Genomic DNA, 52,556 nt, shown 5'->3' on the forward strand with positions numbered 1-52,556 from the left:
AAAGCCCCAACGCTCAATCTGAATGTTAACACGAGTCGCTTTCTGTATGATTTTGGAAGCATATGAGTGATATGTTTTTTTTTAGATTTAGATGTATACACACCTAGATAGGGTTAGAGTTTGTGTCCTCATGTTACAGCGCTTATTTACAGAAAACAGACGGAAGACAAAAGTCGACCGAGCACCTGTGCTAAAATCAAGCATGCGCCAAACGACTGTGCAACTGTAACTCGGAAGTGTATCAGAAGTGTGGTTTCGTCGGATGGAGGCACCGTAGCTTTATGGATCTGGGCAAAACTGCTACAGTAAGTGTATCTTTTTTACTCTAAAGATTATTTCTCGCTGATAAGAGATAAGGGCCATATGTTTTGAAAGCCGTATCAAAAGCAATGGTTATTGACGATTCCAAACGTTAAAACATCGGGATTGACGTTCACGTGAACCAGTCATGGGTGAAGATAATGGATGAAAACTGTAGGGAGAAGGCAGAATGTCTCCCAAGAGTTTTTGGGAGCTAGGTAGCAATGTAACTAGCTTGCTTACAATTTGTGATGAGTGAGTGTGAGTCTGCAGAAATAAATAGGCCTATGCACTAGCGCTATGTGAACGGGGGCATTATCATGCTATCGGGGCATAGCCATGGTAGACGAAATAATGGCTTGCCCAGAATTTTTATACATGACCGTAAGCATGATGGGATGTTATTTGCTGAAACTCTGGAACCACTCCTGTTTCGAAGCAACTGCTTTCAGTACACTTTGTATCCCTCATTTTACTCAAGTGTTTCATACACATTGATCTCTGTTCACTACAATGTTGAATAATTTCTCCTTACAGTCTGGGACGTACCTCGTTTGAGTTAGAGTCAGAGCTTGAGCGTGCAACTCACAAGTGACATCAGCCTAAAATATATTTTAAAAAATTACATATGTAAACATGTATACATAAATGACAGTACATTATATTATACATACAGTAAATGGTAAAAGAACTTATATTTTGGGGCATATCAGTTTGTATGTTGTTTTTTGTTAAACAGGAACAGCCAAGGACAAGCCCAGGAGGCAGCACAGAAAGATTGTAGTAGCATGCATCGACGCAAGCTTCAATGGAAAGTATGCGCAGAAATCAATGGCGGACATTATTTGAGTTGAAGCGAGAGAAAATAAACCCTGACTTTGGAATTATATTTTTATTTAAATAGGCAAGACAGTAAAGAACAAATTCTTATTTTCAATGACGGTCTACCAGGGAACAGTGGGTTAACTGCCTTGTTCAGAACGACAGATTTTTACCTTGTCAGCTTGGGGATTCAATCTACCAACCTTTCAGTTACTTGCCCAACGCTCTAACCACTAAGCAAGCTGCCCTTTCACATGTCATATGTTGCCTGACTACATTTTTTTTTTCATTATACTTTTAATTCTGTGTTAATTTTGGCATGTTTACCTGCCTACAATACCCACTGTAGTGTGCGTAGATCACAAGCCCATAGTAAGTCAATAGGGATAACTGGCTAGCTACCACTGTTAAAAACATGTTTTTAGAAATCTTTGAAATTTTATTGAAAATGAAATACAGAAATATCTCCTTTACATAAGTATTCACACCCCCGAGTGAAAACTTTGTGGAAGCACCTTTGGCAGCGATTACAGCGAGGAGTCTTTCTGGGTAAGTCTCTAAGAGCTTTCATTTTACATTACATTTAAGTAATTTAGCAGACGCTCTTATCCAGAGCGACTTACAAATTGGTGAATTCACCTTCTGACATCCAGTGGAACAGCCACTTTACAATAGTGCATCTAAATCATTAAGGGGGGGGGGGGGTGGTGAGAAGGATTACTTATCCTATCCTAGGTATTCCTTGAAGAGGTGGGGTTTCAGGTGTCTCCGGAAGGTGGTGATTTCCACACCTGGATTGTGCAACATTTGCCCAATATTCAAGCTCTGGAAAATTGGTTGTTGATCATTGCTAAACAGCCATTTTCAGCTCTTGCCAAGGTCATTCAAGTAGATTTAGGTCAAAACTTTAACTCAGCCACTCAACAACATTCAATCTTATCTTGGTAAGCAACTCCAGTGTAGATTTGGCCTTGCGTTTTAGGTTATTGTCCTGCTGAAAGGTGAATTCATCTCCCAGTTTCTGGTGCAAAGTAGACCAAACCAGGTTTTCGCAAGGATTTGCCTGTGCTTAGCTCCATTCTGTTTCTTTTTTTACCCTGAAAAACTCCCCAGTCCTTAAAGATTACAAGCATACCAATCAGTGTACAAATGGTGTGTATTCATGGATGCCAAGGAATGCCAGGCTTCCCCAAAATATTACAAAAAATGAAGAAAACAAACTAAATAATTGATCATACATTTCCGTCAATTCGCAGGAGGTGGAATGTATCTCACCCGGAAAAAGCATCTGAGTTAACGCAACAGCACCGCTCTGTCTATCAATCTGATGCTGTCTGGTCAGAAAGGGTATGATATTGTTGCCGCCCGTAGCGTTGAATGCAAGGGAAGCCAGTGAGCATTTGGCCTACCTTGATAAAAATATCTAAAAATAATTGCCAATCAGTGTTGACTGAAACTGAGTGAGTTTAGCTGTGAATAGTCCTGGCGCACCAAAAAAAAAACTGTCAAGGGATTTGGCTTCAGATCAAAAAAAACTTGAATTGTTGCATCTCGTTTTGTTGTTGTCTTCCTGTGTCTAGTTAGTTAGCTAAAGTTGTCATTTTCCTAAATTAGCCATCGATGGAGATAGAGATTTGGACTTGTGGTTTTACTTAATTCTCCGGACTGGCCAATGATTATAACGAAGATTCTGATCCAACCATAAATTCATACACTGTGCCCCTTGCCTAAGAGGATAGAAGTTCAACATGTACAGTACAAGACAAAAGTTTGGACAAACCTACTCAAGGGTTTTTCTTAATTTTTGCTATTATCTACATTGTAGAATAATAGTAAAGACATCAAAACTATGAAATAACACATATGGAATCAAGTAGTAACCAAACAAGTGTTAAACTAATCAAAATATATTTTATATTTGAGATTCTAAAAGTAGCCACCCTTTGCCTTGATGACAGCTTTGCACACTCTTGGCATTCCCTCAACCAGCTTCATGAGGTAGTCACCTGGAATGCATTTCAATTAAGAGGTGTGCCTTGCTAAAAATGTATTTGTGGAATTTATTTCCTTCTTAATGCATTTGAGCCAATCAGTTGTGTTGTGACATGGTGGTTTTGAACAAACACCCACTTCGCTCCCCACCTTTGAATGTTGCCAAATCATCATGGGAGGTACGTGATTATAGAAATAAGTAGGCTTATGACCACAAGTTAAACTGAGTCACCAGCTTAAAAAGTGTAATATGTAACATAATCCCCACCTTGCCACAACAAATGTCTTTTTTTCTATTTCTTGAACATATATTTTCCCTTAAGCAAAACGTTTCATTACAGATCCATTTTAGAAGTTCCCACGTTTTAAAGGTGTCTGTTTTAGTAGAGAAGTAATATACATGATAAAATATAAAATTCCTCATCTTTAGTACACTCATCCAAGCTACTGTCAAACTGCCACAGAATAGCATTGCAATCACAGTGCTCTTTGTTTTGGCAAACTGGCATTGTGGGATTCAAGGTCAATTAATGCATTACATACAGTCAAAGCCCTGCTGAAGCCAGGGGAGTGGAGGGGTACCTACTAAGATATTCAAGTGTTGCATATTTCCTCACAATATTGTTTTTGAAATTCATTTTGGACTGATGCCCAACTGAGCATTCTAGTCAATGCATCGAAAATGAGTGCTGTGGTGGAATATTCTATTCAAGTGAGAGAGAGTCATTTCTTCAAACAATCATCTTTTTTCAATATCGATTAATTGTTGCAATAATGAAACCGTCGACTCAACAGTCTTGACTGTTGAGTCGAGAGCCTACACTTTACAGACCATGCTGTTCCTTATATACCTAAATCAAATCAAATCAAATTTTATTTGTCACATACACATGGTTAGCAGATGTTAATGCGAGTGTAGCGAAATGCTTGTGATTCTAGTTCCGACAATGCAGTAATAACCAACAAGTAATCTAACTAACAATTCCTAAACTACTGTCTTATACACAGTGTAAGGGGATAAAGAATATGTACATAAGGATATATGAATGAGTGATGGTACAGAGCAGCATAGGCAAGATACAGTAGATGGTATCGAGTACAGTATATACATATGAGATGAGTATGTAAACAAAGTGGCATAGTTAAAGTGGCTAGTGATACATGTATTACATAAGGATGCAGTCGATGATATAGAGTACAGTATATACGTATGCATATGAGATGAATAATGTAGGGTAAGTGGACAAACCTACTCAAGGGTTTTTCTTAATTTTTGCTATTATCTACATTGTAGAATAATAGTAAAGACATCAAAACTATGAAATAACACATATGGAATCAAGTAGTAACCAAACAAGTGTTAAACTAATCAAAATATATTTTATATTTGACATTCTTCAAAGTAGCCACCCTTTGCCTTGATGACAGCTTTGCACACTCTTGGCATTCCCTCAACCAGCTTCATGAGGTAGTCACCTGGAATGCATTTCAATTAAGAGGTGATACCTGATACCAAGATTGCACAGTCTTAAAGTAGCTGGTCCCCCCCCCACTGCATTCCAGTTGCTTGGAAATACAATGACATTCAACAGTAGGCAAATAACTAGTAGGAAATCCTTTTCTCTTCATTTTTATGTCACCAGTTTGACTTTAGATGCAGTTTAATGTTAGCAAGCTAGCTAAGATTGATGGGAGGTAACCATATTTTAGCGAGCTAATGGTTGTATTTGTATTTATTATGGATCCCCATCTTCCTGGGGTCCAGCAAAATTAAGACCGTTCATACAATCTTAAAAACATTGCAATACATTCACAGATTTCACAACACAGTGTGCCCTCAGGCCCCTACTCCACCACTACCACATATCTACAGTACTAAATCCATGTGAATGTATAGTTCATTGCTAGCTACTTTTGTTGAACTTTGCGAGCTAATGAAAACATTGCCATCTGTCTGAAATAAATATGACGAGATGATAATACTGGCAAAGTTGTTTCCTACTAAATATTTGACTACTTTGGCAATGTCATCATATTTCCAGGCACTATAGTGTAATTTAGACTGAACAGTATTTAGCCTCCATCCAGAATGACTGTGCTTATCACCACTTTGGGGCACTATTGTGGCCATGCCGATAGAGGGCAGCTTGAGAACTTGTATAACAATATCATGACGTGACGGAGTGATGGTGCAATCTATGAATATGGATAAAAAAATATATAACAAAACATTGTTTGATCAAAAAATTTAATTGGCCTCACTGCTATTAGCCCATACAAACGCATTGAATAACAGATTCCCTACATGGAAAAACAGATAGTCCCCCAAAAAATGTTTGTTCTAAAGTGCCTGTCCTATATCTGAGTGATATAAGAAAGATCAGGAAAAATTTGTATTTAATTGTATTTATGTATTTAAATAATTATTTTTGGCAATAAACGGTCTCCATGCAGTACATTTAGTACTTCCATACATTTTTGCAACTGGCACATTCATACAAGGCTTGTGAGGCCTGTGGGTGTCCTAGAGCAAGCCAACATGAACATGTGTTCGTGAGCGTCTCAACTTTCCACAGAGGTGCCATATTAGCGTGTAGCCCAAACTGTTCGGATGCTACAATTTCTAAGTCGTCAGTACCGACTTCAGAAGAGTCCCAAGACGCTTGTGGAGGTCATGGAGCGAAACGGAGAACACCGCCATGTCCATTGGAGTCTTTCCATAACGGGGTCATGCAGGCCAATCCGTTCGAACGCTACAGATGATTTTGTGAAAATACAGTTTTTTGGGGGGTGTATTATGGTCGGACAAACATCGCGCTAGGTCTGTCACCTTTAACCGAAGATGTGGAAGTGGAACCTCGGAGGAAGCGGTGGATTGAGACGCTTCCAATGCAAAAACCCCCAGATATCTCTAGCTTAAATTGACTATTTTACAGGGAATTTTGTATTATGCTAATTAGATTTCCTCGAGATCTCGGACTTCGGCTCTAGGGGTTACACCCATTAGCAAAGCCTGAGGGATAATTTCACTCTTGCACACAGAGGCTGTGTTTTCTCAAACTGTATAGAGATTGCACAACTCTTAATGTCTAATATAAGTGTCTTTAGGAAGAGGCTTAGAGCACAAAGATTCTGGCCAGGTAAGAGACTGGCGAGACTAATTTCGAATGTGATTTGTCTCATAGCAACCTCTAAATAAATACAGTGCCTTGCGAAAGTATTCGGCCCCCTTGAACTTTGCGACCTTTTGCCACATTTCAGGCTTCAAACATAAAGATATAAAACTGTATTTTTTTTAAGAATCAACAACAAGTGGGACACAATCATGAAGTGGAACGACATTTATTGGATATTTCAAACTTTTTTTAACAAATCAAAAACTGAAAAATTGGGTGTGCAAAATTATTCAGCCCCCTTAAGTTAATACTTTGTAGCGCCACCTTTTGCTGTGATTACAGCTGTAAGTCGCTTGGGGTATGTCTATCAGTTTTGCACATCGAGAGACTGGAATTTTTTCCCATTCCTCCTTGCAAAACAGCTCGAGCTCAGTGAGGTTGGATGGAGAGCATTTGTGAACAGCAGTTTTCAGTTCTTTCCACAGATTCTCAATTGGATTCAGGTCTGGACTTTGACTTGGTCATTATAACACCTGGATATGTTTATTTTTGAACCATTCCATTGTATATTTTGCTTTATGTTTTGGATCATTGTCTTGTTGGAAGACAAATCTCCATCCCAGTCTCAGGTCTTTTGCAGACTCCATCAGGTTTTCTTCCAGAATGGTCCTGTATTTGGCTCCATCCATCTTCCCATCAATTTTAACCATCTTCCCTGTCCCTGCTGAAGAAAAGCAGGCCCAAACCATGATGCTGCCACCACCATGTTTGACAGTGGGTATGGTGTGTTCAGGGTGATGAGCTGTGTTGCTTTTACGCCAAACATAACGTTTTGCATTGTTGCCAAAAAGTTCAATTTTGGTTTCATCTGACCAGAGCACCTTCTTCCACATGTTTGGTGTGTCTCCCAGGTGGCTTGTGGCAAACTTTAAACAACACCTTTTATGGATATCTTTAAGAAATGGCTTTCTTCTTGCCACTCTTCCATAAAGGCCAGATTTGTGCAATATACGACTGATTGTTGTCCTATGGACAGAGTCTCCCACCTCAGCTGTAGATCTCTGCAGTTCATCCAGAGTGATCATGGGCCTCTTGGCTGCATCTCTGATCAGTCTTCTCCTTGTATGAGCTGAAAGTTTAGAGGGACGGCCAGGTCTTGGTAGATTTGCAGTGGTCTGATACTCCTTCCATTTCAATATTATCGCTTGCACAGTGCTCCTTGGGATGTTTAAAGCTTGGGAAATCTTTTTGTATCCAAATCCGGCTTTAAACATCTTCACAACAGTATCTCGGACCTGCCTGGTGTGTTCCTTGTTCTTCATGATGCTCTCTGCGCTTTTAACGGACCTCTGAGACTATCACATTGCAGGTGCATTTATACGGAGACTTGATTACACACAGGTGGATTGTATTTATCATCATTAGTCATTTGGGTCAACATTGGATCATTCAGAGATCCTCACTGAACTTCTGGAGAGAGTTTGCTGCACTAAAAGTAAAGGGGCTGAATAATTTTGCACGCCCAATTCTTCAGTTTTTGATTTGTTAAAAAGTTTGAAATATCCAATAAATGTCGTTCCACTTCATGATTGTGTCCCACTTGTTGTTGATTCTTCACAAAAAAATACAGTTTTATATCTTTATGTTTGAAGCCTGAAATGTGGCAAAAGGTCGCAAAGTTCAAGGGGGCCGAATACTTTTGCAAGGCACTGTATGTTGATTAGCAATGAACACATTTATTATCTACTTGTTAGACTCATTTATCAATATCAGCTTTTTGTTAATCTAGCAGAGACGGAGAGGGTTAATATTGTCTAGATTGTCATACAAATTGTTCCCCAATATCACTGAATATTATTATTCTGGCATGATATGCTGATTCCATTATAATAGGCTCTGAATGAATAAATACTGAATCAATGAAACAATTCTCTGTCAAAAAGTCTTCACACACACACTGGGAAAAACACACACACACACACATCAGGTGAGATATCACCTTTAACCACATGATGTCACTCATGGCATGATATTGAAATAGCTTCGAGAATGATTCATCACTACAGTAGTGCCTTGATTATTTTCTTTCTCATTAAATCAGTTTTTTTATCTCCATGTTTTCTTTGTTGATGTGATGGTAACTTCCAGAGTAAGTCTCCCAAAAGTACAACAATCTTACTCTCAGTATAGCCAAGCACCTCCAATAAGTCCAGACCTAGCATTGCCACTCATTCTGCACTTTCCTTTTGTGAATATGTCCTGTACTGTATCCAGGTACAGTAACTGTAACCCAGTGACTCATTTACTTGCTCATCGTAAGCAGCCTGGTAAAATAAGCAGTGGAGTGGGAATAGGTTGAATTATTAAATGTATGTAACACAGTGGCGGTCAGTGCCGTTTATGATGAGGGTGGAAAAAAATGTTTTCAATAGCATGGCCTTATTTCTATTACAGCATGTTGGATGGCTGTCATTCATATTCCATTCACCCAGCTCAATGTAACATCGATAGGTTTAGGTCACTACATGATACTAAAATGTTCACTATACCCATCAATAGGTTGCTACAACCTAGCCTATGAATTCAAGTTTACACCGTAGGTACACACAGGTCGAGAGAAAAATTTGAGATGACAGAGAGTGACACATGGACAGACAGCGACACATTCAATACAGCGACACATTGCATACTCTTGCCTGCATCGAGCTTATCTAGGGTGTAATCATTAGTCCAACAGTTGCAAACGAGAGTTTCTATTGGACAAATTCTGGTATTTTTATCCCTGTTTCGTTTGCTTCCGTTTTAAAAAATGTTTTTCAACAGAATCGGCGGAATGAATACACTGCTGATCACGCATAAACATAGTTCACTTTCATAGCAGCCACGTTGTATTATTCCTTCTTGCCTTTATGCACTCTCCTCCTCTCACGTTTTTCCTTCGTTTATGGACTTCAATGAACAGCACATCAGCTGTATTTGACCAGGCGAAAAAACCTTCCAAGCCAAACTGTCATAAGCGCTACACACAGCCTACATCATTGTCCACATATTAACTAAAGTAACATCCTAGTCAACATAGCAAATATAACTAATGTGTTAGTAAACCTGGTACAATCATGCAGTAACGTTACAGTGTATAGTTAGTAAGCAGTTACACCGTGGGCCCCAGTCGCAGTAAATTAATAAAACCAAAAGCTTACCTGGACTTGGAAGAGTTCCGGTGTTATGTTGGATAGTCTAGCCAGCATCCCTCTGTTTGAGCCGGGTGTTTGAGTAACTAAACTAGCCAGCTGCATTTGCTAGCTAAGTAAATGAAAATGATGAAATCTCTCTCTTGCTTCTCCTTTACTTATTTTTTAAGAAATGAATTTGTTGGAAACTGTTCAACTATATTCTTTCTCTCTTTGAGTCAACTACTCACCACATTTGATGCACTGCTGTGCTAGATAGCTAGCTGTATCTTATGCTTTCAGAACTAGATAAATGTTTTGATCCTTTGATTGGTTGGACAACATGTCAGTTCATGCTGCAAGAGCACTGATAGGTTGTAGGATGTCCTCCGGAGTTGTCATAATTACTGTGCAAGTTTATGGAAGGGGGTGAGAACAAAGAGCCTCCTAGGTTTTGTATTGAAATCAATGTACCAAGAGGATGACTGAAGCTAGTTGTTCACCGGCTACACAATGGTGTTACCCTACCGAGTGCTGTTGAGGCTACTATAGACCTTCATTGCAAAACAGTGTGTTTTAATTTATTTAGTGACGTGAAAATATTTAGTATAGTTTTATCTAAAAAGGATACCTTTTTCTGCAATTTTTTTTTACCAAATGGTCCTCCCCTTCCTCCTCTGAGGAGCCTCCACTGATGTAACATTATACTATATTATGTCAAGGCATCCATTGAGTTCAACCATGAAATTATTTAAATGCTTGACCATGGAATTTTGCTTTATCATACTTTACTTATGTAACGGTTTTCTATATGCGAAGGAGAGTCGGACCAAAATGAGGCGTGGCTATTGTGATCAATGTTTAATGAAAATGAAGTAAACATGAATCAAATACAAAAACAATAAACGATACACGAAAACCGAAACAGCCTAATACTGGTGCTAAGTAACACAGACAGAACAAGGACATAAGGACAATCACCCACGAAACACTCAAAGAATATGGCTGCCTAAATATGGTTCTCAATCAGAGACAACGATAAACACCTGCCTCTGATTGAGAACCACTTCAGACAGCCATAGACTAACCTAGAACACCCCACTAAGCTACAATCCCAATACCTGTGAAAAAACCCCAAGACAAAACACACCACATACAAAAACCCATGTCACACCCTGGCCTGACCAAATAGATAAAGAAAACACAAAATACTAAGACCAGGGCGTGACAACTTATCATAATTGTAACGACTCTCCTCTTCTTCTGACAATGAGTAAGAGATGTCAGACCAATGTGCAGCGTGGTAAGTGTCCATTTTAATATATAAAACTGAACACTACAAAAATACAAAATAACAACGTGAATGAACAAACGAAAATTGAAACAGTCCCGTATGGTACAGACACAGGAAACAATCACCTACAACTCAAATGTGAAACCAGGCTACCTAAGTATGGTTCTCAATCAGGGACAACGATTGACAGCTGCCTCTGATTGAGAACCACACCAGGCCAAACACAGAAATCCCAAAACAAAACAAAAAAGAACACAGACAACCCACCCAACTCACGCCCTGACCATACTGAAACAAAGACACAACAATGTGAATAGATTTTAAAACATGTTTAAATGTTTAAAACCCCTTTCTCTCTCTCACACACTACCCCTCTTTTTATCTCCTCCATTTAGCTAGATGTCCAGTGATGCATATATTTGTATGAATAGGTCATTATTTTAATGTAAGCTTCATTTAGAAAGGAAAATCAATTTAGACCAATCTTATTTGCAAAAGGTTACAACATTGTTTCACACATCCAGCTCTGACTAACAAATGCACAAACAGTTTGACATGTTTGAATTCAAAATCATATTTCTCAGGCAAAAGAAAGTGTGCAGGAGGGGACATATGCCATTTCAACTCCTCTTTATTGCATTGCAGACAGACATACAGCAAATACATTAAAGGGAAACTCAAGCAAAATATGGAAAACAGCTATTACAGTACTTAGTGTCAGTTAATGTTCTGGTCATTTCTTCAACCATAGCTCTTGTTGAGTTGAAGTTTCTGATTCATGTCCTTTCTCAGCGACCGGCTGGAGCTGGGGCTGGAGATGGGGCTGGAGCTGGGGCGGGGGCAGGGGCAGGAGCAGGAGCAGGGGCTGGGGCAGGGGCAGGTCATGAGTTGCATGGACTCACTCACAACTTTTTTTTATGACTACCCCACACATACAATTATCTGTAAATTCCCTCATTCAAGCTGTGAATTTCAAACTGGAGAGAAAGGAAACCGCTCAAGGAGTTTAACATGAGGCCAATGGTGACTTTTAAGCAGTTACAGAATTGTAATGGCTGTGATAGGAGAAAACTGAGGATGGATGAGTAACATTGTAGTTACTCCACAATAATAATTTAAATGACAAAGTGAAAAGAAGGAAGCCTATACAGAATAGAAAATCTCTGAATAGAATGCGTTATGTTCGGGGCAAATCCAACACACGCATCACTGTATCTCTCGTCCTATTTTCAAGCATGGTGGTGGCTGCATCATGTTATGTGTATGTGTCAGGTATGCGTAAATGGCTGCAAGGGAGTCAGGCGCAGGAGAGCAGATATTGGGTAGCAAATGGAGCCTTTTATTTAGGTGAACCAAAAGCACACGGCACAACGAACACAAAATACAATACGGGTTGACATAACCCAGCGCAACCAGTCTAACGTGCGCATACATGAAACAGATCAACAATATCATACAAAGACATGGGGGAAACATGGGGGAAACAGAGGGTTAAAGGCCCCAGGACTTTAATTGGCACCACAAACCGCGGACCCAGCTTCCGGCAGGGCAGGCGGAGGTGAGGTTTCTGGTTGAGAGCCAGACCCAGGCCCCCAGTGCGAACACCGGGGCCTCACTGTGGTGATGGTCTGCGCCCACTTTCTGGCACAGCACGGCAAACTGAAGGTGGACATGGGCGGCGTCCCAGTCGTCCACCACAAGAGCCTTGGGCTGACTCTGATGCCAAGGAGCCAGAACCGGGTGATACCCCAATACACACTAGAAGGGGGTGAGGTTAGTGGAGGAGTGGCGATGTGAGTTCTGGGCCATCTCTTCCCAGGGCACGAACGCTGCCCACTCCCCCGGCCGGTCCTGGCAATAGGACCTCAGAAACCTACCCACATCCTGGTTTACTCTCTCCACCTGCCCGTTACTCTCGGGGTGAAAACCTGAGGTAAGCCTGACCGAGACCCCCAGGCTTTCCATGAACGCCTTCCAGACCCTTGAAGTGAACTGGGGACCAGCCTCCTGTATTTATGCTGCAGTAGTTTATGTGACGGGGGGCTAGGGTCAGTTTGTTATATCTGGATTACTTCTCCTGACATATCCGGTGTCCTGTGTGAATTTAAGTATGCTCTCTCTTAATTCTCTCTTTCTCTCTTTCTTTCTCTCTCTCGGAGGACCTGAGCCCTTGGACCATGCCTAAGGACTACCTGGCATGATGACTCCTTGCTGTCCCCAGTCCACCTGGCCGTGCTGCTGCTCCAGTTTCAACTGTTCTGCCTGCAGCTATGGAATCCTGACCTGTTCACCGGACGTGCTACCTGTCCCAAATCTATTATTTGACCATGCTGGTCATTTATGAACATTTGAACATCTTGGCCATGTTCTGTTATAATCTCCACCCGGCACAGCCAGAAGAGGACTGGCATTTCTAGGGAGTGTTTCCTAGCCAACATTGCTTGCTGTTTGGGGTTTTTGGCTGGGTTTCTGTTCAGCACTTTGAGATATCAGCTGATGTACGAAGGGCTATAATAAATACATTTGATTTGATTTGACCTCGATCAGACACTATATCCTCAGGCACCCCGCAGTGCCGGAAGACGTGCGTAAACAAGGCCTCCGTATTCTGTAGGGCTGTAGGGAGACCGGGCAGAGGGAGGAGACGGCAGGACTTAGAGGAAACGATCCACAACGACCAGGATCATGGTATTTCCCTGTGATGGGGGAAGATTGGTCAGGTAATCTATCAACAGGTGTGACCATGGCCGCTGTGGAACGGGTAAGGGGTGTAACTTACCTCTGGGCAGGTGCCTAGGAGCCTTACACTGGGCACACACCGAGCAGGAGGAAACATAAACCCTCACGTCCTTAGCCAAGGTAGGCCACCAGTACCTCCCGCTCAAACAGCGCACTGTCCGACCATTGCCTGGATGACCAGAGGAGGGTGACGTTTGGGCCCAATAGATCAACCGGTCATGAACAGCAGACGGGACGTACAGACGCCCAGCAGGACAATGGACGGGAGTGGGCTCTGTACATAACGCCTGCTCAATGTCCGTTTTCAGCTCCCACACTACCAGCGCCACCAGTCAGGAGGCGGGGAGTATGGGAGTGAGATCCATGGGCTGCTCCTTTGTGTCATACAGCTGGGACAATGCCTTAACATTCTGGGAGCCTGGTCTGTAGGAAAGGGTAAACACAAAATGGGTGAAAAACATGGCCCACCTTGCCTGGCGAGGGTTCAGTCTCCTCGCTGCCTGGATGTACTCCAGATTGTGGTGGCCAGTCCAGATGAGAAAGGGGTGTCTAGCCTCCTCAAGCCAATGTCTCCACGCCTTCAAGGTCTTGACTACAGCCAACAGCTCTCGGTCCCCCACATCATAGTTTCGCTCCGCCGGGCTGAGCTTCTTCGAGAAGAAGGCACAGGGGCGGAGCTTCGGTGGCGTACCCGAGCGCTGAGAGAGCACAGCTCCTATATGTTAAGGGATTTTTTATCAATAATGACTAATTATGCATACATTTCAGTCAGGACTGACTAATCAGAATACTATTATGTTACTGTATAGATGTATGAATTTCCTCTTAACCCTAGTACTGAATATAATGTGTGTAAATATAATCAAGAAGTAGAACAATGTCTGTCTGTTCCTTGGTAGAAATGAGTGAACTTATAGCCAGACTGGCTAGAATGCTTATCTACTCAGGCAGACCTTGGCTTGCGTCGTAAATTATCTTAGTAGGGAGAGACGATGTGGGAAGGCTTGAGAACTATACTGCCATTGTACTGCTGGTTGATGAGACGGTTAATGACGTAATTTTCAGTTTATAACCTGTGGTAAAATTTATCATAAGTAGTACTCTCGAGAATAAACGCTGCTGGTTGATTTTTAAGACTGGTCTCTGTCCATTTTATACAAATAAGAGTCTTACAAATTCTTATGAATTGATAGTGTTTAATTTTAATTGGGTATTAAAACATAGAGGAATATAATTCCTGTAACACTATCCCAGCCTCAGACGCGTCCACCTCCACTATGAATGCCAAAGAGGGATCTGGATGGGCCAGCATGGGAGCTGAGGTAAACAGAGCCCTCAGTTGACTAAAGGCCCTGTCTGCCACAGCTGACCGCTGCAATCGTACCGGGCCCCCCTTCATGTGAGGTAATGGGAGCCTCTACCTGCCCAAAACCCTGGATAAACCTCCGGTAGTAGTTGGCAAACCCTAAGAACTGGTGCACCTCCTTTCACGTGGTGGGAGTCGGCTGATTATGCACCGCTGAAATGCGATCACTCTCCATCTCCACCCATGAGGTGAAAATGCGATACCCTAGGAAGGAGACGGACTGTTGGAAGAACAAGCACTTCTCAGCCTTGACTTACAGGTTATGCTCAAACAGGCGCCCAAGCGCCCTGCGCACCAGGGACACATGCTCGGCGCGTGTAGCAGAGTATATCAAAATGTCATCAATATACACCACCACACCCTGCCAGTGCAGGTCCCTGAAAATCTCATCTACAAAGGCTTAGAAGACTGATGGCACATTCATCAACCCGTACGGCATGATGAGGTACTCATAGTGTCCTGAGGTGGTACTGAAAGCCGTCTTCCACTCGTCTCCCTCCCGGATACGCACCAGGTTGTATGCGCTCCGGAGATCTAGTTTGGTGAAGAAGCGTGCCCCCTGCATTTACTCAATTGCTCTGACTATAAGCGGTAGCGGGTAACTATACCTCACAGTGATCTGATTCAGACCCCAATAGTCAATACACAGGCGCAGACCTTCCTCCTTATTCTTCACAAAACAGAAACTCGAGGAGGAGGATGAAGTGGAGGACGACTGTACCCCTGACTCAGGCATTCGGAGACATAGAGTTTCCATAGCCTCCGTCTCCGCCTGTGAGAAGGGATACACGTGACTCTGGGGAAGTGCAGCGTCTACCAGGAGATTTATCGCACAAGCGCCCCGTCGATGAGTGGGTAATTGAGTCACCTTCTTTTTAGAGAGGGCGAGAGCCAAATCGGCATATTCAGGGGGAATGCGCACGGTGAAGACCTGGTCTTGAATGGTGCCGGCTCATCTGGGGTGACACCAGAGCGCCCTGCCTGCTGCCTCAATCCCCAGAGGAACCAATCCGGCACCGACCAACAGTGTGACCTCTGCAGCCACAGATGGTGTATGAGCTGGAACCCCCTCCGGTCTCCCTGCGCACCGCATCTCCCAGCTCCATGGGGATCAGGGAGCGGGTGCTGGAGGATGGAACCACCAGACCCGATCAGAACGTCTGGGGGTAGCCAGCAGGTTGTCCAGCCGGATGGACAAGTCCACCAGCTGGTCGAACTTGAGGGTGGCGTTTCTGCAGGCGAACTCCCGACGGATGTCCTCGCGCAGGCTGCAGCAGTAATGGTCGATCAGGGCCCTTCCGCTACATCCGGCAGCCAGGGTCTAAAGCTCCAGGGCCAACTCCTGGGCGCTCCTCGTGTCCTTCCTCAAATGGAAAAGGCGCTCACCCGTCCTCTACCCTCGGGCAGGTGGTCAAAGACTGCCCGGAAACAGTGAACTCCTCAAACTGGTCCAACGCCGCATCTCCCTCTCCCCACACGGCGTTGGCCCACTCCAGAGCTTTCCCGGTGAGGCACGAGACAAGGGCGGAACCCTCTCACGGCCCGATGGAGCCGGGTTGAACGGTGGTCAGGTATAGGTCCAGTTGAAGAAGGAACCCCTGGCAGTTCGCAGCCTTTCCGTTGTCTTCCTGGGGCAGGGAGAGACGAATCCCACTGGGACCAGGAGGATAAGGGGTGCTCAGAGGAGATCCTGGTTGTGCTGGTGGAGGCGCTGGAAGGACTCCCTGTTCCAGCGGTCCATAGTCCGGACAAAACGGTCCATGGCGGTGCCAAGATGGTGGAGCATTGCAGCGGACCCTAAATTTAAAATGGGTTAAATTGAGATTTTGTGTCACTGGTCTACACACAGTATGCCATAATGTCAACGTGGAATTATGTTTGTAAAAAAAATGAAAATCTGAAATGTCTTGAGTCAATAACTATTCAACCCCTTTTTAAGGCAAGCTTAAATAAGTTCAGGAGTAAAAATATGCTTAACATCATGAGTTGCATGGACTACAAAAATAGTGTTTAATATGATTTTTTAATGATTACCTCATCTCTGTACCCAACACATACAATTTTCTGTAAGGTCCCTCAGTTGAGCAGTCAATTTCAAACCGGAGAGGAAGGTGACCACTCAGTGATTTTTTTTTTCCACGAGTCCAATGATGTAACGCCTGTCGTCGGAATGAGTGGACCAAAGCGCAGCGTGAAAAGTGTTCATGATTTTATTGATTAAAAAAACACCCGAACAAAGTAACAAAACAAAAGCAAACAGTTCTGTCAGGTAACAGAGACTAAACAGAAAATAACTACCCACAAACACAGGTGGAAAAAAGGCTGCCTAAGTATGATTACCAATCATATACAACGATAGTCTCTGATTGGAAACCACACTCTGCCAAAAACAAAGAAATAGAAAACATAGAATTCCCACCCCAAATCACACCCTGACCTAACCAAATAGAGAAATAAAACTGCTCTCTAAGGTCAGGGCGTGACAAATGGTGACTTAAAAACAGTTACGGGGTTTAATGGTTGTGATGGGAGAGGATGTATCAGCAACATTGTAGTTACTCCACAATACTAACCTAAATGACAGAGTGAAAAGAAGTAAACCTGTACAGAACAGAAATTCCCTGAATAGAAAGCGTTATGTTTTGGGCAAGACCAACATAACACATCATTGCATACCACTCTTCATATTTTCAAGCATGGTGGTGGCTGCAACATGTAATGCTTGTCATCGGCAATGAATAATACATTTTTTAGGATTAAAAGAAATGGTGCTGGAAATGGAAAAGCACAGGCAAAGTCCTAGAGGAAAATCTGGTTCAGTCTGGGAGATAAATTCACCTTTCAGCAGGACAATAATCTAAAACACAAAGCCAAATATGCATTGGAGTCACTTACAAAGACTACATTAAATGTTCCAGAGTGGCCTAGTTACAGTTTTGACATAAATCTGCTTGAAAATCCATGACAAGACAAGAAAATGGATGTCTAGCAATGATCAACTACCAACTTGACAGAGCTTGAATATTTTTTAATAATAATGTGCTAATAATGTGCAAACCAGGTGTGCAAAGTGCTTACTGACTTACTGAGAAAGACTCACAGCTGTCTATTTGAAAACTTATGTAATCAAGATATATTTGTTTTCTTTTTCACATTTTCTTTACAAATGTTAGAATTTTTCTTCCACTTTGACAATCAAGAGTACTGTGTTTCGATCGTGACAAAAAATAGTGAAACAAAATGACAGAAAATGTAAATGTAATCACTTTTATTCCCACCTTGTAACACAACAACATGTGGAAAAAGTCAAGGGGTGTGAATACTTTCGGCACTGTAATAAAGTGTCAGTTTTTGTTTGATCGCAGCCCACACCAGTCTTTAAAAAAGATGATTCATTCATACTACTCACCTCTTCACTTGAAGAGCGCTTCTCAATGACATGCTGATGGCCATGCTCAGCCTTCAAAAGCAAACAATAAGACAATTAATTAATATACATATGGATGTAATATACCAACTTTAAGATCTTTCTAAGTCTAACATGACATTTGCACCAGCATTTCATGTACATACTATATGCATGACTTACCAAAGCAATAGAAAGAAGCATCGCAAATCATCTATATAGAGTACAGTATAAACATAAACTTCATCACTTTATCAATCCATCTGTTCCCAACAAATGACATGATTTGATATGTATAAATCTACTACATGGTTAAACAGAACACAACAGAGAAAGACACACAATGACGGATCTTAACTTATTTAATTTATTAATGGTGGAATAATCAGCTCTGAACAGCAGCTAATGTCAACATATTTGATGTAAAAAATTTTTTCTCCTTTCTCTATCGACGCCAATCTCATTTTCCACCCGCTGCCGGGGTTGGGGCTGGGCCTTGAGCTGCAGCAGGAGTTGCAGCAGGAGCAGAGGCGAGACTGACCAATAGGAAGGGCAGAAGGGTCATCAGAGCAGAGTTACCTTGAGATGGCTGTGCATCAGGGAAGTAGGATGGGTACTGAGGCTGCTGTTATGGGTAAAATCCTCCCAAACCATGCCCATAACCCCTGAACATCTGTGGAGAGAGAGAGAGATGGATAAATTGTTCTGAACTCAAACAAACTAGTAATCCTATTCAAATAGTTTCCCATACTATAGTACTCTAATAGACAGAATACCTAATAGATACCAGTAGATTGTACTAAATATTACTGCACCTCATCGCAAGCTGAGCGCTCCTCTCGATCATGTTTCTCAGACACCTGCACACACAAACAAAATCACAGGATGAATTATATTATGGTTTAAAGTAATCAACACTCAAAGTGTGAACTTTAGTCCATCATATTGTAATAATTCAGATATTATCATATTCCAATGCAATACAATCTGTGGAAGGAGCAATCTCTTGGTGTATTGATGCGTAAATTGCAGTGTTGATGTTGAATTTCAAGAATTCTTACAGGAATGGAAGAACAAAGTCAAATCAGGCACATCACTAGGAATAGTAGTTTCATGGTCACCACGGAGTTCTTGAAATGAAAAAGATGTAAAATGCTTGAAATGTTGCTACTAAACTGTTAACACTGTTGCCGTATTGTAACTTAACTGCAAAAATATGCTTTTTATTTCATTTCATTCCACCAATGTGCCTTCAGTGCACCAATGAGCTTTAGTCCCATGAACAAATGTGTGTCCTGTGTCCTGGAGATGTGAAATGTGATGAAATTAGGCATTTGGTGGGTAATCTTACAAAATCTATATATCCCACAGTGCCCACAAAGAACAATGTCTCATCAGTATTAGGAAACTTTATCTAAGTTGAGAGGTTTTGAAACTGTCAATGATTCATCCACCTGTTTTTTTGGGGTATTGCAGAGGATAAATGAACACATTTAATTGTAATGTTTAACTTTAATTTCTTAACTTACACAATATAACTCAATTACCAGACTTTATTTAGATTTCTCCTATCATGCAATATAATGTACAGCACTTTTATTTATTTATTAAATAACGCAATGTAATGTAACACACTTTGTATAGATTTCTCACAATTTTCATAATCTTAATGAGCATTCATCAGAGGACTGCATAGACATACAATTGAGCTTAAAATATGAATGTGTTTATTAAACAGAAATGCATAAAGGAATCACACTTCATAGTCAATGTCTGGGAGTTCCATGAAATACCTGATTGACAGAAAAGCAAATGAATGAATTTATAGGATATACATTGTACTTATGATGTTTGGGGAATCCAGTGTTGGGAAAAGTGCCCAATTGTCGTACTTGAGTAAAAGTAAAGATACTTTAATAGAAATGAAACTTACCCAGTTAAATACAACTTGAGTAAAAGTCTAAAAGTATTTGGTTTTAAATATACTTAAGTATCAAAAGTATATGTAATTGCTCAAATTTATTTAAGAATCAATTGTAAAAGTAAAAGTATAAATAATTTCAAAAACCTTATATTAAACAAACCAGACAGCACCATTTTCTTGTTTACTTTATTTAAAGATAGCCAGGGGTACACTCCAACACTCAGACATCTTTATAAACTAAGCATTTGTGTTTTGTGAGTCCACCAGATCAGAGGCAGTAGGGATGACCAGGGATGTTCTCTTGATAAGCGTATGAATTTGTTCCTGTCCTGCAAAGCATTCAAAAAGTATTTTTGGAGGTCAAGGAATATGTATGGGATAAAATGTGCATTTTTTTCTTTATGAATTTTGTGAAGTAAAAGTTGTCCGAAATATATATAGTAAAGTAAAGTACAGAAAACTAGTTAAGTATTACTTTAAAGTATGTTTTACTTAAGTACTTTACACCACTGGGGGAAACTAATATACATGTTGAGATATTAAATGAATAATTGCTGGGTTACTGTAACATGACTTCACCTGTTTAACGTCCACCTGGGGCAGGGCCTGGGGCTGGAGTAGGAGCAGGGGATGGGGCTGGAGCAGGGGCTGGGGCAGGAGCAGGGGCTGGGGCTGGAGCATGGGGCTGGGGCTGGGGCAGGTGCTGGGGCAGGGGCAGGGGCTGGGGCGGGGGCAGGAGCAGGGGCAGGGGCAGGGGCTGGTGAAGGGGCTGGGGAAGGTGCAGGAGCTGGGACAGGGGCTGGTGCTGGGGCAGAGGCAGCAAACCATTTAAGTAGAAGTTGAAGTAGCTGATTTGAATTCAACTGTGGCAGGGAGGGCAGAAAGTAACCAGCCTAAATAGGAAAAGAAAACAGCAGTTTTTTTCTCATTCAATGTCATTTTGATATACACACCACACATGGAATCATATCTCAGAATATTCACATATGTTTCATACACATTGATCTTCACTACTATATGTTAAATAATTTCTGATCATAATCTGTGGAGCTATGGAACGTACCTCCCTGGAGTTTGAGTTAGAGTTGGAGTCAGAGCTGGAACGTGCAACTCTCAAGTGATCCACATCAGCCTGAAAAAGAATCAATTTAAAATATTTAAATATGCATATATATTTATACATATACTAACATAAATATAAATCAAATGTGGTGTAAAGAAGAATATTAAATTATTTGGGGCATATATGTTGTGTGTTATACATTTTTGTTAAACTCACAGGAAGAGCCAATGACAGGCCCAGGAGGCATCCCAGAAAGAGTACAGTCTTCATCATCATCTTGGTGGTCAGTTCTAAACACGTAAAAAGAAACTAAAACAGTTTAGATGACCTTTTTATCTTCTGAATGTTGAAGTAGAATGTGAACACTACAGCTGAAGTACATTTATCACTATTCAAAAGCCCTGCTTTAAGACCAATTCCCTTACCTTTGAGTCACAGTTAATTTCAGCAGTTGATCAGGTGTAATGATGCGAAGACAATGAGCGATACCCAGTCGGTGGGTTCTCTTTAAATAGAGTTAAGAGCACTGATGTCACAACCCCTAGGTGGTATTATTGTGAAAATAATCATGATGTTTAATATTCTGAAATATTTAATCTCTCTGTTGAAGGATAGGTGTGGGTAATACTAATGGATTAGCATTATAACTGTACAGATGAGTCACACATGAAATGTATGATATACAGTACCAGTCAAAGGTTAAGACACACCTACTCATTCAAGTTTTTTTTAAACATTTTTTATTTTCTACACTGTATACTAATAGTGAAGACATCAGAACTATGAAATAACACACATAGAATCATCTTGTAACCAAAAAAGTGTTAATCAAATCAAAATATATTTGACATTTGAGATTCGTCAAGAGAATGCCAAGTGTGTGTGAAGCTGTCATCAAGGCAAAAGGTGGTTACATTGAAGAATCTGAACACTTTTTAAAAATGTCTATATGATTCCATACGTGTTACTTCATATTTTTGATGTCTTCACTATTATTCTACAATGTAGAAAATAGTAAAAATGTAAAAATAACCTTGAATGAGTAGGTGGGTCCAAACGTTTGACTGGTGCTGTATGCATAAAAAAAACTGGTAACTCTTCACAATAATTTGTTTATTATTAGTTATTTACAACAGTATTATAAGCATACAATGCATAATCCTTTAAATTCTTTATTATAATATATAAAAGCTTTTTAAGCATTTCTGAATATTTATTAGAATTTGTAATAGCTTCGTCATAAATGTTACTATAAAGACAAAATATCAACTACATCCAGCTAATAGCAGAATTCTTTGGGGATTGTGTGATATAAATGGATCGAAAAAATTGTTTTAACACATGCAGTACCAGTGTTTTGCAAACAAACACCCATTTCGCTCCCCACCTTTGAACGTTGCCAAATCGTCATGGGAAGGACTTGATTGTAGAATTAAGTAGGCTTGTGATTACAAGATAGACTGAGTCACCAGCCTAAACAGTATAATATGCAACTCAATCCCCACCTTGCCACGACAAATGTCCAGATTCACTACAGACAGTCCTCCCCCAAAAATCTAAAAGAAGTGTGTTCTAAAGGAACCCCTTTTCTATTTTTTTATTTTACATGTGTTTAAACCATTATTTTTTTAATCAATAAACAGTACTTCCATAATTTGTTTAATTGGTATCAGGTGACATTCAGACAAGTCATGTGAGGCCTGTGGGCATCCTTGAGCAAATCAACCAACATGTACAGTACCAGTCAAAAGTTTGGACAAACATACTCATTCAAGGGTTTTTCTTTATTTGTATTATTTTCTACTTTGTATAATAATAGTGAAGACATCAAAACTATGAAATAACACATATGGATTCATGAAGTAACCAAAAATGTGTTAAACAAAACATGCTTCTTCAAAGTTTTGACAGGAGAACGCATCCGAATGAGCGAAACTCGCCCCTCTGTACTGTTCTACAGTTCTCTCTGTAGGCCATCTATCTGATGCTGTCTGGTCTTAGTGCGAGCATCTGTTTGTGGTAGTGCGCTATTCACCAGAGGCTTGTTTGCTTGTTTGTTTGATTAGTTTTGGGATATCGACCGACAGCCTGTAAGGTCTGGAAGGATATATCAATATTTTGTTTTGTGTTTTGACACTCGGCTGGGAAGCTTTGATTGCTGGAGAACACTGAGTCCAGCAAATACAGTGGCAAGAAAAAGTTTGTGAACCCTTTAGAATTACCTGGATTTCTGCATAAAGTGGCCATAAAATTCAATCGGAAGACACAACAATAGACACAGTCTGCTTAAACTAATATCACACCAACAATTAAACTTTTTCTAAAAAATCTATCATTTTAATCACTACAGGTTACCTTCAGATTAGTCCCGTGACACTTGTGGGGAACGTAGGGCAAAACGGAGAACATTGCGACAAGTGGGGTCACATTGGTTTGTAGCCCAAAGATTTTGGATTCTACAAACAGAAGTTGGCACATAGACGGTTCTGACTTCAGACGAGTCTCCTGACACTTGTGGGGGATGTAGAGAAAATTGAGAATACCACCGTGTTCGTGAGGGTCTCCCCTTTCCATAGAGTGGTCATAGGAATTTGTAGGTTAAACGGTTCGGAAGCTAGAGATGTTTTTGTGAGAAGACTATATGGGCCACTGGTCGGAACGCCAACTATCACCTCTTGGGCGCAGGACAAGGTGGCTGAATGGTTTTGGCGATGGACTGCAAATCTATTTTGATATGCACTTGTTGGTTCAACATCGCACAACTTTAATTATTTTTGACAACCTGCAGAATGTTGGAGCAATTCTGACTTCCACGAACAACGATAATGATTCAAATGTCGTACACTTGAAATGACATCCAGCCCCTAAAAGAGATGACTTTCTCTTCCTCTGCATTGGCAAGGGAATCGAACCCAGGTCAACTGCTTGGAAGGCAGCTATGCTCACCACTATACCACCAATGCTATTTGAAGCTCATTGGCAACATGGAGACATCGACTCATATCTTGACTGTCATTTTTGTGGAAAGTGATAATTCTTTGACCAAACAGATCGTTGGTTTAGGGGTATGATTATGGCTTAGGTTGCGAGAGGTCCCTGGTTAAAAAATCTATCATTTTAATCACTACAGGTTACCTTCAGATTAGTCCCGTGACACTTGTGGGGAACGTAGGGCAAAACGGAGAACATTGCGACAAGTGGGGTCACATTGGTTTGTAGCCCAAAGATTTTGGATTCTACAAACAGAAGTTGGCACATAGACGGTTCTGACTTCAGACGAGTCTCCTGACACTTGTGGGGGATGTAGAGAAAAATTGAGAATACCACCGTGTTCGTGAGGGTCTCCCCTTTCCATAGAGTGGTCATAGGAATTTGTAGGTTAAACGGTTCGGAAGCTAGAGATGTTTTTGTGAGAAGACTATATGGGCCACTGGTCGGAACGCCAACTATCACCTCTTGGGCGCAGGACAAGGTGGCTGAATGGTTTTGGCGATGGACTGCAAATCTATTTTGATATGCACTTGTTGGTTCAACATCGCACAACTTTTATTATTTTTGACAACCTGCAGAATGTTGGAGCAATTCTGACTTCCACGAACAACGATAATGATTCAAATGTCGTACACTTGAAATGACATCCAGCCCCTAAAAGAGATGACTTTCTCTTCCTCTGCATTGGCAAGGGAATCGAACCCAGGTCAACTGCTTGGAAGGCAGCTATGCTCACCACTATACCACCAATGCTATTTGAAGCTCATTGGCAACATGGAGACATCGACTCATATCTTGACTGTCATTTTTGTGGAAAGTGATAATTCTTTGACCAAACAGATCGTTGGTTTAGGGGTATGATTATGGCTTAGGTTGCGAGAGGTCCCTGGTTAAAAAATCTATCATTTTAATCACTACAGGTTACCTTCAGATTAGTCCCGTGACACTTGTGGGGAACGTAGGGCAAAACGGAGAACATTGCGACAAGTGGGGTCACATTGGTTTGTAGCCCAAAGATTTTGGATTCTACAAACAGAAGTTGGCACATAGACGGTTCTGACTTCAGACGAGTCTCCTGACACTTGTGGGGGATGTAGAGAAAAATTGAGAATACCACCGTGTTCGTGAGGGTCTCCCCTTTCCATAGAGTGGTCATAGGAATTTGTAGGTTAAACGGTTCGGAAGCTAGAGATGTTTTTGTGAGAAGACTATATGGGCCACTGGTCGGAACGCCAACTATCACCTCTTGGGCGCAGGACAAGGTGGCTGAATGGTTTTGGCGATGGACTGCAAATCTATTTTGATATGCACTTGTTGGTTCAACATCGCACAACTTTAATTATTTTTGACAACCTGCAGAATGTTGGAGCAATTCTGACTTCCACGAACAACGATAATGATTCAAATGTCGTACACTTGAAATGACATCTAAAAGAGATGACTTTCTCTTCCTCTGCATTGGCAAGGGAATCGAACCCAGGTCAACTGCTTGGAAGGCAGCTATGCTCACCACTATACCACCAATGCTATTTGAAGCTCATTGGCAACATGGAGACATCGACTCATATCTTGACTGTCATTTTTGTGGAAAGTGATAATTCTTTGACCAAACAGATCGTTGGTTTAGGGGTATGATTATGGCTTAGGTTGCGAGAGGTCCCTGGTTAAAAAATCTATCATTTTAATCACTACAGGTTACCTTCAGATTAGTCCCGTGACACTTGTGGGGAACGTAGGGCAAAACGGAGAACATTGCGACAAGTGGGGTCACATTGGTTTGTAGCCCAAAGATTTTGGATTCTACAAACAGAAGTTGGCACATAGACGGTTCTGACTTCAGACGAGTCTCCTGACACTTGTGGGGGATGTAGAGAAAAATTGAGAATACCACCGTGTTCGTGAGGGTCTCCCCTTTCCATAGAGTGGTCATAGGAATTTGTAGGTTAAACGGTTCGGAAGCTAGAGATGTTTTTGTGAGAAGACTATATGGGCCACTGGTCGGAACGCCAACTATCACCTCTTGGGCGCAGGACAAGGTGGCTGAATGGTTTTGGCGATGGACTGCAAATCTATTTTGATATGCACTTGTTGGTTCAACATCGCACAACTTTAATTATTTTTGACAACCTGCAGAATGTTGGAGCAATTCTGACTTCCACGAACAACGATAATGATTCAAATGTCGTACACTTGAAATGACATCCAGCCCCTAAAAGAGATGACTTTCTCTTCCTCTGCATTGGCAAGGGAATCGAACCCAGGTCAACTGCTTGGAAGGCAGCTATGCTCACCACTATACCACCAATGCTATTTGAAGCTCATTGGCAACATGGAGACATCGACTCATATCTTGACTGTCATTTTTGTGGAAAGTGATAATTCTTTGACCAAACAGATCGTTGGTTTAGGGGTATGATTATGGCTTAGGTTGCGAGAGGTCCCTGGTTAAAAAATCTATCATTTTAATCACTACAGGTTACCTTCAGATTAGTCCCGTGACACTTGTGGGGAACGTAGGGCAAAACGGAGAACATTGCGACAAGTGGGGTCACATTGGTTTGTAGCCCAAAGATTTTGGATTCTACAAACAGAAGTTGGCACATAGACGGTTCTGACTTCAGACGAGTCTCCTGACACTTGTGGGGGATGTAGAGAAAAATTGAGAATACCACCGTGTTCGTGAGGGTCTCCCCTTTCCATAGAGTGGTCATAGGAATTTGTAGGTTAAACGGTTCGGAAGCTAGAGATGTTTTTGTGAGAAGACTATATGGGCCACTGGTCGGAACGCCAACTATCACCTCTTGGGCGCAGGACAAGGTGGCTGAATGGTTTTGGCGATGGACTGCAAATCTATTTTGATATGCACTTGTTGGTTCAACATCGCACAACTTTAATTATTTTTGACAACCTGCAGAATGTTGGAGCAATTCTGACTTCCACGAACAACGATAATGATTCAAATGTCGTACACTTGAAATGACATCCAGCCCCTAAAAGAGATGACTTTCTCTTCCTCTGCATTGGCAAGGGAATCGAACCCAGGTCAACTGCTTGGAAGGCAGCTATGCTCACCACTATACCACCAATGCTATTTGAAGCTCATTGGCAACATGGAGACATCGACTCATATCTTGACTGTCATTTTTGTGGAAAGTGATAATTCTTTGACCAAACAGATCGTTGGTTTAGGGGTATGATTATGGCTTAGGTTGCGAGAGGTCCCTGGTTAAAAAATCTATCATTTTAATCACTACAGGTTACCTTCAGATTAGTCCCGTGACACTTGTGGGGAACGTAGGGCAAAACGGAGAACATTGCGACAAGTGGGGTCACATTGGTTTGTAGCCCAAAGATTTTGGATTCTACAAACAGAAGTTGGCACATAGACGGTTCTGACTTCAGACGAGTCTCCTGACACTTGTGGGGGATGTAGAGAAAAATTGAGAATACCACCGTGTTCGTGAGGGTCTCCCCTTTCCATAGAGTGGTCATAGGAATTTGTAGGTTAAACGGTTCGGAAGCTAGAGATGTTTTTGTGAGAAGACTATATGGGCCACTGGTCGGAACGCCAACTATCACCTCTTGGGCGCAGGACAAGGTGGCTGAATGGTTTTGGCGATGGACTGCAAATCTATTTTGATATGCACTTGTTGGTTCAACATCGCACAACTTTTATTATTTTTGACAACCTGCAGAATGTTGGAGCAATTCTGACTTCCACGAACAACGATAATGATTCAAATGTCGTACACTTGAAATGACATCCAGCCCCTAAAAGAGATGACTTTCTCTTCCTCTGCATTGGCAAGGGAATCGAACCCAGGTCAACTGCTTGGAAGGCAGCTATGCTCACCACTATACCACCAATGCTATTTGAAGCTCATTGGCAACATGGAGACATCGACTCATATCTTGACTGTCATTTTTGTGGAAAGTGATAATTCTTTGACCAAACAGATCGTTGGTTTAGGGGTATGATTATGGCTTAGGTTGCGAGAGGTCCCTGGTTAAAAAATCTATCATTTTAATCACTACAGGTTACCTTCAGATTAGTCCCGTGACACTTGTGGGGAACGTAGGGCAAAACGGAGAACATTGCGACAAGTGGGGTCACATTGGTTTGTAGCCCAAAGATTTTGGATTCTACAAACAGAAGTTGGCACATAGACGGTTCTGACTTCAGACGAGTCTCCTGACACTTGTGGGGGATGTAGAGAAAAATTGAGAATACCACCGTGTTCGTGAGGGTCCCCTTTCCATAGAGTGGTCATAGGAATTTGTAGGTTAAACGGTTCGGAAGCTAGAGATGTTTTTGTGAGAAGACTATATGGGCCACTGGTCGGAACGCCAACTATCACCTCTTGGGCGCAGGACAAGGTGGCTGAATGGTTTTGGCGATGGACTGCAAATCTATTTTGATATGCACTTGTTGGTTCAACATCGCACAACTTTTATTATTTTTGACAACCTGCAGAATGTTGGAGCAATTCTGACTTCCACGAACAACGATAATGATTCAAATGTCGTACACTTGAAATGACATCCAGCCCCTAAAAGAGATGACTTTCTCTTCCTCTGCATTGGCAAGGGAATCGAACCCAGGTCAACTGCTTGGAAGGCAGCTATGCTCACCACTATACCACCAATGCTATTTGAAGCTCATTGGCAACATGGAGACATCGACTCATATCTTGACTGTCATTTTTGTGGAAAGTGATAATTCTTTGACCAAACAGATCGTTGGTTTAGGGGTATGATTATGGCTTAGGTTGCGAGAGGTCCCTGGTTAAAAAATCTATCATTTTAATCACTACAGGTTACCTTCAGATTAGTCCCGTGACACTTGTGGGGAACGTAGGGCAAAACGGAGAACATTGCGACAAGTGGGGTCACATTGGTTTGTAGCCCAAAGATTTTGGATTCTACAAACAGAAGTTGGCACATAGACGGTTCTGACTTCAGACGAGTCTCCTGACACTTGTGGGGGATGTAGAGAAAAATTGAGAATACCACCGTGTTCGTGAGGGTCTCCCCTTTCCATAGAGTGGTCATAGGAATTTGTAGGTTAAACGGTTCGGAAGCTAGAGATGTTTTTGTGAGAAGACTATATGGGCCACTGGTCGGAACGCCAACTATCACCTCTTGGGCGCAGGACAAGGTGGCTGAATGGTTTTGGCGATGGACTGCAAATCTATTTTGATATGCACTTGTTGGTTCAACATCGCACAACTTTTATTATTTTTGACAACCTGCAGAATGTTGGAGCAATTCTGACTTCCACGAACAACGATAATGATTCAAATGTCGTACACTTGAAATGACATCCAGCCCCTAAAAGAGATGACTTTCTCTTCCTCTGCATTGGCAAGGGAATCGAACCCAGGTCAACTGCTTGGAAGGCAGCTATGCTCACCACTATACCACCAATGCTATTTGAAGCTCATTGGCAACATGGAGACATCGACTCATATCTTGACTGTCATTTTTGTGGAAAGTGATAATTCTTTGACCAAACAGATCGTTGGTTTAGGGGTATGATTATGGCTTAGGTTGCGAGAGGTCCCTGGTTAAAAAATCTATCATTTTAATCACTACAGGTTACCTTCAGATTAGTCCCGTGACACTTGTGGGGAACGTAGGGCAAAACGGAGAACATTGCGACAAGTGGGGTCACATTGGTTTGTAGCCCAAAGATTTTGGATTCTACAAACAGAAGTTGGCACATAGACGGTTCTGACTTCAGACGAGTCTCCTGACACTTGTGGGGGATGTAGAGAAAAATTGAGAATACCACCGTGTTCGTGAGGGTCTCCCCTTTCCATAGAGTGGTCATAGGAATTTGTAGGTTAAACGGTTCGGAAGCTAGAGATGTTTTTGTGAGAAGACTATATGGGCCACTGGTCGGAACGCCAACTATCACCTTTGGGCGCAGGACAAGGTGGCTGAATGGTTTTGGCGATGGACTGCAAATCTATTTTGATATGCACTTGTTGGTTCAACATCGCACAACTTTTATTATTTTTGACAACCTGCAGAATGTTGGAGCAATTCTGACTTCCACGAACAACGATAATGATTCAAATGTCGTACACTTGAAATGACATCCAGCCCCTAAAAGAGATGACTTTCTCTTCCTCTGCATTGGCAAGGGAATCGAACCCAGGTCAACTGCTTGGAAGGCAGCTATGCTCACCACTATACCACCAATGCTATTTGAAGCTCATTGGCAACATGGAGACATCGACTCATATCTTGACTGTCATTTTTGTGGAAAGTGATAATTCTTTGACCAAACAGATCGTTGGTTTAGGGGTATGATTATGGCTTAGGTTGCGAGAGGTCCCTGGTTAAAAAATCTATCATTTTAATCACTACAGGTTACCTTCAGATTAGTCCCGTGACACTTGTGGGGAACGTAGGGCAAAACGGAGAACATTGCGACAAGTGGGGTCACATTGGTTTGTAGCCCAAAGATTTTGGATTCTACAAACAGAAGTTGGCACATAGACGGTTCTGACTTCAGACGAGTCTCCTGACACTTGTGGGGGATGTAGAGAAAAATTGAGAATACCACCGTGTTCGTGAGGGTCTCCCCTTTCCATAGAGTGGTCATAGGAATTTGTAGGTTAAACGGTTCGGAAGCTAGAGATGTTTTTGTGAGAAGACTATATGGGCCACTGGTCGGAACGCCAACTATCACCTCTTGGGCGCAGGACAAGGTGGCTGAATGGTTTTGGCGATGGACTGCAAATCTATTTTGATATGCACTTGTTGGTTCAACATCGCACAACTTTTATTATTTTTGACAACCTGCAGAATGTTGGAGCAATTCTGACTTCCACGAACAACGATAATGATTCAAATGTCGTACACTTGAAATGACATCCAGCCCCTAAAAGAGATGACTTTCTCTTCTCTCTGCATTGGCAAGGGAATCGAACCCAGGTCAACTGCTTGGAAGGCAGCTATGCTCACCACTATACCACCAATGCTATTTGAAGCTCATTGGCAACATGGAGACATCGACTCATATCTTGACTGTCATTTTTGTGGAAAGTGATAATTCTTTGACCAAACAGATCGTTGGTTTAGGGGTATGATTATGGCTTAGGTTGCGAGAGGTCCCTGGTTAAAAAATCTATCATTTTAATCACTACAGGTTACCTTCAGATTAGTCCCGTGACACTTGTGGGGAACGTAGGGCAAAACGGAGAACATTGCGACAAGTGGGGTCACATTGGTTTGTAGCCCAAAGATTTTGGATTCTACAAACAGAAGTTGGCACATAGACGGTTCTGACTTCAGACGAGTCTCCTGACACTTGTGGGGGATGTAGAGAAAAATTGAGAATACCACCGTGTTCGTGAGGGTCTCCCCTTTCCATAGAGTGGTCATAGGAATTTGTAGGTTAAACGGTTCGGAAGCTAGAGATGTTTTTGTGAGAAGACTATATGGGCCACTGGTCGGAACGCCAACTATCACCTCTTGGGCGCAGGACAAGGTGGCTGAATGGTTTTGGCGATGGACTGCAAATCTATTTTGATATGCACTTGTTGGTTCAACATCGCACAACTTTTATTATTTTTGACAACCTGCAGAATGTTGGAGCAATTCTGACTTCCACGAACAACGATAATGATTCAAATGTCGTACACTTGAAATGACATCCAGCCCCTAAAAGAGATGACTTTCTCTTCCTCTGCATTGGCAAGGGAATCGAACCCAGGTCAACTGCTTGGAAGGCAGCTATGCTCACCACTATACCACCAATGCTATTTGAAGCTCATTGGCAACATGGAGACATCGACTCATATCTTGACTGTCATTTTTGTGGAAAGTGATAATTCTTTGACCAAACAGATCGTTGGTTTAGGGGTATGATTATGGCTTAGGTTGCGAGAGGTCCCTGGTTAAAAAATCTATCATTTTAATCACTACAGGTTACCTTCAGATTAGTCCCGTGACACTTGTGGGGAACGTAGGGCAAAACGGAGAACATTGCGACAAGTGGGGTCACATTGGTTTGTAGCCCAAAGATTTTGGATTCTACAAACAGAAGTTGGCACATAGACGGTTCTGACTTCAGACGAGTCTCCTGACACTTGTGGGGGATGTAGAGAAAAATTGAGAATACCACCGTGTTCGTGAGGGTCTCCCCTTTCCATAGAGTGGTCATAGGAATTTGTAGGTTAAACGGTTCGGAAGCTAGAGATGTTTTTGTGAGAAGACTATATGGGCCACTGGTCGGAACGCCAACTATCACCTCTTGGGCGCAGGACAAGGTGGCTGAATGGTTTTGGCGATGGACTGCAAATCTATTTTGATATGCACTTGTTGGTTCAACATCGCACAACTTTTATTATTTTTGACAACCTGCAGAATGTTGGAGCAATTCTGACTTCCACGAACAACGATAATGATTCAAATGTCGTACACTTGAAATGACATCCAGCCCCTAAAAGAGATGACTTTCTCTTCCTCTGCATTGGCAAGGGAATCGAACCCAGGTCAACTGCTTGGAAGGCAGCTATGCTCACCACTATACCACCAATGCTATTTGAAGCTCATTGGCAACATGGAGACATCGACTCATATCTTGACTGTCATTTTTGTGGAAAGTGATAATTCTTTGACCAAACAGATCGTTGGTTTAGGGGTATGATTATGGCTTAGGTTGCGAGAGGTCCCTGGTTAAAAAATCTATCATTTTAATCACTACAGGTTACCTTCAGATTAGTCCCGTGACACTTGTGGGGAACGTAGGGCAAAACGGAGAACATTGCGACAAGTGGGGTCACATTGGTTTGTAGCCCAAAGATTTTGGATTCTACAAACAGAAGTTGGCACATAGACGGTTCTGACTTCAGACGAGTCTCCTGACACTTGTGGGGGATGTAGAGAAAAATTGAGAATACCACCGTGTTCGTGAGGGTCTCCCCTTTCCATAGAGTGGTCATAGGAATTTGTAGGTTAAACGGTTCGGAAGCTAGAGATGTTTTTGTGAGAAGACTATATGGGCCACTGGTCGGAACGCCAACTATCACCTCTTGGGCGCAGGACAAGGTGGCTGAATGGTTTTGGCGATGGACTGCAAATCTATTTTGATATGCACTTGTTGGTTCAACATCGCACAACTTTTATTATTTTTGACAACCTGCAGAATGTTGGAGCAATTCTGACTTCCACGAACAACGATAATGATTCAAATGTCGTACACTTGAAATGACATCCAGCCCCTAAAAGAGATGACTTTCTCTTCCTCTGCATTGGCAAGGGAATCGAACCCAGGTCAACTGCTTGGAAGGCAGCTATGCTCACCACTATACCACCAATGCTATTTGAAGCTCATTGGCAACATGGAGACATCGACTCATATCTTGACTGTCATTTTTGTGGAAAGTGATAATTCTTTGACCAAACAGATCGTTGGTTTAGGGGTATGATTATGGCTTAGGTTGCGAGAGGTCCCTGGTTAAAAAATCTATCATTTTAATCACTACAGGTTACCTTCAGATTAGTCCCGTGACACTTGTGGGGAACGTAGGGCAAAACGGAGAACATTGCGACAAGTGGGGTCACATTGGTTTGTAGCCCAAAGATTTTGGATTCTACAAACAGAAGTTGGCACATAGACGGTTCTGACTTCAGACGAGTCTCCTGACACTTGTGGGGGATGTAGAGAAAAATTGAGAATACCACCGTGTTCGTGAGGGTCTCCCCTTTCCATAGAGTGGTCATAGGAATTTGTAGGTTAAACGGTTCGGAAGCTAGAGATGTTTTTGTGAGAAGACTATATGGGCCACTGGTCGGAACGCCAACTATCACCTCTTGGGCGCAGGACAAGGTGGCTGAATGGTTTTGGCGATGGACTGCAAATCTATTTTGATATGCACTTGTTGGTTCAACATCGCACAACTTTTATTATTTTTGACAACCTGCAGAATGTTGGAGCAATTCTGACTTCCACGAACAACGATAATGATTCAAATGTCGTACACTTGAAATGACATCCAGCCCCTAAAAGAGATGACTTTCTCTTCCTCTGCATTGGCAAGGGAATCGAACCCAGGTCAACTGCTTGGAAGGCAGCTATGCTCACCACTATACCACCAATGCTATTTGAAGCTCATTGGCAACATGGAGACATCGACTCATATCTTGACTGTCATTTTTGTGGAAAGTGATAATTCTTTGACCAAACAGATCGTTGGTTTAGGGGTATGATTATGGCTTAGGTTGCGAGAGGTCCCTGGTTAAAAAATCTATCATTTTAATCACTACAGGTTACCTTCAGATTAGTCCCGTGACACTTGTGGGGAACGTAGGGCAAAACGGAGAACATTGCGACAAGTGGGGTCACATTGGTTTGTAGCCCAAAGATTTTGGATTCTACAAACAGAAGTTGGCACATAGACGGTTCTGACTTCAGACGAGTCTCCTGACACTTGTGGGGGATGTAGAGAAAAATTGAGAATACCACCGTGTTCGTGAGGGTCTCCCCTTTCCATAGAGTGGTCATAGGAATTTGTAGGTTAAACGGTTCGGAAGCTAGAGATGTTTTTGTGAGAAGACTATATGGGCCACTGGTCGGAACGCCAACTATCACCTCTTGGGCGCAGGACAAGGTGGCTGAATGGTTTTGGCGATGGACTGCAAATCTATTTTGATATGCACTTGTTGGTTCAACATCGCACAACTTTTATTATTTTTGACAACCTGCAGAATGTTGGAGCAATTCTGACTTCCACGAACAACGATAATGATTCAAATGTCGTACACTTGAAATGACATCCAGCCCCTAAAAGAGATGACTTTCTCTTCCTCTGCATTGGCAAGGGAATCGAACCCAGGTCAACTGCTTGGAAGGCAGCTATGCTCACCACTATACCACCAATGCTATTTGAAGCTCATTGGCAACATGGAGACATCGACTCATATCTTGACTGTCATTTTTGTGGAAAGTGATAATTCTTTGACCAAACAGATCGTTGGTTTAGGGGTATGATTATGGCTTAGGTTGCGAGAGGTCCCTGGTTAAAAAATCTATCATTTTAATCACTACAGGTTACCTTCAGATTAGTCCCGTGACACTTGTGGGGAACGTAGGGCAAAACGGAGAACATTGCGACAAGTGGGGTCACATTGGTTTGTAGCCCAAAGATTTTGGATTCTACAAACAGAAGTTGGCACATAGACGGTTCTGACTTCAGACGAGTCTCCTGACACTTGTGGGGGATGTAGAGAAAAATTGAGAATACCACCGTGTTCGTGAGGGTCTCCCCTTTCCATAGAGTGGTCATAGGAATTTGTAGGTTAAACGGTTCGGAAGCTAGAGATGTTTTTGTGAGAAGACTATATGGGCCACTGGTCGGAACGCCAACTATCACCTCTTGGGCGCAGGACAAGGTGGCTGAATGGTTTTGGCGATGGACTGCAAATCTATTTTGATATGCACTTGTTGGTTCAACATCGCACAACTTTTATTATTTTTGACAACCTGCAGAATGTTGGAGCAATTCTGACTTCCACGAACAACGATAATGATTCAAATGTCGTACACTTGAAATGACATCCAGCCCCTAAAAGAGATGACTTTCTCTTCCTCTGCATTGGCAAGGGAATCGAACCCAGGTCAACTGCTTGGAAGGCAGCTATGCTCACCACTATACCACCAATGCTATTTGAAGCTCATTGGCAACATGGAGACATCGACTCATATCTTGACTGTCATTTTTGTGGAAAGTGATAATTCTTTGACCAAACAGATCGTTGGTTTAGGGGTATGATTATGGCTTAGGTTGCGAGAGGTCCCTGGTTAAAAAATCTATCATTTTAATCACTACAGGTTACCTTCAGATTAGTCCCGTGACACTTGTGGGGAACGTAGGGCAAAACGGAGAACATTGCGACAAGTGGGGTCACATTGGTTTGTAGCCCAAAGATTTTGGATTCTACAAACAGAAGTTGGCACATAGACGGTTCTGACTTCAGACGAGTCTCCTGACACTTGTGGGGGATGTAGAGAAAAATTGAGAATACCACCGTGTTCGTGAGGGTCTCCCCTTTCCATAGAGTGGTCATAGGAATTTGTAGGTTAAACGGTTCGGAAGCTAGAGATGTTTTTGTGAGAAGACTATATGGGCCACTGGTCGGAACGCCAACTATCACCTCTTGGGCGCAGGACAAGGTGGCTGAATGGTTTTGGCGATGGACTGCAAATCTATTTTGATATGCACTTGTTGGTTCAACATCGCACAACTTTTATTATTTTTGACAACCTGCAGAATGTTGGAGCAATTCTGACTTCCACGAACAACGATAATGATTCAAATGTCGTACACTTGAAATGACATCCAGCCCCTAAAAGAGATGACTTTCTCTTCCTCTGCATTGGCAAGGGAATCGAACCCAGGTCAACTGCTTGGAAGCAGCTATGCTCACCACTATACCACCAATGCTATTTGAAGCTCATTGGCAACATGGAGACATCGACTCATATCTTGACTGTCATTTTTGTGGAAAGTGATAATTCTTTGACCAAACAGATCGTTGGTTTAGGGGTATGATTATGGCTTAGGTTGCGAGAGGTCCCTGGTTAAAAAATCTATCATTTTAATCACTACAGGTTACCTTCAGATTAGTCCCGTGACACTTGTGGGGAACGTAGGGCAAAACGGAGAACATTGCGACAAGTGGGGTCACATTGGTTTGTAGCCCAAAGATTTTGGATTCTACAAACAGAAGTTGGCACATAGACGGTTCTGACTTCAGACGAGTCTCCTGACACTTGTGGGGGATGTAGAGAAAAATTGAGAATACCACCGTGTTCGTGAGGGTCTCCCCTTTCCATAGAGTGGTCATAGGAATTTGTAGGTTAAACGGTTCGGAAGCTAGAGATGTTTTTGTGAGAAGACTATATGGGCCACTGGTCGGAACGCCAACTATCACCTCTTGGGCGCAGGACAAGGTGGCTGAATGGTTTTGGCGATGGACTGCAAATCTATTTTGATATGCACTTGTTGGTTCAACATCGCACAACTTTTATTATTTTTGACAACCTGCAGAATGTTGGAGCAATTCTGACTTCCACGAACAACGATAATGATTCAAATGTCGTACACTTGAAATGACATCCAGCCCCTAAAAGAGATGACTTTCTCTTCCTCTGCATTGGCAAGGGAATCGAACCCAGGTCAACTGCTTGGAAGGCAGCTATGCTCACCACTATACCACCAATGCTATTTGAAGCTCATTGGCAACATGGAGACATCGACTCATATCTTGACTGTCATTTTTGTGGAAAGTGATAATTCTTTGACCAAACAGATCGTTGGTTTAGGGGTATGATTATGGCTTAGGTTGCGAGAGGTCCCTGGTTAAAAAATCTATCATTTTAATCACTACAGGTTACCTTCAGATTAGTCCCGTGACACTTGTGGGGAACGTAGGGCAAAACGGAGAACATTGCGACAAGTGGGGTCACATTGGTTTGTAGCCCAAAGATTTTGGATTCTACAAACAGAAGTTGGCACATAGACGGTTCTGACTTCAGACGAGTCTCCTGACACTTGTGGGGGATGTAGAGAAAAATTGAGAATACCACCGTGTTCGTGAGGGTCTCCCCTTTCCATAGAGTGGTCATAGGAATTTGTAGGTTAAACGGTTCGGAAGCTAGAGATGTTTTTGTGAGAAGACTATATGGGCCACTGGTCGGAACGCCAACTATCACCTCTTGGGCGCAGGACAAGGTGGCTGAATGGTTTTGGCGATGGACTGCAAATCTATTTTGATATGCACTTGTTGGTTCAACATCGCACAACTTTTATTATTTTTGACAACCTGCAGAATGTTGGAGCAATTCTGACTTCCACGAACAACGATAATGATTCAAATGTCGTACACTTGAAATGACATCCAGCCCCTAAAAGAGATGACTTTCTCTTCCTCTGCATTGGCAAGGGAATCGAACCCAGGTCAACTGCTTGGAAGGCAGCTATGCTCACCACTATACCACCAATGCTATTTGAAGCTCATTGGCAACATGGAGACATCGACTCATATCTTGACTGTCATTTTTGTGGAAAGTGATAATTCTTTGACCAAACAGATCGTTGGTTTAGGGGTATGATTATGGCTTAGGTTGCGAGAGGTCCCTGGTTAAAAAATCTATCATTTTAATCACTACAGGTTACCTTCAGATTAGTCCCGTGACACTTGTGGGGAACGTAGGGCAAAACGGAGAACATTGCGACAAGTGGGGTCACATTGGTTTGTAGCCCAAAGATTTTGGATTCTACAAACAGAAGTTGGCACATAGACGGTTCTGACTTCAGACGAGTCTCCTGACACTTGTGGGGGATGTAGAGAAAAATTGAGAATACCACCGTGTTCGTGAGGGTCTCCCCTTTCCATAGAGTGGTCATAGGAATTTGTAGGTTAAACGGTTCGGAAGCTAGAGATGTTTTTGTGAGAAGACTATATGGGCCACTGGTCGGAACGCCAACTATCACCTCTTGGGCGCAGGACAAGGTGGCTGAATGGTTTTGGCGATGGACTGCAAATCTATTTTGATATGCACTTGTTGGTTCAACATCGCACAACTTTTATTATTTTTGACAACCTGCAGAATGTTGGAGCAATTCTGACTTCCACGAACAACGATAATGATTCAAATGTCGTACACTTGAAATGACATCCAGCCCCTAAAAGAGATGACTTTCTCTTCCTCTGCATTGGCAAGGGAATCGAACCCAGGTCAACTGCTTGGAAGGCAGCTATGCTCACCACTATACCACCAATGCTATTTGAAGCTCATTGGCAACATGGAGACATCGACTCATATCTTGACTGTCATTTTTGTGGAAAGTGATAATTCTTTGACCAAACAGATCGTTGGTTTAGGGGTATGATTATGGCTTAGGTTGCGAGAGGTCCCTGGTTAAAAAATCTATCATTTTAATCACTACAGGTTACCTTCAGATTAGTCCCGTGACACTTGTGGGGAACGTAGGGCAAAACGGAGAACATTGCGACAAGTGGGGTCACATTGGTTTGTAGCCCAAAGATTTTGGATTCTACAAACAGAAGTTGGCACATAGACGGTTCTGACTTCAGACGAGTCTCCTGACACTTGTGGGGGATGTAGAGAAAAATTGAGAATACCACCGTGTTCGTGAGGGTCTCCCCTTTCCATAGAGTGGTCATAGGAATTTGTAGGTTAAACGGTTCGGAAGCTAGAGATGTTTTTGTGAGAAGACTATATGGGCCACTGGTCGGAACGCCAACTATCACCTCTTGGGCGCAGGACAAGGTGGCTGAATGGTTTTGGCGATGGACTGCAAATCTATTTTGATATGCACTTGTTGGTTCAACATCGCACAACTTTTATTATTTTTGACAACCTGCAGAATGTTGGAGCAATTCTGACTTCACGAACAACGATAATGATTCAAATGTCGTACACTTGAAATGACATCCAGCCCCTAAAAGAGATGACTTTCTCTTCCTCTGCATTGGCAAGGGAATCGAACCCAGGTCAACTGCTTGGAAGGCAGCTATGCTCACCACTATACCACCAATGCTATTTGAAGCTCATTGGCAACATGGAGACATCGACTCATATCTTGACTGTCATTTTTGTGGAAAGTGATAATTCTTTGACCAAACAGATCGTTGGTTTAGGGGTATGATTATGGCTTAGGTTGCGAGAGGTCCCTGGTTAAAAAATCTATCATTTTAATCACTACAGGTTACCTTCAGATTAGTCCCGTGACACTTGTGGGGAACGTAGGGCAAAACGGAGAACATTGCGACAAGTGGGGTCACATTGGTTTGTAGCCCAAAGATTTTGGATTCTACAAACAGAAGTTGGCACATAGACGGTTCTGACTTCAGACGAGTCTCCTGACACTTGTGGGGGATGTAGAGAAAAATTGAGAATACCACCGTGTTCGTGAGGGTCTCCCCTTTCCATAGAGTGGTCATAGGAATTTGTAGGTTAAACGGTTCGGAAGCTAGAGATGTTTTTGTGAGAAGACTATATGGGCCACTGGTCGGAACGCCAACTATCACCTCTTGGGCGCAGGACAAGGTGGCTGAATGGTTTTGGCGATGGACTGCAAATCTATTTTGATATGCACTTGTTGGTTCAACATCGCACAACTTTTATTATTTTTGACAACCTGCAGAATGTTGGAGCAATTCTGACTTCCACGAACAACGATAATGATTCAAATGTCGTACACTTGAAATGACATCCAGCCCCTAAAAGAGATGACTTTCTCTTCCTCTGCATTGGCAAGGGAATCGAACCCAGGTCAACTGCTTGGAAGGCAGCTATGCTCACCACTATACCACCAATGCTATTTGAAGCTCATTGGCAACATGGAGACATCGACTCATATCTTGACTGTCATTTTTGTGGAAAGTGATAATTCTTTGACCAAACAGATCGTTGGTTTAGGGGTATGATTATGGCTTAGGTTGCGAGAGGTCCCTGGTTAAAAAATCTATCATTTTAATCACTACAGGTTACCTTCAGATTAGTCCCGTGACACTTGTGGGGAACGTAGGGCAAAACGGAGAACATTGCGACAAGTGGGGTCACATTGGTTTGTAGCCCAAAGATTTTGGATTCTACAAACAGAAGTTGGCACATAGACGGTTCTGACTTCAGACGAGTCTCCTGACACTTGTGGGGGATGTAGAGAAAAATTGAGAATACCACCGTGTTCGTGAGGGTCTCCCCTTTCCATAGAGTGGTCATAGGAATTTGTAGGTTAAACGGTTCGGAAGCTAGAGATGTTTTTGTGAGAAGACTATATGGGCCACTGGTCGGAACGCCAACTATCACCTCTTGGGCGCAGGACAAGGTGGCTGAATGGTTTTGGCGATGGACTGCAAATCTATTTTGATATGCACTTGTTGGTTCAACATCGCACAACTTTTATTATTTTTGACAACCTGCAGAATGTTGGAGCAATTCTGACTTCCACGAACAACGATAATGATTCAAATGTCGTACACTTGAAATGACATCCAGCCCCTAAAAGAGATGACTTTCTCTTCCTCTGCATTGGCAAGGGAATCGAACCCAGGTCAACTGCTTGGAAGGCAGCTATGCTCACCACTATACCACCAATGCTATTTGAAGCTCATTGGCAACATGGAGACATCGACTCATATCTTGACTGTCATTTTTGTGGAAAGTGATAATTCTTTGACCAAACAGATCGTTGGTTTAGGGGTATGATTATGGCTTAGGTTGCGAGAGGTCCCTGGTTAAAAAATCTATCATTTTAATCACTACAGGTTACCTTCAGATTAGTCCCGTGACACTTGTGGGGAACGTAGGGCAAAACGGAGAACATTGCGACAAGTGGGGTCACATTGGTTTGTAGCCCAAAGATTTTGGATTCTACAAACAGAAGTTGGCACATAGACGGTTCTGACTTCAGACGAGTCTCCTGACACTTGTGGGGGATGTAGAGAAAAATTGAGAATACCACCGTGTTCGTGAGGGTCTCCCCTTTCCATAGAGTGGTCATAGGAATTTGTAGGTTAAACGGTTCGGAAGCTAGAGATGTTTTTGTGAGAAGACTATATGGGCCACTGGTCGGAACGCCAACTATCACCTCTTGGGCGCAGGACAAGGTGGCTGAATGGTTTTGGCGATGGACTGCAAATCTATTTTGATATGCACTTGTTGGTTCAACATCGCACAACTTTTATTATTTTTGACAACCTGCAGAATGTTGGAGCAATTCTGACTTCCACGAACAACGATAATGATTCAAATGTCGTACACTTGAAATGACATCCAGCCCCTAAAAGAGATGACTTTCTCTTCCTCTGCATTGGCCGGGAATCGAACCCAGGTCAACTGCTTGGAAGGCAGCTATGCTCACCACTATACCACCAATGCTATTTGAAGCTCATTGGCAACATGGAGACATCGACTCATATCTTGACTGTCATTTTTGTGGAAAGTGATAATTCTTTGACCAAACAGATCGTTGGTTTAGGGGTATGATTATGGCTTAGGTTGCGAGAGGTCCCTGGTTAAAAAATCTATCATTTTAATCACTACAGGTTACCTTCAGATTAGTCCCGTGACACTTGTGGGGAACGTAGGGCAAAACGGAGAACATTGCGACAAGTGGGGTCACATTGGTTTGTAGCCCAAAGATTTTGGATTCTACAAACAGAAGTTGGCACATAGACGGTTCTGACTTCAGACGAGTCTCCTGACACTTGTGGGGGATGTAGAGGCAAATTGAGAATACCACCGTGTTCGTGAGGGTCTCCCCTTTCCATAGAGTGGTCATACGAATTTGTAGGTTAAACGGTTCGGAAGCTAGAGATGTTTTTGTGAGAAGACCGATTATAGGTATGTCTCATGGTTTGACAAAAACCGATCTCGGTCCACCATCTTTCACTGCAGATATGGAGGGGAAAATCAGCAGCTGTGGAGGATTGAGACGGATATGCTGAGTCTCAACTCCCTCTAGTTGAAAACTGATCTATTTGAATGGGTATTTTCAACATTAATTTACTTTGATTCACGTACCCTTGCGTCATTTGACTCAAAGTAAATGATTTCCATTCTTTTTGAAGTCTTATTTTTTAATTTTCTCTTTTAAAAAATGAATGTATCTCATTTTGCACTTTATTCATTTGTAAAAACTCGACATCAGTTTGCTGTCGCGACTGAAGAAGACAGAATGTGAAAGACACAGCAGATGAACTACAGAAGATTTGAACTGAAGCATGGTCAAGAGTTTGGAAGACTGTTATGCTCACAAGTAAAGCACAAAACACTCACATGATGTTCAATCGTTCCAAGCACCGTGGACACGTCAATCGATATCTTCACTGTCATTGCTGCAGAAAGCAAAAAATACCTTTTGGCATAAGGCTCGTTGGTCTAGGGGTATGATTCTCGCTGGGGGATGTGAGAGAGTACCCCGGGTTCAAATCCCGGATGAGTGGCCATAGGAATTTGCAGTTAATCCTTGGAAGCTAGAGATGAAGATATATGGGCCACTGGTCGGAACGCCAACTATCACCTCTTGGGCGCAGGACAAGGTGGCTGAATGGTTTTGGCGATGGACTGCAAATCTATTTTGATATGCACTTGTTGGTTCAACATCGCACAACTTTTATTATTTTTGACAACCTGCAGAATGTTGGAGCAATTCTGACTTCCACGAACAACGATAATGATTCAAATGTCGTACACTTGAAATGACATCCAGCCCCTAAAAGAGATGACTTTCTCTTCCTCTGCATTGGCCGGGAATCGAACCCGGGTCAACTGCTTGGAAGGCAGCTATGCTCACCACTATACCACCAATGCTATTTGAAGCTCATTGGCAACATGGAGACATCGACTCATATCTTGACTGTCATTTTTGTGGAAAGTGATAATTCTTTGACCAAACAGATCGTTGGTTTAGGGGTATGATTATGGCTTAGGTTGCGAGAGGTCCCTGGTTAAAAAATCTATCATTTTAATCACTACAGGTTACCTTCAGATTAGTCCCGTGACACTTGTGGGGAACGTAGGGCAAAACGGAGAACATTGCGACAAGTGGGGTCACATTGGTTTGTAGCCCAAAGATTTTGGATTCTACAAACAGAAGTTGGCACATAGACGGTTCTGACTTCAGACGAGTCTCCTGACACTTGTGGGGGATGTAGAGAAAAATTGAGAATACCACCGTGTTCGTGAGGGTCTCCCCTTTCCATAGAGTGGTCATAGGAATTTGTAGGTTAAACGGTTCGGAAGCTAGAGATGTTTTTGTGAGAAGACTATATGGGCCACTGGTCGGAACGCCAACTATCACCTCTTGGGCGCAGGACAAGGTGGCTGAATGGTTTTGGCGATGGACTGCAAATCTATTTTGATATGCACTTGTTGGTTCAACATCGCACAACTTTTATTATTTTTGACAACCTGCAGAATGTTGGAGCAATTCTGACTTCCACGAACAACGATAATGATTCAAATGTCGTACACTTGAAATGACATCCAGCCCCTAAAAGAGATGACTTTCTCTTCCTCTGCATTGGCAAGGGAATCGAACCCAGGTCAACTGCTTGGAAGGCAGCTATGCTCACCACTATACCACCAATGCTATTTGAAGCTCATTGGCAACATGGAGACATCGACTCATATCTTGACTGTCATTTTTGTGGAAAGTGATAATTCTTTGACCAAACAGATCGTTGGTTTAGGGGTATGATTATGGCTTAGGTTGCGAGAGGTCCCTGGTTAAAAAATCTATCATTTTAATCACTACAGGTTACCTTCAGATTAGTCCCGTGACACTTGTGGGGAACGTAGGGCAAAACGGAGAACATTGCGACAAGTGGGGTCACATTGGTTTGTAGCCCAAAGATTTTGGATTCTACAAACAGAAGTTGGCACATAGACGGTTCTGACTTCAGACGAGTCTCCTGACACTTGTGGGGGATGTAGAGAAAATTGAGAATACCACCGTGTTCGTGAGGGTCTCCCCTTTCCATAGAGTGGTCATAGGAATTTGTAGGTTAAACGGTTCGGAAGCTAGAGATGTTTTTGTGAGAAGACTATATGGGCCACTGGTCGGAACGCCAACTATCACCTCTTGGGCGCAGGACAAGGTGGCTGAATGGTTTTGGCGATGGACTGCAAATCTATTTTGATATGCACTTGTTGGTTCAACATCGCACAACTTTTATTATTTTTGACAACCTGCAGAATGTTGGAGCAATTCTGACTTCCACGAACAACGATAATGATTCAAATGTCGTACACTTGAAATGACATCCAGCCCCTAAAAGAGATGACTTTCTCTTCCTCTGCATTGGCAAGGGAATCGAACCCAGGTCAACTGCTTGGAAGGCAGCTATGCTCACCACTATACCACCAATGCTATTTGAAGCTCATTGGCAACATGGAGACATCGACTCATATCTTGACTGTCATTTTTGTGGAAAGTGATAATTCTTTGACCAAACAGATCGTTGGTTTAGGGGTATGATTATGGCTTAGGTTGCGAGAGGTCCCTGGTTAAAAAATCTATCATTTTAATCACTACAGGTTACCTTCAGATTAGTCCCGTGACACTTGTGGGGAACGTAGGGCAAAACGGAGAACATTGCGACAAGTGGGGTCACATTGGTTTGTAGCCCAAAGATTTTGGATTCTACAAACAGAAGTTGGCACATAGACGGTTCTGACTTCAGACGAGTCTCCTGACACTTGTGGGGGATGTAGAGAAAAATTGAGAATACCACCGTGTTCGTGAGGGTCTCCCCTTTCCATAGAGTGGTCATAGGAATTTGTAGGTTAAACGGTTCGGAAGCTAGAGATGTTTTTGTGAGAAGACTATATGGGCCACTGGTCGGAACGCCAACTATCACCTCTTGGGCGCAGGACAAGGTGGCTGAATGGTTTTGGCGATGGACTGCAAATCTATTTTGATATGCACTTGTTGGTTCAACATCGCACAACTTTTATTATTTTTGACAACCTGCAGAATGTTGGAGCAATTCTGACTTCCACGAACAACGATAATGATTCAAATGTCGTACACTTGAAATGACATCCAGCCCCTAAAAGAGATGAATTTCTCTTCCTCTGCATTGGCCGGGAATCGAACCCAGGTCAACTGCTTGGAAGGCAGCTATGCTCACCACTATACCACCAATGCTATTTGAAGCTCATTGGCAACATGGAGACATCGACTCATATCTTGACTGTCATTTTTGTGGAAAGTGATAATTCTTTGACCAAACAGATCGTTGGTTTAGGGGTATGATTATGGCTTAGGTTGCGAGAGGTCCCTGGTTAAAAAATCTATCATTTTAATCACTACAGGTTACCTTCAGATTAGTCCCGTGACACTTGTGGGGAACGTAGGGCAAAACGGAGAACATTGCGACAAGTGGGGTCACATTGGTTTGTAGCCCAAAGATTTTGGATTCTACAAACAGAAGTTGGCACATAGACGGTTCTGACTTCAGACGAGTCTCCTGACACTTGTGGGGGATGTAGAGGCAAATTGAGAATACCACCGTGTTCGTGAGAGTCTCCCCTTTCCATAGAGTGGTCATACGAATTTGTAGGTTAAACGGTTCGGAAGCTAGAGATGTTTTTGTGAGAAGACCGATTATAGGTATGTCTCATGGTTTGACAAAAACCGATCTCGGTCCACCATCTTTCACTGCAGATATGGAGGGGAAAATCAGCAGCTGTGGAGGATTGAGACGGATATGCTGAGTCTCACTCCCTCTAGTTGAAAACTGATCTATTTGAATGGGTATTTTCAACATTAATTTACTTTGATTCACGTACCCTTGCGTCATTTGACTCAAAGTAAATGATTTCCATTCTTTTTGAAGTCCTATTTTTAATTTTCTCTTTTAAAAAATGAATGTATCTCATTTTGCACTTTATTCATTTGTAAAAACTCGACATCAGTTTGCTGTCGCGACTGAAGAAGACAGAATGTGAAAGACACAGCAGATGAACTACAGAAGATTTGAACTGAAGCATGGTCAAGAGTTTGGAAGACTGTTATGCTCACAAGTAAAGCACAAAACACTCACATGATGTTCAATCGTTCCAAGCACCGTGGACACGTCAATCGATATCTTCACTGTCATTGCTGCAGAAAGCAAAAAAATACCTTTTGGCATAAGGCTCGTTGGTCTAGGGGTATGATTCTCGCTGGGGGTGTGAGAGGTCCCGGGTTCAAATCCCGGATGAGCCCTTTGCAGATCCTTGAATAAGCTCAGACATGCAGATCTTGGGCCACTGGTCGGAACGCCAACTATCACCTCTTGGGCGCAGGACAAGGTGGCTGAATGGTTTTGGCGATGGACTGCAAATCTATTTTGATATGCACTTGTTGGTTCAACATCGCACAACTTTAATTATTTTTGCCAACCTGCAGAATGTTGGAGCAATTCTGACTTCCACGAACAACGATAATGATTCAAATGTCGTACACTTGAAATGACATCCAGCCCCTAAAAGAGATGACTTTCTCTTCATCTGCATTGGCAAGGGAATCGAACCCAGGTCAACTGCTTGGAAGGCAGCTATGCTCACCACTATACCACCAATGCTATTTGAAGCTCATTGGCAACATGGAGACATCGACTCATATCGTGACCGTCATTTTTGTGGAAAGTGATAATTCTTTGACCAAACAGATCGTTGGTTTAGGGGTATGATTATGGCTAAGGTTAGGAGAGGTCCCTGGTTAAAAAATCTATAATTTTAATCACTACAGGTTACCTTCAGATTAGTCCCGTGACACTTGTGGGGAACGTAGGGCAAAACGGAGAACATTGCGACAAGTGGGGTCACATTGGTTTGTAGCCCAAAGATTTTGGATTCTACAAAAAGAAGTTGGCACATAGACGGTTCTGACTTCAGACGAGTCTCCTGACACTTGTGGGGGATGTAGAGAAAAATTGAGAATACCACCGTGTTCGTGAGGGTCTCCCCTTTCCATAGAGTGGTCATACGAATTTGTAGGTTAAACGGTTCGGAAGCTAGAGATGTTTTTGTGAGAAGACTATATGGGCCACTGGTCGGAACGCCAACTATCACCTCTTGGGCGCAGGACAAGGTGGCTGAATGGTTTTGGCGATGGACTGCAAATCTATTTTGATATGCACTTGTTGGTTCAACATCGCACAACTTTTATTATTTTTGACAACCTGCAGAATGTTGGAGCAATTCTGACTTCCACGAACAACGATAATGATTCAAATGTCGTACACTTGAAATGACATCCAGCCCCTAAAAGAGATGAATTTCTCTTCCTCTGCATTGGCCGGGAATCGAACCCGGGTCAACTGCTTGGAAGGCAGCTATGCTCACCACTATACCACCAATGCTATTTGAAGCTCATTGGCAACATGGAGACATCGACTCATATCTTGACTGTCATTTTTGTGGAAAGTGATAATTCTTTGACCAAACAGATCGTTGGTTTAGGGGTATGATTATGGCTTAGGTTGCGAGAGGTCCCTGGTTAAAAAATCTATCATTTTAATCACTACAGGTTACCTTCAGATTAGTCCCGTGACACTTGTGGGGAACGTAGGGCAAAACGGAGAACATTGCGACAAGTGGGGTCACATTGGTTTGTAGCCCAAAGATTTTGGATTCTACAAACAGAAGTTGGCACATAGACGGTTCTGACTTCAGACGAGTCTCCTGACACTTGTGGGGGATGTAGAGGCAAATTGAGAATACCACCGTGTTCGTGAGAGTCTCCCCTTTCCATAGAGTGGTCATACGAATTTGTAGGTTAAACGGTTCGGAAGCTAGAGATGTTTTTGTGAGAAGACCGATTATAGGTATGTCTCATGGTTTGACAAAAACCGATCTCGGTCCACCATCTTTCACTGCAGATATGGAGGGGAAAATCAGCAGCTGTGGAGGATTGAGACGGATATGCTGAGTCTCACTCCCTCTAGTTGAAAACTGATCTATTTGAATGGGTATTTTCAACATTAATTTACTTTGATTCACGTACCCTTGCGTCATTTGACTCAAAGTAAATGATTTCCATTCTTTTTGAAGTCTTATTTTTTAATTTTCTCTTTAAAAAAATGAATGTATCTCATTTTGCACTTTATTCATTTGTAAAAACTCGACATCAGTTTGCTGTCGCGACTGAAGAAGACAGAATGTGAAAGACACAGCAGATGAACTACAGAAGATTTGAACTGAAGCATGGTCAAGAGTTTGGAAGACTGTTATGCTCACAAGTAAAGCACAAAACACTCACATGATGTTCAATCGTTCCAAGCACCGTGGACACGCAATCGACTGTCTCAGCTTCAGTATTTATGCTGCAGTAGTTTATGTCGTCGGGGGCTGGGGTCAGTTTGTTATATCTGAGTACTTCTTCCTGTCCAATCGGTGTCCTGTGTGAATCTAAGTGTGCGTTCTCTAATTCTTCCTTCTCTCTCTCGGAGGACCTGAGCCCTAGGACCATGCCCCAGGACTACCTGACATGATGACTCCTTGCTGTCCCCAGTCCACCTGGCCGTGCTGCTGCTCCAGTTTCAACTGGACTTGAGCCCTAGGACCATGCCCCAGGACTACTTGACATGATGACTCCTTGCTGTCCCCAGTCCACCTGGCCGTGCTGCTGCTCCAGTTTCAACTGTTCTGCCTTATTATTATTCGACCATGCTGGTCATTTATGAACATTTGAACATCTTGGCCATGTTCTGTTATAATCTGACGGCACAGCCAGAAGAGGACTGGCCACCCCACATAGCCTGGTTCCTCTCTAGGGTTTCTTCCTAGGTTTTGGCATTTCTAGGAGTTTTTCCTAGCCACCGTTTCAAAGTCACCTGCATTGCTTGCTGTTTGGGGTTTTAGGCTGGGTTTCTGTACAGCACTTTGAGATATCAGCTGATGTACGAAGGGCTATATAAATAAATTTGATTTGATTTGATTTTGATTTGATATCTTCACTGTCATTGCTGCAGAAAGCAAAAAAATACCTTTTGGCATAAGGCTCGTTGGTCTAGGGGTATGATTCTCGCTTCGGGTGTGAGAGGTCCCGGGTTCAAATCCCGGATGAGCCCTTTTGCAGATCCTTGAATAAGCTCAGACATGCAGATCTTGGGCCACTGGTCGGAACGCCAACTATCACCTCTTGGCGCAGGACAAGGTGGCTGAATGGTTTTAACGATGGACTGCAAATCTATTTTGATATGCACTTGTTGGTTCAACATCGCACAACTTTAATTATTTTTGCCAACCTGCAGAATGTTGGAGCACCTTGGACTTCCACGAACAAACGATAATGATTCAAATGTCGATAGGTCACTTGAAATGACATCCAGCCCCCTAAAAGAGATGACTTTCTCTTTCATCTGCATTGGCAAGGGAATCGAACCCAGGTCAACTCCTTGGAAGGCAGCTATGCTCACAATACCACCAATGCTATTTGAAGCTCATTGGCAACATCTAGACATCGACCATTTTCGTAATGGTCTATTTTTGTGGAAAGTGATAATTCTTTGACCAAACAGATCGTTGGTTTAGGGCATGATTATGGCTATCTGGGAGAGGTCCCTGGTTAAAATCTATAATTTTAATCACTACAGGTTACCTTCAGATTAGTCCCGTGACACTTGTGGGGAACGTAGGGCAAAACGGAGAACATTGCACAAGTGGGTCACATTGGTTTGTAGCCCAAAGATTTTGGATTCTACAAAAAGAAGTTGGCACATAGACGGTTCTGACTTCAGACGAGTCTCCTGACACTTGTGGGGGATGTAGAGAAAATTGAGAATACCACCGTGTTCATGAGGGTCTCCCCTTTCCATAGAGTGGTCATACGAATTTGTAGGTTAAACGGTTCGGAAGCTAGAGATGTTTTTGTGAGAAGACTATATGGGCCACTGGTCGGAACGCCAACTATCACCTCTTGGGCGCAGGACAAGGGTGGCTGAATGGTTTTGGCGATGGACTGCAAATCTATTTTGATATGCACTTGTTGGTTCAACATCGCACAACTTTTATTATTTTTGACAACCTGCAGAATGTTGGAGCAATTCTGACTTCCACGAACAACGATAATGATTCAAATGTCGTACACTTGAAATGACATCCAGCCCCTAAAAGAGATGAATTTTCTTCTCTGCATTGGCCGGGAATCGAACCCGGGTCAACTGCTTGGAAGGCAGCTATGCTCACCACTATACCACCAATGCTGTTTGAAGCTCATTGGCAACATGGAGACATCGACTCATATCTTGACTGTCATTTTTGTGGAAAGTGATAATTCTTTGACCAAACAGATCGTTGGTTTAGGGGTATGATTATGGCTTAGGTTGCGAGAGGTCCCTGGGTTAAAAAATCTATCATTTTAATCACTACAGGTTACCTTCAGATTAGTCCCGTGACACTTGTGGGGAACGAGGGGCAAAACGGAGAACATTGCGACAAGTGGGTCACATTGGTTTGTAGCCCAAAGATTTTGGATTCTACAAAAAGAAGTTGGCACATAGACGGTTCTGACTTCAGACGAGTCTCCTGACACTTGTGGGGGATGTAGAGAAAAATTGAGAATACCACCGTGTTCAAGGAGGGTCTCCTTTCCATAGAGTTTTGGTCATACGAATTTGTAGGTTAAACGGTTCGGAAGCAGAGATGTTTTTGTGAGAAGACTATATGGGCCACTGGTCGGAACGAATAAAACTATCACCTCTTGGGCGCAGGACAAGGTGGCTGAATGGTTTTGGCGATGGACTGCAAATCTATTTTGATATGCACTTGTTGGTTCAACATCGCACAACTTTTATTATTTTTGACAACCTGCAGAATGTTGGAGCAATTCTGACTTCCACGAACAACGATAATGATTCAAATGTCGTACACTTGAAATGACATCCAGCCCCTAAAAGAGATGAATTTCTCTTCCTCTGCATTGGCCGGGAATCGAACCCGGGTCAACTGCTTGGAAGGCAGCTATGCTCACCACTATACCACCAATGCTATTTGAAGCTCATTGGCAACATGGAGACATCGACTCATATCTTGACTGTCATTTTTGTGGAAAGTGATAATTCTTTGACCAAACAGATTGTTGGTTTAGGGGTATGATTATGGCTTAGGTTAGGAGAGGTCCCTGGTTAAAAAATCTATCATTTTAATCACTACAGGTTACCTTCAGATTAGTCCCGTGACACTTGTGGGGAACGTAGGGCAAAACGGAGAACATTGCGACAAGTGGGGTCACATTGGTTTGTAGCCCAAAGATTTTGGATTCTACAAAAAGAAGTTGGCACATAGACGGTTCTGACTTCAGACGAGTCTCCTGACACTTGTGGGGGATGTAGAGGCAAATTGAGAATACCACCGTGTTCGTGAGGGTCTCCCTTTCCATAGAGTGGTCATACGAATTTGTAGGTTAAACGGTTCGGAAGCTAGAGATGTTTTTGTGAGAAGACCGATTATAGGTATGTCTCATGGTTTGACAAAAACCGATCTCGGTCCACCATCTTTCACTGCAGATATGGAGGGGAAAATCAGCAGCTGTGGAGGATTGAGACGGATATGCTGAGTCTCACTCCCTCTAGTTGAAAAACTGATCTATTTGAATGGGTATTTTCAACATTAATTTACTTTGATTCACGCACTTGCGGCCATTTGACTAAAGTAAATGATTTATTCTTTTTGAAGTCTTATTTTTTAATTTTCTTTTAAAAAATGAATGTATCTCATTTTGCACTTTTATTCATTTGTAAAAACTCGACATCAGTTTGCTGTCGCGACTGAAGAAGACAGAATGTGAAAGACACAGCAGATGAACTACAGAAGATTTGAACTGAAGCATGGTCAA

General features: G+C 42.4%; 2 long non-coding RNA genes and 8 other non-coding genes across 10 annotated transcripts; 3 read left to right on the top strand and 7 right to left on the bottom strand.

Annotated features, from left to right (window-relative positions):
* Positions 1-242: 242 nt before the first annotated feature.
* On the top strand, positions 243-14,567 carry LOC135506483 (uncharacterized). Its single transcript, XR_010450509.1, has 2 exons — positions 243-305; positions 12,854-14,567. It is a non-coding gene; the product is annotated as an uncharacterized LOC135506483 (long non-coding RNA).
* Positions 14,568-20,882: 6,315 nt separating this feature from the next.
* On the bottom strand, positions 20,883-21,667 carry LOC135506484 (uncharacterized). Its single transcript, XR_010450510.1, has 4 exons — positions 21,618-21,667; positions 21,409-21,482; positions 21,193-21,261; positions 20,883-21,022 (listed from the first exon to the last, which is right to left on the bottom strand). It is a non-coding gene; the product is annotated as an uncharacterized LOC135506484 (long non-coding RNA).
* A 20,367-nt stretch (positions 21,668-42,034) lies between these two features.
* Positions 42,035-42,106, bottom strand: trnag-ucc (transfer RNA glycine (anticodon UCC)). Its single transcript has one exon. It is a non-coding gene; the product is annotated as a tRNA-Gly (tRNA).
* Positions 42,107-43,468: 1,362 nt separating this feature from the next.
* Positions 43,469-43,540, bottom strand: trnag-ucc (transfer RNA glycine (anticodon UCC)). The gene has a single exon. It is a non-coding gene; the product is annotated as a tRNA-Gly (tRNA).
* A 2,269-nt stretch (positions 43,541-45,809) lies between these two features.
* On the bottom strand, positions 45,810-45,881 carry trnag-ucc (transfer RNA glycine (anticodon UCC)). The gene has a single exon. It is a non-coding gene; the product is annotated as a tRNA-Gly (tRNA).
* Positions 45,882-46,871: 990 nt separating this feature from the next.
* Positions 46,872-46,943, top strand: trnap-ggg (transfer RNA proline (anticodon GGG)). Its single transcript has one exon. It is a non-coding gene; the product is annotated as a tRNA-Pro (tRNA).
* A 1,066-nt stretch (positions 46,944-48,009) lies between these two features.
* trnag-ucc (transfer RNA glycine (anticodon UCC)) lies at positions 48,010-48,081 on the bottom strand. Its single transcript has one exon. It is a non-coding gene; the product is annotated as a tRNA-Gly (tRNA).
* Positions 48,082-49,719: 1,638 nt separating this feature from the next.
* On the top strand, positions 49,720-49,791 carry trnap-cgg (transfer RNA proline (anticodon CGG)). The gene has a single exon. It is a non-coding gene; the product is annotated as a tRNA-Pro (tRNA).
* A 1,062-nt stretch (positions 49,792-50,853) lies between these two features.
* trnag-ucc (transfer RNA glycine (anticodon UCC)) lies at positions 50,854-50,925 on the bottom strand. The gene has a single exon. It is a non-coding gene; the product is annotated as a tRNA-Gly (tRNA).
* Positions 50,926-51,637: 712 nt separating this feature from the next.
* trnag-ucc (transfer RNA glycine (anticodon UCC)) lies at positions 51,638-51,709 on the bottom strand. Its single transcript has one exon. It is a non-coding gene; the product is annotated as a tRNA-Gly (tRNA).
* Positions 51,710-52,556: the final 847 nt, after the last annotated feature.

The sequence above is a fragment of the Oncorhynchus masou genome, chromosome 20, assembly GCF_036934945.1.
Source record: "Oncorhynchus masou masou isolate Uvic2021 chromosome 20, UVic_Omas_1.1, whole genome shotgun sequence".
Taxonomy (NCBI): Eukaryota; Metazoa; Chordata; class Actinopteri; order Salmoniformes; family Salmonidae; genus Oncorhynchus; species Oncorhynchus masou.